Genomic DNA, 65,002 nt, shown 5'->3' on the forward strand with positions numbered 1-65,002 from the left:
ACTGTGTCCCCTGGAGCTTTGGGGGGGGGTCATGGCCCCCCCCGGGGCCTATTTTTGTATTTTACATGTAAAGTGACTTTAACATAAAATAGGGAAAATAGGGAGAAATTGGGAGTGGTCGGTGCTTGTGGGTTTTTTTTTGGGGGGGGGGGGGGGGGGGGGGCGGGACGACGTTTGGGGGGGACATGGGGACAGTGGGGGAGGGTATGGGGGGGGCTCTGCTTGAGCCCAGCTGTGCTGGGGAGGGACCTGGGGGTCCTTGCGGGGGGGGGAGGCAGGGGGGAAGGGTGAGGGTTGGGGTCAGGGTCGCATTTGGGGTCAGGGTTGGGGTCAGGGTCATCCAGGTTTGGTTTGAAGCTGGTTTTGGGGCGTAGGGCTCTGTTTATGGCTTCCTTTAGGGTCGGGGCAGGTTTAGGGTTAGCGACGGGGTTGGGAATGGGGTTAGGGTTATTGGGGGGTTATTTTGGGGTTTGGTGTTTTCCGGGCTGGGTGCTGGGGTTGGTTCGGGGGCCCTTTACGCTTTAGGTTTGGGTTAGGACCGGCTTCTGGCTCCGGGTTCTCTCTCTTTGGGGTAGGGCTGGCTTTCGGGCGCAGTTTCGGAACGGGGTTGGGGCTCGGGTTGGCTTTTGGGGCCGGTCTCCTTCCCTCACCGTTCCCAGTGCTTTTCCCGGGGCTGGAGTTGGGCTTTTGGGGTTGAAACGGGCTCTGATGGGAGCTCGAAGCTTTGAGCAGCGGGACTGCCAGGCGAATTGTCCCAAACTGCCGTGAATTCAGGCTGAGTTTCTGGAAAATCTCAAAAAAAAAAAAAAAAAAAAAAAAAAAAAAAAAAGTGGTGGGGAAGAGGGGAGAGCTCGTTCTTTTCCCAAATCCCTGGATTTCGACGTCGAGCCGCCCCCTGCCCTGGGCAGCACCTCTGGAGGAGCTCTGCTTCTGTCATTTCCATGAGAAAAATAGCAATCAGCCTAAATACACAATTTTGCAGAAGTCTCAGACTCCGTCGGTCCCTTGGGGGAATCCGGCGGGCGACGCCAAGGTCCCAATTGGATCGAGGGGGCTGCGGGGAGGGCGGGGAGGGGGAACCCTCGGCCATTTGAGCCCAGGCTGCGGAAGGAGCGGGGAAGGGCCGAGTGCTGGAGGCCCTGAGTAATCCGGGGGTGGCAGCGACCTCGAAGAAAGAAGATATTTGGAGCAGAAACAGGGCCAGGATTTAGGGGCAGCACAAGATCGGATGTTTAGGCGGGGGAGAGAGCGTCAAAATAAGGCTGGAAGCGAGTTTGGGAGAAGGGCTTTTGGTGAGCAGGGAGCTTTTGGGGGAACTCGGGCACTGGCAAACCCCTGAATTACAAAATTACAGAATCCCAGAATAATTAGGTTTGGAAAAGCCCCCCGGGATCCTCTGGTCCTAAACCGTGTCCCCAGACACCACATCCAAGCTGCATTTTTAAGGAGAGCCCAGCGGGAGACATTGGCAAAGCCAGGGAGATGGGGAAAAAAACAAAAACAAAAACAAAAACAAAAAACAAAAAACAAAAAAAAAAAAAAAAAAGTGAGGCTGGGGAGAGGGGAGGATCGGTGGGGGGGTGGCAAAGCTCCCGGAGGGACAACTGCATTTGGGGTGGCCGCCGGTGGGACCCGTTAAGAGTTTCAGAAACCTCCGAGTTTGCTTCTGACTTTGACCTCCTGAGAGTTCTCTTCGGCTCCCTCTCGGCATCTGCACAAATGTACTCGTTAAAACAGAAGTCCTAATTAGCCATGACGCTGGCCATAATTGTCTTCAAGTCTTGCGTGGCCGAGCGGGGAAATACTGGGTGGAATGAATAAGGGAAGACTGCAGTGGCTGGCTAAGGAGAAATGGATCTCTGCCTTTTTCAGGTTTCTTTATTTTTCAGCTTAAAGAGTCAGCAATGCCAATAGTCCCTGATATCGATCCAGAAGGTATCCTACTGGAGTCTGCAGACAAGGAAGAGGGGAAAGGGAATGGAAAAGGAAAAGGAAAAGGAAAAGGAAAAGGAAAAGGAAAAGGAGGTTCCTCGCCATCAGAAAATGGATGGCCACTGAACCCCCTTTTCTCTTACCAGCCACCCAGGATTCAGATCTCAAATCTTTCTACTTTCAACTGTGGTCTGTAGCTGGGTGTTACAGCTCCTTTGCCTCATTTTCCCCCCCCCCCCCCTTTTTTTTTTTTTTTATTTTTGACATTTTGCCACATGTATCCAGCCCCCACTGTGACAAAAAAGCAATTTTTGTGTCAGGCCCAGCACCCCCCTAAGCACTCACTGCATGGCATTGTGCATGCTAATCCTCGCTCTGCCCCAATTTTTTAATCCCCGGGGGATTGGTGACGACGTTAAACAGCACTGGCCCAAGTGTTGATCGGTGACGGATAAGCTAGCACCAAAATAACCACGGGACGTGGTGCTGCTGATCGCATTTGGGCCTGAGGGTGCCGGCAATTTCCCACACACTCTATCTACCTATCTACCTATCTACCTATCTACCTATCTACCTATCTACCTATCTATCTATCTATCTATCTAATCTATTTAATCTATTTATATTTATCTTAATACCCTCTATCCATCCCTGTCTCACTGATTTGCTGAGAAATAAACCATGGGAGGTGGTGGCAGATGTCTTGCTATGGTCAAGGTTCACAACATCCCGCACCCCTTTGTGCGCATTGTGTCACAGCAGGTCGTTAGGAGTTCCCTTCCTTCATCTAATTAGATCATCTAATTGTCAGAATTAGATGATATTTGAGGTCTCATAACCCAAACCATGATTTTATGATTCTAGAGCCCCCCTGCCAAGGGCAGGGACACCTTCCCCTAGGCCAGGCTGCCCCCAGCCCCATCCAACTTGGCCTTGGGCTCCTCTGGGCAACACCCCAGTGCCTCAGCACCCTCATAAGAAATTATTTCTCCCTCAAATCTAATCTAAATCTGCCCTGTTTTGGTTTAAATCCCTTATTCCTTGTCCTACCACTACTCTCCCTGACAGAGTCCCTCTCCAGCCTTCCCGTAGCCCCCCTTGAGGAGAAGGCCGCCATCAGGCGCCCCCGGTATCTCCTCCAGAATTCACCGATCCCGTCCCAATTCAGCACGTGTCTTTAGTTCCTGCATCCACCTTCATGCTTGTCTGGAAGATGGGAACAACATCTCCGTTTTGCAGATTCGAGGAACCTCCTCGGTCTCTGGCCTTTCCACGATGGCCGAGGGCGCTGAGGGGCCACAGGCCTCGATGGCCTCCGCAGCCTCACGCGGGGCTTCCACCCACCCCAGTCCCCGCCTGTGGGTCCCGTTTAAGCTCGCTTTGGGGCTTCCAGAACTCGACGGGTGTATTTTGTAGAGGAGCTGGTTTCGTGCCATGGCCACGCTCATGGCTCCTGGCCGCAGGCTGACTTCCCCGCCTTGGCCATCGTGGGGCCTGGTGTGGGCCTAAAGATTGACGTTTTGGGCCCAGACCTGCCTGCTGACCTGGGCTGTTGGTTGAGCCTGGCTTCTGTCCCCAGTTCTGCCCTGCTCACCTCACTCGGGCACCGTGGGGCTTGCTCTTGGCCAGGGAGGCTACTGTGCTGTCGGCCGCTTTGCCCCCCTTGGCTCCCATCCCTTGGGGAAGAGACGGCCCTCCTCACTCCCTCACAGCTTACACAGCAAGGGGAGACGTGTCATGTTGTCATTCTGGCTTTTATTTTGTTTTACTAAACCTCCAGTGGTCTCCTTTGCAGTCTGTGATTATAACCCCGTAACAGATTTGAATGGGATTGAAGCCGGCACTCTGGAAAATCCCCCTGCCTTTGGCTTGTCGCACAGCTCTGACCAGAACTGTGAGAGAAACCGGAGCCTTGGCTCCTCGGTGTTGGGAAGGTGCTGCCAAAGCAGAAAATCGTGAATGTGTACATGGATGTGGAAGGTTAATCACCCCTCGTCGAGCACCAGCAACCTTTGCTGACAGCGCCTGCACCAGAGGTTGAACCCAAGTTGTCCTAGTCTGGCTTGAGAAGTTCTGCCTCACCTTCTGGAGGGGGGGCATGGGTGGTATCTGGATTTTCTATGCCTCTGTGGAGCACAAGTCCTATGAGGAGCGGCTGAGGGAACTGGGGTTGTTCAGTCTGGAGAAGGGGAGGCTCAGGGCAGAGCTCCTTGCTCTCTACAACTCCGTGAAAGGAAGCTGTGGGGAGCTGGGGAGTCGGTCTTCTCTCACAGGTAGCCAGGGATAGGACCAGAGGGAATGGCCTCAAGTTGTGCCAGGGGACGTTCCGGTGGCAAATGAGGAGACATTTCTTCTCAGAAAGAGCAGTCAGGCGTTGGGACGGGTTGCCCAGGGAGGTGGTGGAGTCGCCGTCCCTGGGGGTGTTCAAGGAGAGGTTGGACGTGGTGCCTGGGGACATGGTTTAGTGGGTGACATTGGTGGTAGGGGGACAGTTGGACCTTGGATCTCGGAGGGCTTTTCCAACCCTAATAATTCCATGATCCTATAGGCACTGCCTAGGCACTGCCAGTCATATGGTAAGGGGGAAGCCTCTCCTAGACATTGCTTTGTTAAAAACAAAACAAAACAAAACAAAACAACAGCAACAACAAAACAAAACAAAACAACAACAACAACAAAACAACAACAACAAAAATATGGCTGGATGTCCTGAGACTATCTGCAGTCACTGGGTGCCTTCTGCACTGCTCAGTGATGTTTCCTTCCTTCAGATCTCAAGGAAACACAAGGGGTTTTTTAATTTCTTTTTGAAGTGTTTGAGGATTCTGGCCAGAACAAGTGTATGGCTTTCACCTAGGGGCTGATGAAATGGAAAGAAAAACCCAAACTAAACTAAACCAAAAACAAACAACACAGCGAAACAACTTGCCAAACCCCAGTGGAGCACTGCATTTACCAGCTCCTCCTGGGAAAATGGCAGCTGCCTCCCTCGTTCGTGACAACACCCGTAATACCGTGGCAAAATGGGGCCAAGTGGGAATCTTGTGGAAAACCTGTTCTTCCATAAAATCCAGCAGATTTTACTCTGCTGTCAAATCAAAGCTCACGATGAGGAGACATTTCTGCTCCTCCAAGTACCGCTGCAGTGTCGCTCTGGAAAGTCCCTTGCAGCGGCTCTGCCTTGCAAAACAGCTCCATCTACTTGCAGCATCGTTTTATTATTCCTTTTATTTGTTTATTATCAACCTTCTTGTGACTGGGGGCTCCCAGGCCTCCAGAGGCCATCAAGAGAAAGGAGGGCGCTCACCATGGCCAGGACTGGCTGGAGGAGATGTGGGGAAAGGCAGAGCATGAAAGGAAGAAGAAAGCATTGGGCACACCCGAGAAACCAGTGAGGGAATGCACCAGCATCTTCTGACTCCTGGCAGAGGAAAGACCGGGGCACACCGCACCTCCCGGTGCCCCTCTGCACCTCGAAGCGATGCCCAAAGCTCTCCTAAGTCCTTAAGCCTTTTCAGAGAGACTTTTCAGCCTCTCGTGCTGCCCGAGCAGCCAGGAGGCTGCGGGTACACAAGAAGCTGTGAGGAGACACGGCAGAGCCAACCTGGCCAAAGGGATATCCCACGCCATGGGACGTCATTGTTATTATCCCTTCGTTTTCTGTCCTATTAAATGGTCTTTATCTCAACCCACAAGTTTTTAGCTTTGCTTTTTTAGCACCTAAGCGTGACTCTGGGTTAAGCCACAAGCTTTTACCTCCGTTTTTTATCACCTAAGTGAGATACTTGGGTGATTCCGGCTCAAACCACCCCAGTTGCCAAGAGTATTCGCATCCTACATCCCAACGCAGTGCAGTCGCAGCCAGCAGTAAGAGAAGTCACCCTATCCCAGCCAAAGGGTAAGGCAGAGGACGGTGCTCGTGACATCTGGTTGTAATAAATGGCTCAGTCTTCAAAATAGGACTATAATCAAAGTTTACAATTTATTAAAGGAATAGAGGTAAGCAAACAGCGCTGGGTGCGCCAGGAGTCTCTGCTCCACCAAGACGCACAGCAGTTACATCAAGCAGCTGATTTTTATGCTCCTAGGCTGATACATAGTCATTACTACTTCTAAAAAAACCAGGGTTATTATAATTAGTTTCTGGAATCCAAACCCTCCTACTGGAGCATGCGTATCAGTCTCCGGGGGTCCCTCTGGGGGTCTCTCGTGCTGAAGGCTCAAAGTCTTCCTCCCTCTTGTCCTTCTCCTTTGTCCAACTTGGCTGTATGTCAGAGACTTGTGCAACATCCCCTGCAAGCTTTGTCTTCTAGTTGTTCTTCAGCTCTCCCCGTCTCCTTCATCTCCTGGCCAGATAGCAGAGACTTGCATAGTGTCCCATGCAATAGTCATAATAGTTAGCAGTTATTCTGAACCCCCCCCAGACATCAGAGACTTAAAGGAAAAGCCTAGAAATACGCTTCCCTTCAAGCTCTCTATTGACACGAATTGCCAAAACATTCCTTTGCAAGACACAAGAATTATATACATTAACCACTCTGTTTTTCTTAGACTTGTGCTTATACAAGGGTATGTAAGACAGAAGGTCACATTCATCATACCATGCGGCCCTAGCATTGTTCCATACTGACACGAATCAGATGAACATATCTCACACGGTCAGTCTTCCGCTTCCTATTTTTCCTCCCCGTCATTTCCCGGAACAGGAAGAGAAGGGTTGGACCAAGGCAGGGGACACAAGGCAGCACCCAAGGTGTTTCAGAGCTCTGCAGGCCCGGGAAGCTGAAGGTGAGTCCCATCCCCATCCCTCATCCCCAGCCCCACGCAGGCAGCTATGGGCAGGGGGCACAGGAAAGGGATCCCACGGACCCCAGCGAGCCGAAGAGCTCCCTGCCGGGGGGAGGACAGAGAGGTGCGGAGGTTGGCTCCGTCTTTGCTCTGGGATGGAGCAAAGGGAACGGGGGGGCTGGGAGCCTGTGTGCGACCCCCTAGTACCTGCCCCAGGCTCGGACCCTGTGGGGGGATCGGGCACGGTGCAGATCTTCATGAGATCCCCGAAGCTTCAGCCTGGAGGGGGTAAAAAGAGGAGGTACGCAGGGAGGAAGCTAGGGCATCCTTTCTGCTTTGTTTGGGGAAATGAAGTCGGGTGACGATGTTCCTGGGGCGGGGTGCCCCCGCCTTGCTAAGCAGCCCGTCTCCCCAGCAGGCTGCGCGGCTGTGAGCAATGGCATCCAAAATCCAGAAGCCGGAGCCCGTCTGCCTAATCAAGAACAAGAAGGGGAAGGGGCTCGTGGTGCAGCCGGGGGCCCTGCAGCTGCTGTCAGAGATCACGCAGCCCATGGTGGTGGTGGCCATCGCCGGGCCGTACCGCAGCGGCAAGTCCTACCTCCTGAACAGGCTGGCTGGGCAGAGGAGAGGTAAGGGAAGGGGATGAGATGTGCACATCCCCTGGGCTGGCCGAGGTGCTCGGCTTCTCCTGCTCGGTATTTCACGCTGCTGAGGCTCTTTGCACCCCCAGGTTTCTCCCTGGGCTCCAGCGTGCGGGCGCACACCAAAGGAATCTGGATATGGTGCGTGCCTCACCCCTGCAAACCTGGATACGCGCTGGTGCTGCTGGACACCGAGGGGCTGGGAGACACTGAGAAGGTGGGGGAGAAGCGGGGACTTCCCTCGCGCCTGGGCTTTCTGGGTTTAGTCCCTTCCAGGAAGGAGCCTCTGCTGGAACCGGAGCTGAAGCCGTGGGGCAGAAAGCCCGGGGAGTGAGGAGAGGGCTGGCGGGGTGAACGAGCTGCCAAATTCTTCTGCTTCCCTGGCAAATGGCATCCGAGCAGGACTGGGGAGCTCCGGGAACATGTTGTGGGAGCCTGAGAGTGAAAGAGCTGAGGATAAAGAGATGTGGGAAGCCCTGGAGATGCTGTGGGGTCTCCCCAGGGGATGGTTTTGCCATGGGATGCTGGCTGGCAGCACTCGGGGTCCGGGCATTCGGGGTCGTGCCTGAAGGGGTCTTGCATGGGGCTGCTGGATAAGGTGAGAACCTGGGGTCGTTGTTCCAGGGCGACACCGAGAACGACACGTGGATCTTCGTGCTGGCCGTGCTGCTCTCCAGCACCCTGATCTACAACAGCAAGGGCACCATTGACCAGCAGGCCATGGACAACCTGCAGTATCCTTTGTGGGCGCACACGGGGTGCCCCCTGCTCCCTGCCTGGGGCCCACGGGGATCCCATACCCCAGTTCCTTGTGTGGGGAGAGGAAACCTCCCAGTGGTGCCCAGGGACCTGCTCGGTATCCCCGGGGCTTTTCTCCCTCTTCCTGGTGGCACCGGGCTGGCCTCTGTCCCCCAAAAGGCTCCACCAGTGCCCACAAAGTGCCAAGTGTTCATGGGCCGGGGGTGCCCCTGTGTTCAGAGCTGAGGTCCCCACTTCCTTAGCCGGCTCCCCAGCTATGTGCTGAAGCTGTCAGAGTGTGTCCAGGTGAAAACAGCACCCAAGGAGGCAGGAGCTGTGCAGGCAGGAGAAGAGCAGCCGGGTTCGGACAGACGAGCCCTGTTCTTCCCAACCTTCATCTGGGCTGTCCGGGATTTCACGCTGCAGCTGGAGGTGGACGGGAAGGAAATCTCCGAGGACGAATACCTGGAGAACGCGTTGAAGTTGAAGGATGGTAGGGGAGCGGTGCCGTGCCGCTGGATGCATACGTGTACAGCCCCAGACACGGCTGCGGTGGAAGGCACCGCGAGGCTGAGCCCTGGGGGCTTTTTCTGACCCCTTGTTGCCCCACAGGGAGCAGCCAGGAGGCCCAGAGCTACAACCGGCTGCGGGAATGCATCCGCCAGCTCTTCCCGGAGCGCAAGTGCTTCGTTTTCGACCAGCCAGCCAGGAAGAAGGACCTGCCCCGCTTGGAGGAGCTCCCGGACAACATGCTCGACCCTGAATTCCAGCAGCAGGAGGAGCGCTTCTGCAGCTACATCGGGCAGAATTGTCCCCCCAAGACCATCCCTGGTGGCCACGAGATAACGGGGAGCAGTGAGTACCGGTGTCCCGAGGGTCCAAGCTCTTGGGACTGTGTCGGGACCAGGCTCAGATGCAGAGCAAAAGGCTGCTGGGGGGGGCACAGATGCGTTTTTGTGCCAGCTGTGGCACTTACCTCTGGGTTTGGAGCTCCTAGGTGTCGCGTGTGGCTGGGAAAGAGCTAGAAAAAGAAGGTCGGGGCCGTGAGGGGCCCCTGGCAGTGGGGTTAGGGCAGGACCCCGGTCGTTTTGGTCGGGCTGCAGATCCGTCACCCCTCCCCGGCAGGGCTGGGGACCCTGGTGGTGAGCTACGTGGAGGCCATCCAGAGAGGGGCTGTGCCGTGCCTGGAGAGCGCGGTGCTGGCGCTGGCAGAGATCGAAAACTCGGCGGCGCTGAAGGAGGCCGTGGCCTTGTACCAGAGTCAGATGGAGCAGGGGCTGCCCACGGAGACCACCCAGGAGCTGCTGGAGCTGCACGCGCGGTGTGAGGAGGAGGCGAAGCGGCTCTTCACGGCACGGGCCTTCGAGGAGAGCAGGGAGCGGTTCCAGGCAGAGCTCACGGTAGGTGATGCCCCCCGGGGACACCGTCACCCCTAGCCTGGGGGGAGCAGTGTGGTCCCTGCTGGCCAGGCCAGTGCCGTGCCCTCTAATCATAGAAACATTAGGGTAGGAGAAGACCTCCAGGGTCATCTGGTCCAACCGTCCCCCTACCACCGATGTCACCCACTGAACCACGTCCCCAAGCACCACGTCCAACATTTCTTGATGTCCTTCTGGTAGTGAGGGGCCCAAAACTGAACCCAGCACTTGAGGTGCAGGAGCAGGGGACGATCACCTCCCTGGTCCTGCTGGCCGCACTATCCCTGAGGCAAGCCAGGATGCCGTTGGCCTTCTTGGCCCCCTGGGCACACTGCTGGCTCATTTTCAGGCGAGCATCCACCAACACCCCCAATCCTTTTCCTCTGCAGAGCTTTGCAGCCACTCTGCCCCCAAACCTGTAGTGTCTCTGCCCCCAGACGCGTAGCCTTGCATGGGGTTGTTGTGCCCCAAGTGCAGGACCTGGCACTTGGCCTTGTTGAACCTCATCCCTTGGCCTCTGCCCATCGATCCAACCTGCCCAGGTCCCCCTGCAGGGCCTTCCTATCCTCCAGCAGATCGACACTTCCCCCAGCTTGGTGTCACCTGCAAACTTACTCAGTTCCCTCATCCAAGCCTTCCATGGAGATATTAACGAGGATGGGCCCAACACCGACCCCTGGGGAACACCACTGGTGACCGGTCACCAGCTGCATGGTCACACATCAAGACCTGCTCCGTCCCCTTCCCTGGCACCGAGCTCAGGCTGACAGGCCTGTAGGTCCCCGGCTCCTCCTTACGACCCTCTTTATAGACGGGTGTCCCGTTAGCACGTCTCCAGGGCCCTCCCCAGATGACCATGACCGCTGATAGATGATGGAAAGCAGCCCAGCAATCCCACCGCCAGCTCCCTCAGCACCCTCGGGTGGATCCCATCTGGCCCCATGGACTTGGCCAGGCGGAGCAGCAGGTCCCCAGCCTGAAGTGTGGGGGGGTTCTTCTGCCCCCGCCCCAGACTTCCAGGTCGGGAGGCTGAATACCCCGAGGATAAGAGGTCTGGCTAGTAAAGGAGGCGTTAAGAACCTCAGCAGTCACATTGCCCCCTGCTTCCAGTAAAGAATGGAGATTCTCCTCGGCCTGCCTCTTGCCATTAGTAGATTCATACAAAGATTTTTTATAAACTATATTCATAAAAACACTTTTGGGCTTTGGGTTCTTTACTAATGGCTGGTTTTAGAAGACACCAAGCCTGACAGTAATACGCAGGAAAGGTTTATCTCACGGGGGTTCTGGCTGTTGCGACGGGAGTTAGCTTCCCTGTCTGCAGCCCATGGGGGCTTCACCTCCCCGCTGATCACCCCACAGGCTGCAGAGCCCCGTTTCCCTGCCAGCCTGGCTTTATTCTCACACACGGAACTGTAGGGCTTGGAAGGGACCTCGAGAATCAAAGCAGGTTCCCTAGGGCAGGTTGCCCAGGTAGGCATCCAGATAAATCTCGAATATCTCCATGGGGAAGAAAACTCCACAGCCTCCCTGGGAAGCCCGTTCCAGTGCTCAACAGGCATTTTTTTTTTTGCCTGGTTGAGAGAGGTGGAAGCCACTCAACCTGGGCTGAAGCCTTCCCTCTGTGTCCTTCTGCACAGGTCCAGTTAGAGGCACTTAAGGAACATTTCTGGATGCGGAACGAGCGGGTATCCCACGAGAAGTGCACGGCCGCCCTCCAGGAGCTCTTCCAGGACTTGGACAGACGGATCAATGACGGGGTCTACTTCATGTTGGGGGGCTACCAGCTCTTCCAAAGAGATCAGCAGGCACTGGTGGAGCAATACAGGAAACTGCCTGGCAAGGGGGTGAAGGTAGGAACATGAACAGCTCCGAGGCGAGGGCAGAGGCTCCACGTCCCACCGCCCCCTCCCAAAAAACCACTCGCCTGGAGCTGCTGCTTCACCCCTTGACTCCTGCCCTCCCCATGTCCCTGCAGGCGGATGCTGCGCTGCAGGATTTCCTCCAGAAGAGAGAGTCTATGGCCAGAACCATCCTCAAAGTCGACCATGAGCTGACCGAGAAGGAAGAGCAGATAGAAAGTAATTTTGGGGCTGGAGAAATGCCACTGCCTGGAGAGGGACTGGCACGGCACGGAGGGACAGTACTCCTTGGGGGCCTGGGGCTCATCTCCTGCCTTTGAGCCATCTTTGCTTCTCTCTCAACAGATCTGAAAGCCCAGTATGAGAGAGCTGAGCAGGAGAGGGAGGCTGAGAGGAAGAGGCTGGATGAGACGGAGGTCGAAAACCAAAAGACGTTGTTGAAGTTACTCAACGATATGAAGGCTCGTCAGAGAAAGAAGCGGGAGGAGAAAGAGAATAAAAACGACCATCAATCAAAGGTACCATGGCAGAGAGGATGTACCCAGAGCTGTGGCTGGCAGGCAGGAATGGTGATGGGGGCTCGCCTGGCTCCCTCCCATTGCTTCTTGGCTCCCTTGCACTGCAGACACCATGCAGGAAGGCTTTGGGCTTGCTGACAACCCGACTATTTTCACAGGACCAGGACAAGAAGTCCACAAGTGGCTCCGAGAAGAAGAGCAACCCTGAGGATCAGCAAAATTCCAAGCCCGGTGGCAAATCCGGTGATGGCCCCAGATAAAATATGTGGTTTGAGCTTTTGGAAATAATGTTGAAGGCTTTTTTCAAATGTTTCTCTCTCTGGTTTAATTTATGAGATCATGATGTCTTTCTTTAGAAGCCGTACAGAAACAAAGTAAGAGAGCTGTGTAGCGAGCAGATAGAAAGTAATTTTGGGGCTGGAGAAATGCCACTGCCTGGAGAGGGACTGGCACGGCACGGAGGGACAGTACTCCTTGGGGGCCTGGGGCTCATCTCCTGCCTTTGAGACATCTTTGCTTCTCTCTCAACAGATCTGAAAGCCCAGTACGAGAGAGCTGAGCAGGAGAGGGAGGCTGAGAGGAAGAGGCTGGATGAGACGGAGGTAGAAAACCAAAAGACGTTGTTGAAGTTACTCAACGATATGAAGGCTCGTCAGAGAAAGAAGCAGGAGGAGAAAGAGAATAAAAACGACCATCAATCAAAGGTACCATGGCAGAGAGGATGTACCCAGAGCTGTGGCTGGCAGGCAGGAATGGTGATGGGGGCTCGCCTGGCTCCCTCCCATTGCTTCTTGGCTCCCTTGCACTGCAGACACCATGCAGGAAGGCTTTGGGCTTGCTGACAACCCGACTATTTTCACAGGACCAGGACAAGAAGTCCACAAGTGGCTCCGAGAAGAAGAGCAACCCTGAGGATCAGCAAAATTCCAAGCCCGGTGGCAAATCCGGTGATGGCCCCAGATAAAATATGTGGTTTGAGCTTTTGGAAATAATGTTGAAGGCTTTTTTCAAATGTTTCTCTCTCTGGTTTAATTTATGAGATCATGATGTCTTTCTTTAGAAGCCGTACAGAAACAAAGTAAGAGAGCTGTGTAGCGAGCAGATAGAAAGTAATTTTGGGGCTGGAGAAATGCCACTGCCTGGAGAGGGACTGGCACGGCACGGAGGGACAGTACTCCTTGGGGGCCTGGGGCTCATCTCCTGCTTTTGAGACATCTTTGCTTCTCTCTCAATAGATCTGAAAGCCCAGTACGAGAGAGCTGAGCAGGAGAGGGAGGCTGAGAGGAAGAGGCTGGATGAGACGGAGGTCGAAAACCAAAAGACGTTGTTGAAGTTACTCAACGATATGAAGGCTCGTCAGAGAAAGAAGCGGGAGGAGAAAGAGAATAAAAACGACCATCAATCAAAGGTACCATGGCAGAGAGGATGTACCCAGAGCTGTGGCTGGCAGGCAGGAATGGTGATGGGGGCTCGCCTGGCTCCCTCCCATTGCTTCTTGGCTCCCTTGCACTGCAGACACCATGCAGGAAGGCTTTGGGCTTGCTGACAACCCGACTATTTTCACAGGACCAGGACAAGAAGTCCACAAGTGGCTCCGAGAAGAAGAGCAACCCTGAGGATCAGCAAAATTCCAAGCCCGGTGGCAAATCCGGTGATGGCCCCAGATAAAATATGTGGTTTGAGCTTTTGGAAATAATGTTGAAGGCTTTTTTCAAATGTTTCTCTCTCTGGTTTAATTTATGAGATCATGATGTCTTTCTTTAGAAGCCGTACAGAAACAAAGTAAGAGAGCTGTGTAGCGAGCAGATAGAAAGTAATTTTGGGGCTGGAGAAATGCCACTGCCTGGAGAGGGACTGGCACGGCACGGAGGGACAGTACTCCTTGGGGGCCTGGGGCTCATCTCCTGCCTTTGAGACATCTTTGCTTCTCTCTCAATAGATCTGAAAGCCCAGTACGAGAGAGCTGAGCAGGAGAGGGAGGCTGAGAGGAAGAGGCTGGTTCAGAGGAAGATCAAACACCTAGAGACGTTGTTGAAGTTACTCAGCGATATGGAGGAGCATGAGTCATTCAGAGATGGAAAGCCTCATCAGAGAAAGAAGCGGGAGGAGAAAGAGAATGAAAACGACCATCAATCAAAGGTACCATGGCAGAGAGGATGTACCCAGAGCTGTGGCTGGCAGGCAGGAATGGTGATGGGGGCTCGCCTGGCTCCCTCCCATTGCTTCTTGGCTCCCTTGCACTGCAGACACCATGCAGGAAGGCTTTGGGCTTGCTGACAACCCGACTATTTTCACAGGACCAGGACAAGAAGTCCACAAGTGGCTCCGAGAAGAAGAGCAACCCTGAGGATCAGCAAAATTCCAAGCCCGGTGGCAAATCTGGTGATGGCCCCAGATACAATATGTGGTTTGAGCTTTTGGAAAAAATGTTGAAGGCTTTTTTCAAATGGTAACCTCTCTGGTTTAATTTATGAGATCGTGATGGCTTTCTTTAGAAGCCGTACAGAAACAAAGAGAGATGTGTAGCGTGCTTCTTGATACCAAGTACAATTCTGCTAAACTCTGCAAGTCCTTGCTGCAAAGGACAGGGTGTGGCAGTGACCTCTGTGGTCGCTGCCATTGCACCAGCTAGTGCTTTCATGCTTTCACGTAGTTGGAAATGAAACTAATTGTCTGGGGAGCGTAATCTTAGGGGCGCGGGGTGGGTTCGCTGATCAGCTCGTAGCTGGGAGATTCTGCTCCTTTGCCATTGCTCAGAAAGTACACCCAAGGGTCAGCACTGGCTCTGACAACATTGACCTTTCTTCATCTTTCATTACGGGTGTGTATTGCTTTCAAAAAGACAAAATAATGCAATAATAAAGTAATGCAATAATAAAGTAATGCAATAATAAAATAATGCAAAAGCAATGCAAAAATAATAAAAATAAAAATAAAAATTAATAAAAATAAGATAATAATAATACAAAATCCTCCAACCTGGGTTTCAGCACGTGGCCATTACTGAGAGCTGCCAATGGTATTTTGGGTCTGCCTAAGGGAGGCTGGCTCTTAATTATGCCCACTGCAACCAACTAGCAAGGGGTGCGGACATCACCGCCCTTGGGTGGGTTAATGTGCACCTCTGGAGCTAATTGCTGCAGTTCCCCTGCCCATGGGGATGGGAGGGCTGGGGCTCACGTAGAAGCCCGCAGCCACGAGCGTGCCAAAGCTCCCCAAGCCCTCTCCACTCCTGAGCATCCCTCGGGCCAGCGCACGTGTGCTTTCAGGGCTCTTTTCCCCGCTCCAGCCCCCCGGATTTCTTTTCTGCACCTTCATTGCGGGGACTGGAGGGGAGGGAGAGGTCCCGTGGCAGGACCCCGAAGTCCGAGCCTTGTTCCACCCAACCCCTCTGCTTGACGCCCATCGGGGGTGGAAGGGGACAGCCCAGCCACGCCACCCCAGGCCACCATGTCCCTTGGTCCTGCAGGGGAGCCAAGACCCTTCCCCACTCTCCCCTCGCTGGAATAATCCCCGTTCTGGGTCCAGGACTGCAGCCGGAGGTGGCTGCGCTGCTCAAAGCCCTGCTTTGCCTGCTCTGCTTCCCCAGCAGCTCCAGCACCTCGTCAGCCACAGCTCCGCGCCCTCTCACAGCCCACGTGCCCCTTGAACGAGCAGGAGGCTCTGCAGCACCGCTTCCCCCCTCCTGCAGCCCCTAGGAGCCACTTTCCCCAATTCCAGGAGTTCCCCCGCGACATCTTGCGTCCCCTGCCCCACCTTCCAGCCCGTGACTCGCCTGCCCTCGCAGCACCTGCCCTTGCAGATACCGCTTTCCCTGCTACAAGACGAGCAACGGGACTTCCCCGTGGGGGCTGCCATGCCCCGGGTGAGCCCCGGTGGCCGTGCACCCACCCTGACAGCCACTGCGGCTTGGTGAGGGGAGCCGGGGGTCCTTGAGTTGCTTGGGGAGCACCGGGAGCTGCAGCGAGGCCGAGGGCTGCCCGCAGCGCTCACCAGCCCCGAGCCCACGCGTGCACCCTGCTAATGTCAGGAACAGAGCCCGTGGTGGGGGCACAGAGACCGGGAAGGGGTCTGCTGAGGGGCGCTGGAGCAAATTCTCCTTGGCACGGCAGCAGACAACCCCCCCTTGAAGCTCTTTCGCCCCTCTTTGGCCTGGCTCCTTGCGGAAAGCTTCCATGGGCAGTGAAAACCAAACGATGGCCACCGACTTCATCTTCGTGGGGTTCTCCAGCCTGGCGGAGCTGCAGAAGCTGCTCTTCGGGGTGTTTTTGCTTCTCTACCTGCTCACACTGAGCATGAACACGGCTATCATGACCGTCATTAGGGTGGAGCGGAGCCTTCACACACCCATGTACTTCTTCCTCTGCGTCCTGTCCTTTTCCGAGACCTGCTACACCCTCGTGATCGTCCCCAAGATGCTGGTGGACTTGGTGGCGGAGAGAAAAGCCATTTCCTTCTTGGGCTGCGCCGTCCAGATGTACTTCTTCCTCCTGCTGGGCTGCTCCCACTCCTTCCTCCTGGCGGCCATGGGCTACGACCGCTGCGTCGCCGTCTGCCGCCCGCTGGCCTACAGCAGCATCATGACCCGGCGGCTCTGCGCGCAGCTGGTGGCCGCGTCGGCGCTCAGCGGGCTGCTGGTGGCCCAGCTGGTCACCCCCCTGGTGTTCTGCTCGCCGTTCCAGGCCAGCCGGCAGCTCGAGCACTTCTTCTGCGACATCTCCCCCGTCCTCCGCGTGGCCTTCAGGCAGAGCGACGCCGGCGAGGCCGTTATCGTGGCGCTGGGCGTCTTCGCCCTGATGGTCCCGCTGACGCTGCTCCTGGCTTCGTACCTCTTCATCCTCGCCGACGTCCTGCGCATCCCCTCGGCCGCGGGGAGGCACAAAGCCTTCTCCACCTGCAGCGCCCACCTGGCCGTGGTGCTCGTGCACTACGCCTGCGCCTCCCTCATCTACCTGAGGCCGGGCTCCAGCTCCTGGTCGGGCCAGGACGCGCTGATCTCGGTCACTTACACCATCCTCACCCCCCTGCTCAGCCCCATGATTTACACCCTGAGGAACAAGGACGTCAAAGCAGCTCTCCGCAAAGCCATCAGGAAAACACAAATTTCTCCAGAATGTTTTCCAGGAAAGAGGTCAAGGTGTGCTACGTCCCCAGTGGATGTTTCCAGCTGGAAGCCTCCCCTTCCAAAAAGCATCGCTCCTTTTCCGTCCCCCTTGTGCACATTGTGTCACAGCAGGCAGTTAGGAGTTCCCTTCCTTCATCTAATTAGATCATCTAATTGTTGGAATTGGATGATATTCGAGGTCTCTCATAACCCAAACCATGATTTTATGATTCTAGAGCCCCCCTGCCAAGGGCAGGGACACCTTCCCCTAGGCCAGGCTGCCCCCAGCCCCATCCAACTTGGCCTTGGGCTCCTCTGGGCAACACCCCAGTGCCTCAGCACCCTCATAAGAAATTATTTCTCCCTCAAATCTAATCTAAATCTGCCCTGTTTTGGTTTAAATCCCTTATTCCTTGTCCTACCACTACTCTCCCTGACAGAGTCCCTCTCCAGCCTTCCCGTGGCCCCCCTTGAGGAGAAGGCCGCCATCAGGCGCCCCCGGTATCTCCTCCAGAATTCACCGATCCCGTCCCAATTCAGCACGTGTCTTTAGTTCCTGCATCCACCTTCATGCTTGTCTGGAAGATGGGAACAACATCTCCGTTTTGCAGATTCGAGGAACCTCCTCGGTCTCTGGCCTTTCCACGATGGCCGAGGGCGCTGAGGGGCCGCAGGCCTCGATGGCCTCCGCAGCCTCACACGGGGCTTCCACCCACCCCAGTCCCCGCCTGTGGGTCCCGTTTAAGCTCGCTTTGGGGCTTCCAGAACTCGACGGGTGTATTTTGTAGAGGAGCTGGTTTCGTGCCATGGCCACGCTCATGGCTCCTGGCCGCAGGCTGACTTCCCCGCCTTGGCCATCGTGGGGCCTGGTGTGGGCCTAAAGATTGACGTTTTGGGCCCAGACCTGCCTGCTGACCTGGGCTGTTGGTTGAGCCTGGCTTCTGTCCCCAGTTCTGCCCTGCTCACCTCACTCGGGCACCGTGGGGCTTGCTCTTGGCCAGGGAGGCTACTGTGCTGTCGGCCGCTTTGCCCCCCTTGGCTCCCATCCCTTGGGGAAGAGACGGCCCTCCTCACTCCCTCACAGCTTACACAGCAAGGGGAGACGTGTCATGTTGTCATTCTGGCTTTTATTTTGTTTTACTAAACCTCCAGTGGTCTCCTTTGCAGTCTGTGATTATAACCCCGTAACAGATTTGAATGGGATTGAAGCCGGCACTCTGGAAAATCCCCCTGCCTTTGGCTTGTCGCACAGCTCTGACCAGAACTGTGAGAGAAACCGGAGCCTTGGCTCCTCGGTGTTGGGAAGGTGCTGCCAAAGCAGAAAATCGTGAATGTGTACATGGATGTGGAAGGTTAATCACCCCTCGTCGAGCACCAGCAACCTTTGCTGACAGCGCCTGCACCAGAGGTTGAACCCAAGTTGTCCTAGTCTGGCTTGAGAAGTTCTGCCTCACCTTCTGGAGGGGGGGCATGGGTGGTATTTGGATTTTCTATGCCTCTGTGGAGCACAAGTCCTATGAGGAGCAGCTGAGGGAACTGGGGTTGTTCAGTGTGGAGAAGGGGAGGCTCAGGGCAGAGCTCCTTGCTCTCTACAACTCCGTGAAAGGAAGCTGTGGGGAGCTGGGGAGTCGGTCTTCTCTCACAGGTAACCAGGGATAGGACCAGAGGGAATGGCCTCAAGTTGTGCCAGGGGACGTTCCGGTGGCAAATGAGGAGACATTTCTTCTCAGAAAGAGCAGTCAGGCGTTGGGACGGGTTGCCCAGGGAGGTGGTGGAGTCGCCGTCCCTGGGGGTGTTCAAGGAGAGGTTGGACGTGGTGCCTGGGGACATGGTTTAGTGGGTGACATTGGTGGTAGGGGGACAGTTGGACCTTGGATCTCGGAGGGCTTTTCCAACCCTAATAATTCCATGATCCTATAGGCACTGCCTAGGCACTGCCAGTCATATGGTAAGGGGGAAGCCTCTCCTAGACATTGCTTTGTTAAAAACAAAACAAAACAAAACAAAACAACAACAACAACAAAACAACAACAACAAAAATATGGCTGGATGTCCTGAGACTATCTGCAGTCACTGGGTGCCTTCTGCACTGCTCAGTGATGTTTCCTTCCTTCAGATCTCAAGGAAAAACAAGTTTCTTTTAAATTTCTTTTTGAAGTGTTTGAGGATTCTGGCCAGAACAAGTGTATGGCTTTCACCTAGGGGCTGATGAAATGGAAAGAAAAACCCAAACTAAACTAAACCAAAAACAAACAACACAGCGAAACAACTTGCCAAACCCCAGTGGAGCACTGCATTTACCAGCTCCTCCTGGGAAAATGGCAGCTGCCTCCCTCGTTCGTGACAACACCCGTAATACCGTGGCAAAATGGGGCCAAGTGGGAATCTTGTGGAAAACCTGTTCTTCCATAAAATCCAGCAGATTTTACTCTGCTGTCAAATCAAAGCTCACGATGAGGAGACATTTCTGCTCCTCCAAGTACCGCTGCAGTGTCGCTCTGGAAAGTCCCTTGCAGCGGCTCTGCCTTGCAAAACAGCTCCATCTACTTGCAGCATCGTTTTATTATTCCTTTTATTTGTTTATTATCAACCTTCTTGTGACTGGGGGCTCCCAGGCCTCCAGAGGCCATCAAGAGAAAGGAGGGCGCTCACCATGGCCAGGACTGGCTGGAGGAGATGTGGGGAAAGGCAGAGCATGAAAGGAAGAAGAAAGCATTGGGCACACCCGAGAAACCAGTGAGGGAATGCACCAGCATCTTCTGACTCCTGGCAGAGGAAAGACCGGGGCACACCGCAACTCCCGGTGCCCCTCTGCAGCTCGAAGCGATGCCCAAAGCTCTCCTAAGTCCTTAAGCCTTTTCAGAGAGACTTTTCAGCCTCTCGTGCTGCCCGAGCAGCCAGGAGGCTGCGGGTACACAAGAAGCTGTGAGGAGACACGGCAGAGCCAACCTGGCCAAAGGGATATCCCAGGCCATGGGACGTCATTGTTATTATCCCTTCGTTTTCTGTCCTATTAAATGGTCTTTATCTCAACCCACAAGTTTTTAGCTTTGCTTTTTTAGCACCTAAGCGTGACTCTGGGTTAAGCCACAAGCTTTTACCTCCGTTTTTATCACCTAAGTGAGATACTTGGGTGATTCCGGCTCAAACCACCCCAGTTGCCAAGAGTATTCGCATCCTACATCCCAACGCAGTGCAGTCGCAGCCAGCAGTAAGAGAAGTCACCCTATCCCAGCCAAAGGGTAAGGCAGAGGTCGGTGCTCGTGACATCTGGTTGTAATAAATGGCTCAGTCTTCAAAATAGGACTATAATCAAAGTTTACAATTTATTAAAGGAATAGAGGTAAGCAAACAGTGCTGGGTGCGCCAGGAGTCTCTGCTCCACCAAGACGCACAGCAGTTACATCAAGCAGCTGATTTTTATGCTCCTAGGCTGATACATAGTCATTACTACTTCTAAAAAAACCAGGGTTATTATAATTAGTTTCTGGAATCCAAACCCTCCTACTGGAGCATGCGTATCAGTCTCCGGGGGTCCCTCTGGGGGTCTCTCGTGCTGAAGGCTCAAAGTCTTCCTCCCTCTTGTCCTTCTCCTTTGTCCAACTTGGCTGTATGTCAGAGACTTGTGCAACATCCCCTGCAAGCTTTGTCTTCTAGTTGTTCTTCAGCTCTCCCCGTCTCCTTCATCTCCTGGCCAGATAGCAGAGACTTGCATAGTGTCCCATGCAATAGTCATAATAGTTAGCAGTTATTCTGAACCCCCCCCAGACATCAGAGACTTAAAGGAAAAGCCTAGAAATACGCTTCCCTTCAAGCTCTCTATTGACACGAATTGCCAAAACATTCCTTTGCAAGACACAAGAATTATATACATTAACCACTCTGTTTTTCTTAGACTTGTGCTTATACAAGGGTATGTAAGACAGAAGGTCACATTCATCATACCATGCGGCCCTAGCATTGTTCCATACTGACACGAATCAGATGAACATATCTCACACGGTCAGTCTTCCGCTTCCTATTTTTCCTCCCCGTCATTTCCCGGAACAGGAAGAGAAGGGTTGGACCAAGGCAGGGGACACAAGGCAGCACCCAAGGTGTTTCAGAGCTCTGCAGGCCCGGGAAGCTGAAGGTGAGTCCCATCCCCATCCCTCATCCCCAGCCCCACGCAGGCAGCTATGGGCAGGGGGCACAGGAAAGGGATCCCACGGACCCCAGCGAGCCGAAGAGCTCCCTGCCGGGGGGAGGACAGAGAGGTGCGGAGGTTGGCTCCGTCTTTGCTCTGGGATGGAGCAAAGGGAACGGGGGGGCTGGGAGCCTGTGTGCGACCCCCTAGTACCTGCCCCAGGCTCGGACCCTGTGGGGGGATCGGGCACGGTGCAGATCTTCATGAGATCCCCGAAGCTTCAGCCTGGAGGGGGTAAAAAGAGGAGGTACGCAGGGAGGAAGCTAGGGCATCCTTTCTGCTTTGTTTGGGGAAATGAAGTCGGGTGACGATGTTCCTGGGGCGGGGTGCCCCCGCCTTGCTAAGCAGCCCGTCTCCCCAGCAGGCTGCGCGGCTGTGAGCAATGGCATCCAAAATCCAGAAGCCGGAGCCCGTCTGCCTAATCAAGAACAAGAAGGGGAAGGGGCTCGTGGTGCAGCCGGGGGCCCTGCAGCTGCTGTCAGAGATCACGCAGCCCATGGTGGTGGTGGCCATCGCCGGGCCGTACCGCAGCGGCAAGTCCTACCTCCTGAACAGGCTGGCTGGGCAGAGGAGAGGTAAGGGAAGGGGATGAGATGTGCACATCCCCTGGGCTGGCCGAGGTGCTCGGCTTCTCCTGCTCGGTATTTCACGCTGCTGAGGCTCTTTGCACCCCCAGGTTTCTCCCTGGGCTCCAGCGTGCGGGCGCACACCAAAGGAATCTGGATATGGTGCGTGCCTCACCCCTGCAAACCTGGATACGCGCTGGTGCTGCTGGACACCGAGGGGCTGGGAGACACTGAGAAGGTGGGGGAGAAGCGGGGACTTCCCTCGCGCCTGGGCTTTCTGGGTTTAGTCCCTTCCAGGAAGGAGCCTCTGCTGGAACCGGAGCTGAAGCCGTGGGGCAGAAAGCCCGGGGAGTGAGGAGAGGGCTGGCGGGGTGAACGAGCTGCCAAATTCTTCTGCTTCCCTGGCAAATGGCATCCGAGCAGGACTGGGGAGCTCCGGGAACATGTTGTGGGAGCCTGAGAGTGAAAGAGCTGAGGATAAAGAGATGTGGGAAGCCCTGGAGATGCTGTGGGGTCTCCCCAGGGGATGGTTTTGCCATGGGATGCTGGCTGGCAGCACTCGGGGTCCGGGCATTCGGGGTCGTGCCTGAAGGGGTCTTGCATGGGGCTGCTGGATAAGGTGAGAACCTGGGGTCGTTGTTCCAGGGCGACACCGAGAACGACACGTGGATCTTCGTGCTGGCCGTGCTGCTCTCCAGCACCCTGATCTACAACAGCAAGGGCACCATTGACCAGCAGGCCATGGACAACCTGCAGTATCCTTTGTGGGCGCACACGGGGTGCCCCCTGCTCCCTGCCTGGGGCCCACGGGGATCCCATACCCCAGTTCCTTGTGTGGGGAGAGGAAACCTCCCAGTGGTGCCCAGGGACCTGCTCGGTATCCCCGGGGCTTTTCTCCCTCTTCCTGGTGGCACCGGGCTGGCCTCTGTCCCCCAAAAGGCTCCACCAGTGCCCACAAAGTGCCAAGTGTTCATGGGCCGCGGGTGCCCCTGTGTTCAGAGCTGAGGTCCCCACTTCCTTAGCCGGCTCCCCAGCTATGTGCTGAAGCTGTCAGAGTGTGTCCAGGTGAAAACAGCACCCAAGGAGGCAGGAGCTGTGCAGGCAGGAGAAGAGCAGCCGGGTTCGGACAGACGAGCCCTGTTCTTCCCAACCTTCATCTGGGCTGTCCGGGATTTCACGCTGCAGCTGGAGGTGGACGGGAAGGAAATCTCCGAGGACGAATACCTGGAGAACGCGTTGAAGTTGAAGGATGGTAGGGGAGCGGTGCCGTGCCGCTGGATGCATACGTGTACAGCCCCAGACACGGCTGCGGCGGAAGGCACCGCGAGGCTGAGCCCTGGGGGCTTTTTCTGACCCCTTGTTGCCCCACAGGGAGCAGCCAGGAGGCCCAGAGCTACAACCGGCTGCGGGAATGCATCCGCCAGCTCTTCCCGGAGCGCAAGTGCTTCGTTTTCGACCAGCCAGCCAGGAAGAAGGACCTGCCCCGCTTGGAGGAGCTCCCGGACAACATGCTCGACCCTGAATTCCAGCAGCAGGAGGAGCGCTTCTGCAGCTACATCGGGCAGAATTGTCCCCCCAAGACCATCCCTGGTGGCCACGAGATAACGGGGAGCAGTGAGTACCGGTGTCCCGAGGGTCCAAGCTCTTGGGACTGTGTCGGGACCAGGCTCAGATGCAGAGCAAAAGGCTGCTGGGGGGGGCACAGATGCGTTTTTGTGCCAGCTGTGGCACTTACCTCTGGGTTTGGAGCTCCTAGGTGTCGCGTGTGGCTGGGAAAGAGCTAGAAAAAGAAGGTCGGGGCCGTGAGGGGCCCCTGGCAGTGGGGTTAGGGCAGGACCCCGGTCGTTTTGGTCGGGCTGCAGATCCGTCACCCCTCCCTGGCAGGGCTGGGGACCCTGGTGGTGAGCTACGTGGAGGCCATCCAGAGAGGGGCTGTGCCGTGCCTGGAGAGCGCGGTGCTGGTGCTGGCAGAGATCGAAAACTCGGCGGCGCTGAAGGAGGCCGTGGCCTTGTACCAGAGTCAGATGGAGCAGGGGCTGCCCACGGAGACCACCCAGGAGCTGCTGGAGCTGCACGCGCGGTGTGAGGAGGAGGCGAAGCAGCTCTTCATGGAACGGGCCTTCGAGGAGAGCAGGGAGCGGTTCCAGGCAGAGCTCACGGTAGGTGATGCCCCCCGGGGACACCGTCACCCCTAGCCTGGGGGGAGCAGTGTGGTCCCTGCTGGCCAGGCCAGTGCCGTGCCCTCTAATCATAGAAACATTAGGGTAGGAGAAGACCTCCAGGGTCATCTGGTCCAACCGTCCCCCTACCACCGATGTCACCCACTGAACCACGTCCCCAAGCACCACGTCCAACATTTCTTGATGTCCTTCTGGTAGTGAGGGGCCCAAAACTGAACCCAGCACTTGAGGTGCAGGAGCAGGGGACGATCACCTCCCTGGTCCTGCTGGCCGCACTATCCCTGAGGCAAGCCAGGATGCCGTTGGCCTTCTTGGCCCCCTGGGCACACTGCTGGCTCATTTTCAGGCGAGCATCCACCAACACCCCCAATCCTTTTCCTCTGCAGAGCTTTGCAGCCACTCTGCCCCCAAACCTGTAGTGTCTCTGCCCCCAGACGCGTAGCCTTGCATGGGGTTGTTGTGCCCCAAGTGCAGGACCTGGCACTTGGCCTTGTTGAACCTCATCCCTTGGCCTCTGCCCATCGATCCAACCTGCCCAGGTCCCCCTGCAGGGCCTTCCTATCCTCCAGCAGATCGACACTTCCCCCAGCTTGGTGTCACCTGCAAACTTACTCAGTTCCCTCATCCAAGCCTTCCATGGAGATATTAACGAGGATGGGCCCAACACCGACCCCTGGGGAACACCACTGGTGACCGGTCACCAGCTGCATGGTCACACATCAAGACCTGCTCCGTCCCCTTCCCTGGCACCGAGCTCAGGCTGACAGGCCTGTAGGTCCCCGGCTCCTCCTTACGACCCTCTTTATAGACGGGTGTCCCGTTAGCACGTCTCCAGGGCCCTCCCCAGATGACCATGACCGCTGATAGATGATGGAAAGCAGCCCAGCAATCCCACCGCCAGCTCCCTCAGCACCCTCGGGTGGATCCCATCTGGCCCCATGGACTTGGCCAGGCGGAGCAGCAGGTCCCCAGCCTGAAGTGTGGGGGGGTTCTTCTGCCCCCGCCCCAGACTTCCAGGTCGGGAGGCTGAATACCCCGAGGATAAGAGGTCTGGCTAGTAAAGGAGGCGTTAAGAACCTCAGCAGTCACATTGCCCCCTGCTTCCAGTAAAGAATGGAGATTCTCCTCGGCCTGCCTCTTGCCATTAGTAGATTCATACAAAGATTTTTTATAAAATATATTCATAAAAACACTTTTGGGCTTTGGGTTCTTTACTAATGGCTGGTTTTAGAAGACACCAAGCCTGACAGTAATACGCAGGAAAGGTTTATCTCACGGGGGTTCTGGCTGTTGCGACGGGAGTTAGCTTCCCTGTCTGCAGCCCATGGGGGCTTCACCTCCCCGCTGATCACCCCACAGGCTGCAGAGCCCCGTTTCCCTGCCAGCCTGGCTTTATTCTCACACACGGAACTGTAGGGCTTGGAAGGGACCTCGAGAATCAAAGCAGGTTCCCTAGGGCAGGTTGCCCAGGTAGGCGTCCAGATAAATCTCGAATATCTCCATGGGGAAGAAAACTCCACAGCCTCCCTGGGAAGCCCGTTCCAGTGCTCAACAGGCATTTTTTTTTTTGCCTGGTTGAGAGAGGTGGAAGCCACTCAACCTGGGCTGAAGCCTTCCCTCTGTGTCCTTCTGCACAGGTCCAGTTAGAGGCACTTAAGGAACATTTCTGGATGCGGAACGAGCGGGTATCCCACGAGAAGTGCACGGCCGCCCTCCAGGAGCTCTTCCAGGACTTGGACAGACGGATCAATGACGGGGTCTACTTCATGTTGGGGGGCTACCAGCACTTCCAAAGAGATCAGCAGGCACTGGTGGAGCAATACAGGAAACTGCCTGGCAAGGGGGTGAAGGTAGGAACATGAACAGCTCCGAGGCGAGGGCAGAGGCTCCACGTCCCACCGCCCCCTCCCAAAAAACCACTCGCCTGGAGCTGCTGCTTCACCCCTTGACTCCTGCCCTCCCCATGTCCCTGCAGGCGGATGCTGCGCTGCAGGATTTCCTCCAGAAGAGAGAGTCTATGGCCAGAACCATCCTCAAAGTCGACCATGAGCTGACCGAGAAGGAAGAGCAGATAGAAAGTAATTTTGGGGCTGGAGAAATGCCACTGCCTGGAGAGGGACTGGCACGGCACGGAGGGACAGTACTCCTTGGGGGCCTGGGGCTCATCTCCTGCCTTTGAGCCATCTTTGCTTCTCTCTCAACAGATCTGAAAGCCCAGTATGAGAGAGCTGAGCAGGAGAGGGAGGCTGAGAGGAAGAGGCTGGATGAGACGGAGGTCGAAAACCAAAAGACGTTGTTGAAGTTACTCAACGATATGAAGGCTCGTCAGAGAAAGAAGCGGGAGGAGAAAGAGAATAAAAACGACCATCAATCAAAGGTACCATGGCAGAGAGGATGTACCCAGAGCTGTGGCTGGCAGGCAGGAATGGTGATGGGGGCTCGCCTGGCTCCCTCCCATTGCTTCTTGGCTCCCTTGCACTGCAGACACCATGCAGGAAGGCTTTGGGCTTGCTGACAACCCGACTATTTTCACAGGACCAGGACAAGAAGTCCACAAGTGGCTCCGAGAAGAAGAGCAACCCTGAGGATCAGCAAAATTCCAAGCCCGGTGGCAAATCCGGTGATGGCCCCAGATAAAATATGTGGTTTGAGCTTTTGGAAATAATGTTGAAGGCTTTTTTCAAATGTTTCTCTCTCTGGTTTAATTTATGAGATCATGATGTCTTTCTTTAGAAGCCGTACAGAAACAAAGTAAGAGAGCTGTGTAGCGAGCAGATAGAAAGTAATTTTGGGGCTGGAGAAATGCCACTGCCTGGAGAGGGACTGGCACGGCACGGAGGGACAGTACTCCTTGGGGGCCTGGGGCTCATCTCCTGCCTTTGAGACATCTTTGCTTCTCTCTCAATAGATCTGAAAGCCCAGTACGAGAGAGCTGAGCAGGAGAGGGAGGCTGAGAGGAAGAGGCTGGTTCAGAGGAAGATCAAACACCTAGAGACGTTGTTGAAGTTACTCAGCGATATGGAGGAGCATGAGTCATTCAGAGATGGAAAGCCTCATCAGAGAAAGAAGCGGGAGGAGAAAGAGAATGAAAACGACCATCAATCAAAGGTACCATGGCAGAGAGGATGTACCCAGAGCTGTGGCTGGCAGGCAGGAATGGTGATGGGGGCTCGCCTGGCTCCCTCCCATTGCTTCTTGGCTCCCTTGCACTGCAGACACCATGCAGGAAGGCTTTGGGCTTGCTGAAAACCCGACTATTTTCACAGGAGCAGGACAACAAGTCCACAAGTGGCTCCGAGAAGAAGAGCAACCCTGAGGATCAGCAAAATTCCAAGCCCGGTGGCAAATCCGGTGATGGCCCCAGATAAAAAATGTGGTTTGAGCTTTTGGAACAAATGATGTAGCGTGCTTCTTGATACCAAGTACAATTCTGCTAAACTCTGCAAGTCCTTGCTGCAAAGGACAGGGTGTGGCAGTGACCTCTGTGGTCGCTGCCATTGCACCAGCTAGTGCTTTCATGCTTTCACGTAGTTGGAAATGAAACTAATTGTCTGGGGAGCGTAATCTTAGGGGCGCGGGGTGGGTTCGCTGATCAGCTCGTAGGTGGGAGATTCTGCTCCTTTGCCATTGCTCAGAAAGTACACCCAAGGGTCAGCACTGGCTCTGACAACATTGACCTTTCTTCATCTTTCATTACGGGTGTGTATTGCTTTCAAAAAGACAAAATAATGCAATAATAAAGTAATGCAATAATAAAGTAATGCAATAATAAAATAATGCAAAAGCAATGCAAAAATAATAAAAATAAAAATAAAAATTAATAAAAATAAGATAATAATAATACAAAATCCTCCAACCTGGGTTTCAGCACGTGGCCATTACTGAGAGCTGCCAATGGTATTTTGGGTCTGCCTAAGGGAGGCTGGCTCTTAATTATGCCCACTGCAACCAACTAGCAAGGGGTGCGGACATCACCGCCCTTGGGTGGGTTAATGTGCACCTCTGGAGCTAATTGCTGCAGTTCCCCTGCCCATGGGGATGGGAGGGCTGGGGCTCACGTAGAAGCCCGCAGCCACGAGCGTGCCAAAGCTCCCCAAGCCCTCTCCACTCCTGAGCATCCCTCGGGCCAGCGCAGGTGTGCTTTCAGGGCTCTTTTCCCCGCTCCAGCCCCCCGGATTTCTTTTCTGCACCTTCATTGCGGGGACTGGAGGGGAGGGAGAGGTCCCGTGGCAGGACCCCGAAGTCCGAGCCTTGTTCCACCCAACCCCTCTGCTTGACGCCCATCGGGGGTGGAAGGGGACAGCCCAGCCACGCCACCCCAGGCCACCATGTCCCTTGGTCCTGCAGGGGAGCCAAGACCCTTTCGCACTCTCCCCTCGCTGGAATAATCCCCGTTCTGGGTCCAGGACTGCAGCCGGAGGTGGCTGCGCTGCTCAAAGCCCTGCTTTGCCTGCTCTGCTTCCCCAGCAGCTCCAGCACCTCGTCAGCCACAGCTCCGCGCCCTCTCACAGCCCACGTGCCCCTTGAACGAGCAGGAGGCTCTGCAGCACCGCTTCCCCCCTCCTGCAGCCCCTAGGAGCCACTTTCCCCAATTCCAGGAGTTCCCCCGCGACATCTTGCGTCCCCTGCCCCACCTTCCAGCCCGTGACTCGCCTGCCCTCGCAGCACCTGCCCTTGCAGATACCGCTTTCCCTGCTACAAGACGAGCAACGGGACTTCCCCGCGGGGGCTGCCATGCCCCGGGTGAGCCCCGGTGGCCGTGCACCCACCCTGACAGCCACTGCGGCTTGGTGAGGGGAGCCGGGGGTCCTTGAGTTGCTTGGGGAGCACCGGGAGCTGCAGCGAGGCCGAGGGCTGCCCGCAGCGCTCACCAGCCCCAAGCCCACGCGTGCACCCTGCTAATGTCAGGAACAGAGCCCGTGGTGGGGGCACAGAGACCGGGAAGGGGTCTGCTGAGGGGCGCTGGAGCAAATTCTCCTTGGCACGGCAGCAGACAACCCCCCCTTGAAGCTCCTGCGTCCCTCTTTGGCCTCGCTGCTTGGGGAAAGCTTCCATGGGCAGTGAAAACCAAACGATGGCCACCGACTTCATCTTCGTGGGGTTCTCCAGCCTGGCGGAGCTGCAGAAGCTGCTCTTCGGGGTGTTTTTGCTTCTCTACCTGCTCACACTGAGCATGAACACGGCTGTCATGACCGTCATAAGGGTGGAGCGGAGCCTTCACACACCCATGTACTTCTTCCTCTGCGTCCTGTCCTTTTCCGAGACCTGCTACACCCTCGTGATCGTCCCCAAGATGCTGGTGGACTTGGTGGCGGAGAGAAAAGCCATTTCCTTCTTGGGCTGCGCCGTCCAGATGTACTTCTTCCTCCTGCTGGGCTGCTCCCACTCCTTCCTCCTGGCGGCCATGGGCTACGACCGCTGCGTCGCCGTCTGCCGCCCGCTGGCCTACAGCAGCATCATGACCCGGCGGCTCTGCGCGCAGCTGGTGGCCGCGTCGGCGCTCAGCGGGCTGCTGGTGGCCCAGCTGGTCACCCCCCTGGTGTTCTGCTCGCCGTTCCAGGCCAGCCGGCAGCTCGAGCACTTCTTCTGCGACATCTCCCCCGTCCTCCGCGTGGCCTTCAGGCAGAGCGACGCCGGCGAGGCCGTTATCGTGGCGCTGGCCGTCTTCGCCCTGATGGTCCCGCTGACGCTGCTCCTGGCTTCGTACCTCTTCATCCTCGCCGACGTCCTGCGCATCCCCTCGGCCGCGGGGAGGCACAAAGCCTTCTCCACCTGCAGCGCCCACCTGGCCGTGGTGCTCGTGCACTACGCCTGCGCCTCCCTCATCTACCTGAGGCCGGGCTCCAGCTCCTGGTCGGGCCAGGACGCGCTGATCTCGGTCACTTACACCATCCTCACCCCCCTGCTCAGCCCCATGATTTACACCCTGAGGAACAAGGACGTCAAAGCAGCTCTCCGCAAAGCCATCAGGAAAACACAAATTTCTGCAGAATGTTTTCCAGGAAAGAGGTCAAGGTGTGCTACGTCCCCAGTGGATGTTTCCAGCTGGAAGCCTCCCCTTCCAAAAAGCATCGCTCCTTTTCCGTCCCCCTTGTGCACATTGTGTCACAGCAGGCAGTTAGGAGTTCCCTTCCTTCATCTAATTAGATCATCTAATTGTTGGAATTGGATGATATTTGAGGTCTCTCATAACCCAAACCATGATCTTATGATTCTAGAGCCCCCCTGCCAAGGGCAGGGACACCTTCCCCTAGGCCAGGCTGCCCCCAGCCCCATCCAACTTGGCCTTGGGCTCCTCTGGGCAACACCCCAGTGCCTCAGCACCCTCATAAGAAATTATTTCTCCCTCAAATCTAATCTAAATCTGCCCTGTTTTGGTTTAAATCCCTTATTCCTTGTCCTACCACTACTCTCCCTGACAGAGTCCCTCTCCAGCCTTCCCGTGGCCCCCCTTGAGGAGAAGGCCGCCATCAGGCGCCCCCGGTATCTCCTCCAGAATTCACCGATCCCGTCCCAATTCAGCACGTGTCTTTAGTTCCTGCATCCACCTTCATGCTTGTCTGGAAGATGGGAACAACATCTCCGTTTTGCAGATTCGAGGAACCTCCTCGGTCGCTGGCCTTTCCACGATGGCCGAGGGCGCTGAGGGGCCGCAGGCCTCGATGGCCTCCGCAGCCTCACGCGGGGCTTCCACCCACCCCAGTCCCCGTCTGTGGGTCCCGTTTAAGCTTGCTTTGGGGCTTCCAGTCCTCGACGGGTGTATTTTGTAGAGGAGCTGGTTTCTAGCCGTGGCCACGCTCATGGCTCCTGCCCGCAGGCTGACTTCCCAGCCTTGGCCATCGTGGGGCCTGGTGTGGGCCTAAAGGTTGACGTTTTGGGCCCAGACCTGCCTGCTGACCTGGGCTGTTGGTTGAGCCTGGCTTCTGTCCCCAGTTCTGCCCTGCTCACCTCACTCGGGCACCGTGGGGCTTGCTCTTGGCCAGGGAGGCTACTGTGCTGTCGGCCGCTTTGCCCCCCTTGGCTCCCATCCCTTGGGGAAGAGACGGCCCTCCTCACTCCCTCACAGCTTACACAGCAAGGGGAGACGTGTCATGTTGTCATTCTGGCTTTTATTTTGTTTTACTAAACCTCCAGTGGTCTCCTTTGCAGTCTGTGATTATAACCCCGTAACAGATTTGAATGGGATTGAAGCCGGCACTCTGGAAAATCCCCCTGCCTTTGGCTTGTCGCACAGCTCTGACCAGAACTGTGAGAGAAGCCGGAGCCTTGGCTCCTCGGTGTTGGGAAGGTGCTGCCAAAGCAGAAAATCGTGAATGTGTACATGGATGTGGAAGGTTAATCACCCCTCGTCGAGCACCAGCAACCTTTGCTGACAGCGCCTGCACCAGAGGTTGAACCCAAGTTGTCCTAGTCTGGCTTGAGAAGTTCTGCCTCACCTTCTGGAGGGGGGGCATGGGTGGTATCTGGATTTTCTATGCCTCTGTGGAGCACAAGTCCTATGAGGAGCGGCTGAGGGAACTGGGGTTGTTCAGTCTGGAGAAGGGGAGGCTCAGGGCAGAGCTCCTTGCTCTCTACAACTCCGTGAAAGGAAGCTGTGGGGAGCTGGGGAGTCGGTCTTCTCTCACAGGTAACCAGGGATAGGACCAGAGGGAATGGCCTCAAGTTGTGCCAGGGGACGTTCCGGTGGCAAATGAGGAGACATTTCTTCTCAGAAAGAGCAGTCAGGCGTTGGGACGGGTTGCCCAGGGAGGTGGTGGAGTCGCCGTCCCTGGGGGTGTTCAAGGAGAGGTTGGACGTGGTGCCTGGGGACATGGTTTAGTGGGTGACATTGGTGGTAGGGGGACAGTTGGACCTTGGATCTCGGAGGGCTTTTCCAACCCTAATAATTCCATGATCCTATAGGCACTGCCTAGGCACTGCCAGTCATATGGTAAGGGGGAAGCCTCTCCTAGACATTGCTTTGTTAAAAACAAAACAAAACAAAACAAAACAACAACAACAACAAAACAACAACAACAAAAATATGGCTGGATGTCCTGAGACTATCTGCAGTCACTGGGTGCCTTCTGCACTGCTCAGTGATGTTTCCTTCCTTCAGATCTCAAGGAAACACAAGGGGTTTTTAAATTTCTTTTTGAAGTGTTTGAGGATTCTGGCCAGAACAAGTGTATGGCTTTCACCTAGGGGCTGATGAAATGGAAAGAAAAACCCAAACTAAACTAAACCAAAAACAAACAACACAGCGAAACAACTTGCCAAACCCCAGTGGAGCACTGCATTTACCAGCTCCTCCTGGGAAAATGGCAGCTGCCTCCCTCGTTCGTGACAACACCCGTAATACCGTGGCAAAATGGGGCCAAGTGGGAATCTTGTGGAAAACCTGTTCTTCCATAAAATCCAGCAGATTTTACTCTGCTGTCAAATCAAAGCTCACGATGAGGAGACATTTCTGCTCCTCCAAGTACCGCTGCAGTGTCGCTCTGGAAAGTCCCTTGCAGCGGCTCTGCCTTGCAAAACAGCTCCATCTACTTGCAGCATCGTTTTATTATTCCTTTTATTTGTTTATTATCAACCTTCTTGTGACTGGGGGCTCCCAGGCCTCCAGAGGCCATCAAGAGAAAGGAGGGCGCTCACCATGGCCAGGACTGGCTGGAGGAGATGTGGGGAAAGGCAGAGCATGAAAGGAAGAAGAAAGCATTGGGCACACCCGAGAAACCAGTGAGGGAATGCACCAGCATCTTCTGACTCCTGGCAGAGGAAAGACCGGGGCACACCGCACCTCCCGGTGCCCCTCTGCACCTCGAAGCGATGCCCAAAGCTCTCCTAAGTCCTTAAGCCTTTTCAGAGAGACTTTTCAGCCTCTCGTGCTGCCCGAGCAGCCAGGAGGCTGCGGGTACACAAGAAGCTGTGAGGAGACACGGCAGAGCCAACCTGGCCAAAGGGATATCCCACGCCATGGGACGTCATTGTTATTATCCCTTCGTTTTCTGTCCTATTAAATGGTCTTTATCTCAACCCACAAGTTTTTAGCTTTGCTTTTTTAGCACCTAAGCGTGACCCTGGGTTAAGCCACAAGCTTTTACCTCCGTTTTTATCACCTAAGTGAGATACTTGGGTGATTCCGGCTCAAACCACCCCAGTTGCCAAGAGTATTCGCATCCTACATCCCAACGCAGTGCAGTCGCAGCCAGCAGTAAGAGAAGTCACCCTATCCCAGCCAAAGGGTAAGGCAGAGGACGGTGCTCGTGACATCTGGTTGTAATAAATGGCTCAGTCTTCAAAATAGGACTATAATCAAAGTTTACAATTTATTAAAGGAATAGAGGTAAGCAAACAGTGCTGGGTGCGCCAGGAGTCTCTGCTCCACCAAGACGCACAGCAGTTACATCAAGCAGCTGATTTTTATGCTCCTAGGCTGATACATAGTCATTACTACTTCTAAAAAAAACAGGGTTATTATAATTAGTTTCTGGAATCCAAACCCTCCTACTGGAGCATGCGTATCAGTCTCCGGGGGTCCCTCTGGGGGTCTCTCGTGCTGAAGGCTCAAAGTCTTCCTCCCTCTTGTCCTTCTCCTTTGTCCAACTTGGCTGTATGTCAGAGACTTGTGCAACATCCCCTGCAAGCTTTGTCTTCTAGTTGTTCTTCAGCTCTCCCCGTCTCCTTCATCTCCTGGCCAGATAGCAGAGACTTGCATAGTGTCCCATGCAATAGTCATAATAGTTAGCAGTTATTCTGAAACCCCCCCAGACATCAGAGACTTCAAGGAAAAGCCTAGAAATACGCTTCCCTTCAAGCTCTCTCTTGACACGAATTGCCAAAACATTCCTTTGCAAGACACAAGAATTATATACATTAACCACTCTGTTTTTCTTAGACTTGTGCTTATACAAGGGTATGTAAGACAGAAGGTCACATTCATCATACCATGCGGCCCTAGCATTGTTCCATACTGACACGAATCAGATGAACATATCTCACACGGTCAGTCTTCCGCTTCCTATTTTTCCTCCCCGTCATTTCCCGGAACAGGAAGAGAAGGGTTGGACCAAGGCAGGGGACACAAGGCAGCACCCAAGGTGTTTCAGAGCTCTGCAGGCCCGGGAAGCTGAAGGTGAGTCCCATCCCCATCCCTCATCCCCAGCCCCACGCAGGCAGCTATGGGCAGGGGGCACAGGAAAGGGATCCCACGGACCCCAGCGAGCCGAAGAGCTCCCTGCCGGGGGGAGGACAGAGAGGTGCGGAGGTTGGCTCCGTCTTTGCTCTGGGATGGAGCAAAGGGAACGGGGGGGCTGGGAGCCTGTGTGCGACCCCCTAGTACCTGCCCCAGGCTCGGACCCTGTGGGGGGATCGGGCACGGTGCAGATCTTCATGAGATCCCCGAAGCTTCAGCCTGGAGGGGGTAAAAAGAGGAGGTACGCAGGGAGGAAGCTAGGGCATCCTTTCTGCTTTGTTTGGGGAAATGAAGTCGGGTGACGATGTTCCTGGGGCGGGGTGCCCCCGCCTTGCTAAGCAGCCCGTCTCCCCAGCAGGCTGCGCGGCTGTGAGCAATGGCATCCAAAATCCAGAAGCCGGAGCCCGTCTGCCTAATCAAGAACAAGAAGGGGAAGGGGCTCGTGGTGCAGCCGGGGGCCCTGCAGCTGCTGTCAGAGATCACGCAGCCCATGGTGGTGGTGGCCATCGCCGGGCCGTACCGCAGCGGCAAGTCCTACCTCCTGAACAGGCTGGCTGGGCAGAGGAGAGGTAAGGGAAGGGGATGAGATGTGCACATCCCCTGGGCTGGCCGAGGTGCTCGGCTTCTCCTGCTCGGTATTTCACGCTGCTGAGGCTCTTTGCACCCCCAGGTTTCTCCCTGGGCTCCAGCGTGCGGGCGCACACCAAAGGAATCTGGATATGGTGCGTGCCTCACCCCTGCAAACCTGGATACGCGCTGGTGCTGCTGGACACCGAGGGGCTGGGAGACACTGAGAAGGTGGGGGAGAAGCGGGGACTTCCCTCGCGCCTGGGCTTTCTGGGTTTAGTCCCTTCCAGGAAGGAGCCTCTGCTGGAACCGGAGCTGAAGCCGTGGGGCAGAAAGCCCGGGGAGTGAGGAGAGGGCTGGTGGGGTGAACGAGCTGCCAAATTCTTCTGCTTCCCTGGCAAATGGCATCTGAGCAGGACTGGGGAGCTCGGGGAACATGTTGTGGGAGCCTGAGAGTGAAAGAGCTGAGGATAAAGAGATGTGGGAAGCCCTGGAGATGCTGTGGGGTCTCCCCAGGGGATGGTTTTGCCATGGGATGCTGGCTGGCAGCACTCGGGGTCCGGGCATTCGGGGTCGTGCCTGAAGGGGTCTTGCATGGGGCTGCTGGATAAGGTGAGAACCTGGGGTCGTTGTTCCAGGGCGACACCGAGAACGACACGTGGATCTTCGTGCTGGCCGTGCTGCTCTCCAGCACCCTGATCTACAACAGCAAGGGCACCATTGACCAGCAGGCCATGGACAACCTGCAGTATCCTTTGTGGGCGCACACGGGGTGCCCCCTGCTCCCTGCCTGGGGCCCACGGGGATCCCATACCCCAGTTCCTTGTGTGGGGAGAGGAAACCTCCCAGTGGTGCCCAGGGACCTGCTCGGTATCCCCGGGGCTTTTCTCCCTCTTCCTGGTGGCACTGGGCTGGCCTCTGTCCCCAGAAAGGCTCCACCAGTGCCAAGTGTTCATGGGCCGGGGGTGCCCCTGTGTTCAGAGCTGAGGTCCCCACTTCCTTAGCCGGCTCCCCAGCTATGTGCTGAAGCTGTCAGAGTGTGTCCAGGTGAAAACAGCACCCAAGGAGGCAGGAGCTGTGCAGGCAGGAGAAGAGCAGCCGGGTTCGGACAGACGAGCCCTGTTCTTCCCAACCTTCATCTGGGCTGTCCGGGATTTCACGCTGCAGCTGGAGGTGGACGGGAAGGAAATCTCCGAGGACGAATACCTGGAGAACGCGTTGAAGTTGAAGGATGGTAGGGGAGCGGTGCCGTGCCGCTGGATGCATACGTGTACAGCCCCAGACACGGCTGCGGTGGAAGGCACCGCGAGGCTGAGCCCTGGGGGCTTTTTCTGACCCCTTGTTGCCCCACAGGGAGCAGCCAGGAGGCCCAGAGCTACAACCGGCTGCGGGAATGCATCCGCCAGCTCTTCCCGGAGCGCAAGTGCTTCGTTTTCGACCAGCCAGCCAGGAAGAAGGACCTGCCCCGCTTGGAGGAGCTCCCGGACAACATGCTCGACCCTGAATTCCAGCAGCAGGAGGAGCGCTTCTGCAGCTACATCGGGCAGAATTGTCCCCCCAAGACCATCCCTGGTGGCCACGAGATAACGGGGAGCAGTGAGTACCGGTGTCCCGAGGGTCCAAGCTCTTGGGACTGTGTCGGGACAAGGCTCAGATGCAGAGCAAAAGGCTGCTGGGGGGGGCACAGATGCGTTTTTGTGCCAGCTGTGGCACTTACCTCTGGGTTTGGAGCTCCTAGGTGTCGCGTGTGGCTGGGAAAGAGCTAGAAAAAGAAGGTCGGGGCCGTGAGGGGCCCCTGGCAGTGGAGTTAGGGCAGGACCCCGGTCGTTTTGGTCGGGCTGCAGATCCGTCACCCCTCCCTGGCAGGGCTGGGGACCCTGGTGGTGAGCTACGTGGAGGCCATCCAGAGAGGGGCTGTGCCGTGCCTGGAGAGCGCGGTGCTGGCGCTGGCAGAGATCGAAAACTCGGCGGCGCTGAAGGAGGCCGTGGCCTTGTACCAGAGTCAGATGGAGCAGGGGCTGCCCACGGAGACCACCCAGGAGCTGCTGGAGCTGCACGCGCGGTGTGAGGAGGAGGCGAAGCGGCTCTTCACGGAACGGGCCTTCGAGGAGAGCAGGGAGCGGTTCCAGGCAGAGCTCACGGTAGGTGATGCCCCCCGGGGACACCGTCACCCCTAGCCTGGGGGGAGCAGTGTGGTCCCTGCTGGCCAGGCCAGTGCCGTGCCCTCTAATCATAGAAACATTAGGGTAGGAGAAGACCTCCAGGGTCATCTGGTCCAACCGTCCCCCTACCACCGATGTCACCCACTGAACCACGTCCCCAAGCACCACGTCCAACATTTCTTGATGTCCTTCTGGTAGTGAGGGGCCCAAAACTGAACCCAGCACTTGAGTTGCGGTGCAGGAGCAGGGGACGATCACCTCCCTGGTCCTGCTGGCCGCACTATCCCTGAGGCAAGCCAGGATGCCGTTGGCCTTCTTGGCCCCCTGGGCACACTGCTGGCTCATTTTCAGGCGAGCATCCACCAACACCCCCAATCCTTTTCCTCTGCAGAGCTTGGCAGCCACTCTGCCCCCAAACCTGTAGTGTCTCTGCCCCCAGACGCGTAGCCTTGCATGGGGTTGTTGTGCCCCAAGTGCAGGACCTGGCACTTGGCCTTGTTGAACCTCATCCCTTGGCCTCTGCCCATCGATCCAACCTGCCCAGGTCCCCCTGCAGGGCCTTCCTATCCTCCAGCAGATCGACACTTCCCCCAGCTTGGTGTCACCTGCAAACTTACTCAGTTCCCTCATCCAAGCCTTCCATGGAGATATTAACGAGGATGGGCCCAACACCGACCCCTGGGGAACACCACTGGTGACCGGTCACCAGCTGCATGGTCACACATCAAGACCTGCTCCGTCCCCTTCCCTGGCACCGAGCTCAGGCTGACAGGCCTGTAGGTCCCCGGCTCCTCCTTACGACCCTCTTTATAGACGGGTGTCCCGTTAGCACGTCTCCAGGGCCCTCCCCAGATGACCATGACCGCTGATAGATGATGGAAAGCAGCCCAGCAATCCCACCGCCAGCTCCCTCAGCACCCTCGGGTGGATCCCATCTGGCCCCATGGACTTGGCCAGGCGGAGCAGCAGGTCCCCAGCCTGAAGTGTGGGGGGGTTCTTCTGCCCCCGCCCCAGACTTCCAGGTCGGGAGGCTGAATACCCCGAGGATAAGAGGTCTGGCTAGTAAAGGAGGCGTTAAGAACCTCAGCAGTCACATTGCCCCCTGCTTCCAGTAACGAATGGAGATTCTCCTCGGCCTGCCTCTTGCCATTAGTAGATTCATACAAAGATTTTTTATAAAATATATTCATAAAAACACTTTTGGGCTTTGGGTTCTTTACTAATGGCTGGTTTTAGAAGACACCAAGCCTGACAGTAATACGCAGGAAAGGTTTATCTCACGGGGGTTCTGGCTGTTGCGACGGGAGTTAGCTTCCCTGTCTGCAGCCCATGGGGGCTTCACCTCCCCGCTGATCACCCCACAGGCTGCAGAGCCCCGTTTCCCTGCCAGCCTGGCTTTATTCTCACACACGGAACTGTAGGGCTTGGAAGGGACCTCGAGAATCAAAGCAGGTTCCCTAGGGCAGGTTGCCCAGGTAGGCGTCCAGATAAATCTCGAATATCTCCATGGGGAAGAAAACTCCACAGCCTCCCTGGGAAGCCCGTTCCAGTGCTCAACAGGCATTTTTTTTTTTGCCTGGTTGAGAGAGGTGGAAGCCACTCAACCTGGGCTGAAGCCTTCCCTCTGTGTCCTTCTGCACAGGTCCAGTTAGAGGCACTTAAGGAACATTTCTGGATGCGGAACGAGCGGGTATCCCACGAGAAGTGCACGGCCGCCCTCCAGGAGCTCTTCCAGGACTTGGACAGACGGATCAATGACGGGGTCTACTTCATGTTGGGGGGCTACCAGCACTTCCAAAGAGATCAGCAGGCACTGGTGGAGCAATACAGGAAACTGCCTGGCAAGGGGGTGAAGGTAGGAACATGAACAGCTCCGAGGCGAGGGCAGAGGCTCCACGTCCCACCGCCCCCTCCCAAAAAACCACTCGCCTGGAGCTGCTGCTTCACCCCTTGACTCCTGCCCTCCCCATGTCCCTGCAGGCGGATGCTGCGCTGCAGGATTTCCTCCAGAAGAGAGAGTCTATGGCCAGAACCATCCTCAAAGTCGACCATGAGCTGACCGAGAAGGAAGAGCAGATAGAAAGTAATTTTGGGGCTGGAGAAATGCCACTGCCTGGAGAGGGACTGGCACGGCACGGAGGGACAGTACTCCTTGGGGGCCTGGGGCTCATCTCCTGCCTTTGAGCCATCTTTGCTTCTCTCTCAACAGATCTGAAAGCCCAGTATGAGAGAGCTGAGCAGGAGAGGGAGGCTGAGAGGAAGAGGCTGGATGAGAGGGAGATCGAAAAAAAGATTTTGTTGAAGTTACTCAGTGATATGAAGGTTCGTTGGAGAAAGAAGCGGGAGGAGAAAGAGAATAAAAACGACCATCAATCAAAGGTACCATGGCAGAGAGGATGTACCCAGAGCTGTGGCTGGCAGGCAGGAATGGTGATGGGGGCCCGCCTGGCTCCCTCCCATTGCTTCTTGGCTCCCTTGCACTGCAGACACCATGCAGGAAGGCTTTGGGCTTGCTGAAAACCCAACTATTTTCACAGGAGCAGGACAAGAAGTCCACAAGTGGCTCCGAGAAGAAGAGCAACCCTGAGGATCAGCAAAATTCCAAGCCCGGTGGCAAATCCGGTGATGGCCCCAGATAAAAAATGTGGTTTGAGCTTTTGGAACAAATGATGTAGCGTGCTTCTTGATACCAAGTACAATTCTGCTAAACTCTGCAAGTCCTTGCTGCAAAGGACAGGGTGTGGCAGTGACCTCTGTGGTCGCTGCCATTGCACCAGCTAGTGCTTTCATGCTTTCACGTAGTTGGAAATGAAACTAATTGTCTGGGGAGCGTAATCTTAGGGGCGCGGGGTGGGTTCGCTGATCAGCTCGTAGCTGGGAGATTCTGCTCCTTTGCCATTGCTCAGAAAGTACACCCAAGGGTCAGCACTGGCTCTGACAACATTGACCTTTCTTCATCTTTCATTACGGGTGTGTATTGCTTTCAAAAAGACAAAATAATGCAATAATAAAGTAATGCAATAATAAAGTAATGCAATAATAAAATAATGCAAAAGCAATGCAAAAATAATAAAAATAAAAATAAAATTTAATAAAAATAAGATAATAATAATACAAAATCCTCCAACCTGGGTTTCAGCACGTGGCCATTACTGAGAGCTGCCAATGGTATTTTGGGTCTGCCTAAGGGAGGCTGGCTCTTAATTATGCCCACTGCAACCAACTAGCAAGGGGTGCGGACATCACCGCCCTTGGGTGGGTTAATGTGCACCTCTGGAGCTAATTGCTGCAGTTCCCCTGCCCATGGGGATGGGAGGGCTGGGGCTCACGTAGAAGCCCGCAGCCACGAGCGTGCCAAAGCTCCCCAAGCCCTCTCCACTCCTGAGCATCCCTCGGGCCAGCGCACGTGTGCTTTCAGGGCTCTTTTCCCCGCTCCAGCCCCACGGATTTCTTTTCTGCACCTTCATTGCGGGGACTGGAGGGGAGGGAGAGGTCCCGTGGCAGGACCCCGAAGTCCGAGCCTTGTTCCACCCAACCCCTCTGCTTGACGCCCATCGGGGGTGGAAGGGGACAGCCCAGCCACGCCACCCCAGGCCACCATGTCCCTTGGTCCTGCAGGGGAGCCAAGACCCTTCCCCACTCTCCCCTCGCTGGAATAATCCCCGTTCTGGGTCCAGGACTGCAGCCGGAGGTGGCTGCGCTGCTCAAAGCCCTGCTTTGCCTGCTCTGCTTCCCCAGCAGCTCCAGCACCTCGTCAGCCACAGCTCCGCGCCCTCTCACAGCCCACGTGCCCCTTGAACGAGCAGGAGGCTCTGCAGCACCGCTTCCCCCCTCCTGCAGCCCCTAGGAGCCACTTTCCCCAATTCCAGGAGTTCCCCCGCGACATCTTGCGTCCCCTGCCCCACCTTCCAGCCCGTGACTCGCCTGCCCTCGCAGCACCTGCCCTTGCAGATACCGCTTTCCCTGCTACAAGACGAGCAACGGGACTTCCCCGCGGGGGCTGCCATGCCCCGGGTGAGCCCCGGTGGCCGTGCACCCACCCTGACAGACACTGCGGCTTGGTGAGGGGAGCCGGGGGTCCTTGAGTTGCTTGGGGAGCACCGGGAGCTGCAGCGAGGCCGAGGGCTGCCCGCAGCGCTCACCAGCCCCAAGCCCACGCGTGCACCCTGCTAATGTCAGGAACAGAGCCCGTGGTGGGGGCACAGAGACCGGGAAGGGGTCTGCTGAGCAGCGCTGGAGCAAATTCTCCTTGGCATAGCAGCAGACAACCCCCCCTTGAAGCTCTTTCACCCCTCTTTGGCCTGGCTCCTTGCGGAAAGCTTCCATGGGCAGTGAAAACCAAACGATGGCCACCGACTTCATCTTCGTGGGGTTCTCCAGCCTGGCGGAGCTGCAGAAGCTGCTCTTCGGGGTGTTTTTGCTTCTCTACCTGCTCACACTGAGCATGAACACGGCTGTCATGACCGTCATAAGGGTGGAGCGGAGCCTTCACACACCCATGTACTTCTTCCTCTGCGTCCTGTCCTTTTCCGAGACCTGCTACACCCTCGTGATCGTCCCCAAGATGCTGGTGGACTTGGTGGCGGAGAGAAAAGCCATTTCCTTCTTGGGCTGCGCCGTCCAGATGTACTTCTTCCTCCTGCTGGGCTGCTCCCACTCCTTCCTCCTGGCGGCCATGGGCTACGACCGCTGCGTCGCCGTCTGCCGCCCGCTGGCCTACAGCAGCATCATGACCCGGCGGCTCTGCGCGCAGCTGGTGGCCGCGTCGGCGCTCAGCGGGCTGCTGGTGGCCCAGCTGGTCACCCCCCTGGTGTTCTGCTCGCCGTTCCAGGCCAGCCGGCAGCTCGAGCACTTCTTCTGCGACATCTCCCCCGTCCTCCGCGTGGCCTTCAGGCAGAGCGACGCCGGCGAGGCCGTTATCGTGGCGCTGGGCGTCTTCGCCCTGATGGTCCCGCTGACGCTGCTCCTGGCTTCGTACCTCTTCATCCTCGCCGACGTCCTGCGCATCCCCTCGGCCGCGGGGAGGCACAAAGCCTTCTCCACCTGCAGCGCCCACCTGGCCGTGGTGCTCGTGCACTACGCCTGCGCCTCCCTCATCTACCTGAGGCCGGGCTCCAGCTCCTGGTCGGGCCAGGACGCGCTGATCTCGGTCACTTACACCATCCTCACCCCCCTGCTCAGCCCCATGATTTACACCCTGAGGAACAAGGACGTCAAAGCGGCTCTCCGCAAAGCCATCAGGAAAACACAAATTTCTCCAGAATGTTTTCCAGGAAAGAGGTCAAGGTGTGCTACGTCCCCAGTGGATGTTTCCAGCTGGAAGCCTCCCCTTCCAAAAAGCATCGCTCCTTTCCCGTCCCCCTTGTGCACATTGTGTCACAGCAGGCAGTTAGGAGTTCCCTTCCTTCATCTAATTAGATCATCTAATTGTTGGAATTGGATGATATTCGAGGTCTCTCATAACCCAAACCATGATTTTATGATTCTAGAGCCCCCCTGCCAAGGGCAGGGACACCTTCCCCTAGGCCAGGCTGCCCCCAGCCCCATCCAACTTGGCCTTGGGCTCCTCTGGGCGACACCCCAGTGCCTCAGCACCCTCATAAGAAATTATTTCTCCCTCAAATCTAATCTAAATCTGCCCTGTTTTGGTTTAAATCCCTTATTCCTTGTCCTACCACTACTCTCCCTGACAGAGTCCCTCTCCAGCCTTCCCGTAGCCCCCCTTGAGGAGAAGGCCTCCATCAGGCTCCCCCGGTATCTCCTCCAGAATTCACCGATCCCGTCCCAATTCAGCACGTGTCTTTAGTTCCTGCATCCACCTTCATGCTTGTCTGGAAGATGGGAACAACATCTCCGTTTTGCAGATTCGAGGAACCTCCTCGGTCGCTGGCCTTTCCACGATGGCCGAGGGCGCTGAGGGGCCGCAGGCCTCGATGGCCTCCGCAGCCTCACGCGGGGCTTCCACCCACCCCAGTCCCCGCCTGTGGGTCCCGTTTAAGCTCGCTTTGGGGCTTCCAGAACTCGACGGGTGTATTTTGTAGAGGAGCTGGTTTCTAGCCGTGGCCACGCTCATGGCTCCTGCCCGCAGGCTGACTTCCCAGCCTTGGCCATCGTGGGGCCTGGTGTGGGCCTAAAGATTGACGTTTTGGGCCCAGACCTGCCTGCTGACCTGGGCTGTTGGTTGAGCCTGGCTTCTGTCCCCAGTTCTGCCCTGCTCACCTCACTCGGGCACCGTGGGGCTTGCTCTTGGCCAGGGAGGCTACTGTGCTGTCGGCCGCTTTGCCCCCCCTTGGCTCCCATCCCTTGGGGAAGAGACGGCCCTCCTCACTCCCTCACAGCTTACACAGCAAGGGGAGACGTGTCATGTTGTCATTCTGGCTTTTATTTTGTTTTACTAAACCTCCAGTGGTCTCCTTTGCAGTCTGTGATTATAACCCCGTAACAGATTTGAATGGGATTGAAGCCGGCACTCTGGAAAATCCCCCTGCCTTTGGCTTGTCGCACAGCTCTGACCAGAACTGTGAGAGAAACCGGAGCCTTGGCTCCTCGGTGTTGGGAAGGTGCTGCCAAAGCAGAAAATCGTGAATGCGTACATGGATGTGGAAGGTTAATCACCCCTCGTCGAGCACCAGCAACCTTTGCTGACAGCGCCTGCACCAGAGGTTGAAGCCAAGTTGTCCTAGTCTGGCTTGAGAAGTTCTGCCTCACCTTCTGGAGGGGGGGCATGGGTGGTATTTGGATTTTCTATGCCTCTGTGGAGCACAAGTCCTATGAGGAGCGGCTGAGGGAACTGGGGTTGTTCAGTCTGGAGAAGGGGAGGCTCAGGGCAGAGCTCCTTGCTCTCTACAACTCCGTGAAAGGAAGCTGTGGGGAGCTGGGGAGTCGGTCTTCTCTCACAGGTAACCAGGGATAGGACCAGAGGGAATGGCCTCAAGTTGTGCCAGGGGACGTTCCGGTGGCAAATGAGGAGACATTTCTTCTCAGAAAGAGCAGTCAGGCGTTGGGACGGGTTGCTCAGGGAGGTGGTGGAGTCGCCGTCCCTGGGGGTGTTCAAGGAGAGGTTGGACGTGGTGCCTGGGGACATGGTTTAGTGGGTGACATTGGTGGTAGGGGGACGGTTGGACCTTGGATCTCGGAGGACTTTTCCAACCCTTATAATTCCGTGATCCTATAGGCACTGCCTAGGCACTGCCAGTCATATGGTAAGCTGGAAGCCTCTCCTAGGCACTGCTTTGTTAAAAACAAAACAATACAAAACAACAACAACAAAACAACAACAAAAAATATAGGGCTGGATGTCCTGAGACTATCTGCAGTCACTGGGTGCCTTCTGCACTGCTCAGTGATGTTTCCTTCCTTCAGATCTCAAGGAAAAACAAGTTTCTTTTAAATTTATTTTTGAAGTGTTTGAGGATTCTGGCCAGAACAAGTGTATGGCTTTCACCTAGGGGCTGATGAAATGGAAAGAAAAACCCAAACTAAACTAAACCAAAAACAAACAACAAAGCGAAACAACTTGCCAAACCCCAGTGGAGCACTGCATTTACCAGCTCCTCCTAGAAAATGGCAGCTGTCTCCCTCGTTTGTGACAACACCCGTAATACTGTGGCAAAGTGGGGCCAAGTGGGAATCTTGTGGAAAACCTATTCTTCCATAAAATCCAGCAGATTTTACTCTGCTGTCAAATCAAAGCTCACGATGAGGAGACACTTCTGCTCCTCCAAGTACCGCTGCAGTGTCGCTCTGGAAAGTCCCTTGCAGCGGCTCTGCCTTGCAAAACAGCTCCATCTACTTGCAGCATCGTTTTATTATTCCTTTTATTTGTTTATTATCAACCTTCTTGTGACTGGGGGCTCCCAGGCCTCCAGAGGCCATCAAGAGAAAGGAGGGCGCTCACCATGGCCAGGACTGGCTGGAGGAGATGTGGGGAAAGGCAGAGCATGAAAGGAAGAAGAAAGCATTGGGCACACCCGAGAAACCAGTGAGGGAATGCACCAGCATCTTCTGACTCCTGGCAGAGGAAAGACCGGGGCACACCGCACCTCCCGGTGCCCCTCTGCACCTCGAAGCGATGCCCAAAGCTCTCCTAAGTCCTTAAGCCTTTTCAGAGAGACTTTTCAGCCTCTCGTGCTGCCCGAGCAGCCAGGAGGCTGCGGGTACACAAGAAGCTGTGAGGAGACACGGCAGAGCCAACCTGGCCAAAGGGATATCCCACGCCATGGGACGTCATTGTTATTATCCCTTCGTTTTCTGTCCTATTAAATGGTCTTTATCTCAACCCACAAGTTTTTAGCTTTGCTTTTTTAGCACCTAAGCGTGACTCTGGGTTAAGCCACAAGCTTTTACCTCCGTTTATATCACCTAAGTGAGATACTTGGGTGATTCCGGCTCAAACCACCCCAGTTGCCAAGAGTATTCGCATCCTACATCCCAACGCAGTGCAGTCGCAGCCAGCAGTAAGAGAAGTCACCCTATCCCAGCCAAAGGGTAAGGCAGAGGACGGTGCTCGTGACATCTGGTTGTAATAAATGGCTCAGTCTTCAAAATAGGACTATAATCAAAGTTTACAATTTATTAAAGGAATAGAGGTAAGCAAACAGTGCTGGGTGCGCCAGGAGTCTCTGCTCCACCAAGACGCACAGCAGTTACATCAAGCAGCTGATTTTTATGCTCCTAGGCTGATACATAGTCATTACTACTTCTAAAAAAACCAGGGTTATTATAATTAGTTTCTGGAATCCAAACCCTCCTACTGGAGCATGCGTATCAGTCTCCGGGGGTCCCTCTGGGGGTCTCTCGTGCTGAAGGCTCAAAGTCTTCCTCCCTCTTGTCCTTCTCCTTTGTCCAACTTGGCTGTATGTCAGAGACTTGTGCAACATCCCCTGCAAGCTTTGTCTTCTAGTTGTTCTTCAGCTCTCCCCGTCTCCTTCATCTCCTGGCCAGATAGCAGAGACTTGCATAGTGTCCCATGCAATAGTCATAATAGTTAGCAGTTATTCTGAAACCCCCCCAGACATCAGAGACTTCAAGGAAAAGCCTAGAAATACGCTTCCCTTCAAGCTCTCTATTGACACGAATTGCCAAAACATTCCTTTGCAAGACACAAGAATTATATATTAACCACTCTGTTTTTCTTAGACTTGTGCTTATACAAGGGTATGTAAGACAGAAGGTCACATTCATCATACCATGCGGCCCTAGCATTGTTCCATACTGACACGAATCAGATGAACATATCTCACACGGTCAGTCTTCCGCTTCCTATTTTTCCTCCCCGTCATTTCCCGGAACAGGAAGAGAAGGGTTGGACCAAGGCAGGGGACACAAGGCAGCACCCAAGGTGTTTCAGAGCTCTGCAGGCCCGGGAAGCTGAAGGTGAGTCCCATCCCCATCCCTCATCCCCAGCCCCACGCAGGCAGCTATGGGCAGGGGGCACAGGAAAGGGATCCCACGGACCCCAGCGAGCCGAAGAGCTCCCTGCCGGGGGGAGGACAGAGAGGTGCGGAGGTTGGCTCCGTCTTTGCTCTGGGATGGAGCAAAGGGAACGGGGGGGCTGGGAGCCTGTGTGCGACCCCCTAGTACCTGCCCCAGGCTCGGACCCTGTGGGGGGATCGGGCACGGTGCAGATCTTCATGAGATCCCCGAAGCTTCAGCCTGGAGGGGGTAAAAAGAGGAGGTACGCAGGGAGGAAGCTAGGGCATCCTTTCTGCTTTGTTTGGGGAAATGAAGTCGGGTGACGATGTTCCTGGGGCGGGGTGCCCCCGCCTTGCTAAGCAGCCCGTCTCCCCAGCAGGCTGCGCGGCTGTGAGCAATGGCATCCAAAATCCAGAAGCCGGAGCCCGTCTGCCTAATCAAGAACAAGAAGGGGAAGGGGCTCGTGGTGCAGCCGGGGGCCCTGCAGCTGCTGTCAGAGATCACGCAGCCCATGGTGGTGGTGGCCATCGCCGGGCCGTACCGCAGCGGCAAGTCCTACCTCCTGAACAGGCTGGCTGGGCAGAGGAGAGGTAAGGGAAGGGGATGAGATGTGCACATCCCCTGGGCTGGCCGAGGTGCTCGGCTTCTCCTGCTCGGTATTTCACGCTGCTGAGGCTCTTTGCACCCCCAGGTTTCTCCCTGGGCTCCAGCGTGCGGGCGCACACCAAAGGAATCTGGATATGGTGCGTGCCTCACCCCTGCAAACCTGGATACGCGCTGGTGCTGCTGGACACCGAGGGGCTGGGAGACACTGAGAAGGTGGGGGAGAAGCGGGGACACATTGTGGGAGCCTGAGAGTGAAAGAGCTGAGGATAAAGAGATGTGGGAAGCCCTGGAGATGCTGTGGGGTCTCCCCAGGGGATGGTTTTGCCATGGGATGCTGGCTGGCAGCACTCGGGGTCCGGGCATTCGGGGTCGTGCCTGAAGGGGTCTTGCATGGGGCTGCTGGATAAGGTGAGAACCTGGGGTCGTTGTTCCAGGGCGACACCGAGAACGACACGTGGATCTTCGTGCTGGCCGTGCTGCTCTCCAGCACCCTGATCTACAACAGCAAGGGCACCATTGACCAGCAGGCCATGGACAACCTGCAGTATCCTTTGTGGGCGCACACGGGGTGCCCCCTGCTCCCTGCCTGGGGCCCACGGGGATCCCATACCCCAGTTCCTTGTGTGGGGAGAGGAAACCTCCCAGTGGTGCCCAGGGACCTGCTCGGTATCCCCGGGGCTTTTCTCCCTCTTCCTGGTGGCACCGGGCTGGCCTCTGTCCCCCAAAAGGCTCCACCAGTGCCCACAAAGTGCCAAGTGTTTATGGGCCGGGGGTGCCCCTGTGTTCAGAGCTGAGGTCCCCACTTCCTTAGCCGGCTCCCCAGCTATGTGCTGAAGCTGTCAGAGTGTGTCCAGGTGAAAACAGCACCCAAGGAGGCAGGAGCTGTGCAGGCAGGAGCTGAGCAGGCAGGAGCTGTGCAGGCAGGAGAAGAGCAGCCGGGTTCGGACAGACGAGCCCTGTTCTTCCCAACCTTCATCTGGGCTGTCCGGGATTTCACGCTGCAGCTGGAGGTGGACGGGAAGGAAATCTCCGAGGATGAATACCTGGAGAACGCGTTGAAGTTGAAGGATGGTAGGGGAGCGGTGCCGTGCCGCTGGATGCATACGTGTACAGCCCCAGACACGGCTGCGGTGGAAGGCACCGCGAGGCTGAGCCCTGGGGGCTTTTTCTGACCCCTTGTTGCCCCACAGGGAGCAGCCAGGAGGCCCAGAGCTACAACCGGCTGCGGGAATGCATCCGCCAGCTCTTCCCGGAGCGCAAGTGCTTCGTTTTCGACCAGCCAGCCAGGAAGAAGGACCTGCCCCGCTTGGAGGAGCTCCCGGACAACATGCTCGACCCTGAATTCCAGCAGCAGGAGGAGCGCTTCTGCAGCTACATCGGGCAGAATTGTCCCCCCAAGACCATCCCTGGTGGCCACGAGATAACGGGGAGCAGTGAGTACCGGTGTCCCGAGGGTCCAAGCTCTTGGGACTGTGTCGGGACAAGGCTCAGATGCAGAGCAAAAGGCTGCTGGGGGGGGCACAGATGCGTTTTTGTGCCAGCTGTGGCACTTACCTCTGGGTTTGGAGCTCCTAGGTGTCGCGTGTGGCTGGGAAAGAGCTAGAAAAAGAAGGTCGGGGCCGTGAGGGGCCCCTGGCAGTGGGGTTAGGGCAAGACCCCGGTCGTTTTGGTCGGGCTGCAGATCCGTCACCCCTCCCTGGCAGGGCTGGGGACGCTGGTGGTGAGCTACGTGGAGGCCATCCAGAGAGGGGCTGTGCCGTGCCTGGAGAGCGCGGTGCTGGCGCTGGCAGAGATCGAAAACTCGGCGGCGCTGAAGGAGGCCGTGGCCTTGTACCAGAGTCAGATGGAGCAGGGGCTGCCCACGGAGACCACCCAGGAGCTGCTGGAGCTGCACGCGCGGTGTGAGGAGGAGGCGAAGCAGCTCTTCATGGAACGGGCCTTCGAGGAGAGCAGGGAGCGGTTCCAGGCAGAGCTCACGGTAGGTGATGCCCCCCGGGGACACCGTCACCCCTAGCCTGGGGGGAGCAGTGTGGTCCCTGCTGGCCAGGCCAGTGCCGTGCCCTCTAATCATAGAAACATTAGGGTAGGAGAAGACCTCCAGGGTCATCTGGTCCAACCGTCCCCCTACCACCGATGTCACCCACTGAACCACGTCCCCAAGCACCACGTCCAACATTTCTTGATGTCCTTCTGGTAGTGAGGGGCCCAAAACTGAACCCAGCACTTGAGGTGCAGGAGCAGGGGACGATCACCTCCCTGGTCCTGCTGGCCGCACTATCCCTGAGGCAAGCCAGGATGCCGTTGGCCTTCTTGGCCCCCTGGGCACACTGCTGGCTCATTTTCAGGCGAGCATCCACCAACACCCCCAATCCTTTTCCTCTGCAGAGCTTTGCAGCCACTCTGCCCCCAAACCTGTAGTGTCTCTGCCCCCAGACGCGTAGCCTTGCATGGGGTTGTTGTGCCCCAAGTGCAGGACCTGGCACTTGGCCTTGTTGAACCTCATCCCTTGGCCTCTGCCCATCGATCCAACCTGCCCAGGTCCCCCTGCAGGGCCTTCCTATCCTCCAGCAGATCGACACTTCCCCCAGCTTGGTGTCACCTGCAAACTTACTCAGTTCCCTCATCCAAGCCTTCCATGGAGATATTAACGAGGATGGGCCCAACACCGACCCCTGGGGAACACCACTGGTGACCGGTCACCAGCTGCATGGTCACACATCAAGACCTGCTCCGTCCCCTTCCCTGGCACCGAGCTCAGGCTGACAGGCCTGTAGGTCCCCGGCTCCTCCTTACGACCCTCTTTATAGACGGGTGTCCCGTTAGCACGTCTCCAGGGCCCTCCCCAGATGACCATGACCGCTGATAGATGATGGAAAGCAGCCCAGCAATCCCACCGCCAGCTCCCTCAGCACCCTCGGGTGGATCCCATCTGGCCCCATGGACTTGGCCAGGCGGAGCAGCAGGTCCCCAGCCTGAAGTGTGGGGGGGTTCTTCTGCCCCCGCCCCAGACTTCCAGGTCGGGAGGCTGAATACCCCGAGGATAAGAGGTCTGGCTAGTAAAGGAGGCGTTAAGAACCTCAGCAGTCACATTGCCCCCTGCTTCCAGTAAAGAATGGAGATTCTCCTCGGCCTGCCTCTTGCCATTAGTAGATTCATACAAAGATTTTTTATAAACTATATTCATAAAAACACTTTTGGGCTTTGGGTTCTTTACTAATGGCTGGTTTTAGAAGACACCAAGCCTGACAGTAATACGCAGGAAAGGTTTATCTCACGGGGGTTCTGGCTGTTGCGACGGGAGTTAGCTTCCCTGTCTGCAGCCCATGGGGGCTTCACCTCCCCGCTGATCACCCCACAGGCTGCAGAGCCCCGTTTCCCTGCCAGCCTGGCTTTATTCTCACACACGGAACTGTAGGGCTTGGAAGGGACCTCGAGAATCAAAGCAGGTTCCCTAGGGCAGGTTGCCCAGGTAGGCGTCCAGATAAATCTCGAATATCTCCATGGGGAAGAAAACTCCACAGCCTCCCTGGGAAGCCCGTTCCAGTGCTCAAAAGGCATTTTTTTTTTGCCTGGTTGAGAGAGGTGGAAGCCACTCAACCTGGGCTGAAGCCTTCCCTCTGTGTCCTTCTGCACAGGTCCAGTTAGAGGCACTTAAGGAACATTTCTGGATGCGGAACGAGCGGGTATCCCACGAGAAGTGCACGGCCGCCCTCCAGGAGCTCTTCCAGGACTTGGACAGACGGATCAATGACGGGGTCTACTTCATGTTGGGGGGCTACCAGCACTTCCAAAGAGATCAGCAGGCACTGGTGGAGCAATACAGGAAACTGCCTGGCAAGGGGGTGAAGGTAGGAACATGAACAGCTCCGAGGCGAGGGCAGAGGCTCCACGTCCCACCGCCCCCTCCCAAAAAACCACTCGCCTGGAGCTGCTGCTTCACCCCTTGACTCCTGCCCTCCCCATGTCCCTGCAGGCGGATGCTGCGCTGCAGGATTTCCTCCAGAAGAGAGAGTCTATGGCCAGAACCATCCTCAAAGTCGACCATGAGCTGACCGAGAAGGAAGAGCAGATAGAAAGTAATTTTGGGGCTGGAGAAATGCCACTGCCTGGAGAGGGACTGGCACGGCACGGAGGGACAGTACTCCTTGGGGGCCTGGGGCTCATCTCCTGCCTTTGAGCCATCTTTGCTTCTCTCTCAACAGATCTGAAAGCCCAGTATGAGAGAGCTGAGCAGGAGAGGGAGGCTGAGAGGAAGAGGCTGGATGAGAGGGAGATCGAAAAAAAGATGTTGTTGAAGTTACTCAGTGATATGAAGGCTCGTTGGAGAAAGAAGCGGGAGGAGAAAGAGAATAAAAACGACCATCGATCAAAGGTACCATGGCAGAGAGGATGTACCCAGAGCTGTGGCTGGCAGGCAGGAATGGTGATGGGGGCCCGCCTGGCTCCCTCCCATTGCTTCTTGGCTCCCTTGCACTGCAGACACCATGCAGGAAGGCTTTGGGCTTGCTGAAAACCCGACTATTTTCACAGGACCAGGACAAGAAGTCCACAAGTGGCTCCGAGAAGAAGAGCAACCCTGAGGATCAGCAAAATTCCAAGCCCGGTGGCAAATCCGGTGATGGCCCCAGATAAAAAATGTGGTTTGAGCTTTTGGAACAAATGATGTAGCGTGCTTCTTGATACCAAGTACAATTCTGCTAAACTCTGCAAGTCCTTGCTGCAAAGGACAGGGTGTGGCAGTGACCTCTGTGGTCGCTGCCATTGCACCAGCTAGTGCTTTCATGCTTTCACGTAGTTGGAAATGAAACTAATTGTCTGGGGAGCGTAATCTTAGGGGCGCGGGGTGGGTTCGCTGATCAGCTCATAGGTGGGAGATTCTGCTCCTTTGCCATTGCTCAGAAAGTACACCCAAGGGTCAGCACTGGCTCTGACAACATTGACCTTTCTTCATCTTTCATTACGGGTGTGTATTGCTTTCAAAAAGACAAAATAATGCAATAATAAAGTAATGCAATAATAAAGTAATGCAATAATAAAATAATGCAAAAGCAATGCAAAAATAATAAAAATAAAAATAAAATTTAATAAAAATAAGATAATAATAATACAAAATCCTCCAACCTGGGTTTCAGCACGTGGCCATTACTGAGAGCTGCCAATGGTATTTTGGGTCTGCCTAAGGGAGGCTGGCTCTTAATTATGCCCACTGCAACCAACTAGCAAGGGGTGCGGACATCACCGCCCTTGGGTGGGTTAATGTGCACCTCTGGAGCTAATTGCTGCAGTTCCCCTGCCCATGGGGATGGGAGGGCTGGGGCTCACGTAGAAGCCCGCAGCCACGAGCGTGCCAAAGCTCCCCAAGCCCTCTCCACTCCTGAGCATCCCTCGGGCCAGCGCAGGTGTGCTTTCAGGGCTCTTTTCCCCGCTCCAGCCCCCCGGATTTCTTTTCTGCACCTTCATTGCGGGGACTGGAGGGGAGGGAGAGGTCCCGTGGCAGGACCCCGAAGTCCGAGCCTTGTTCCACCCAACCCCTCTGCTTGACGCCCATCGGGGGTGGAAGGGGACAGCCCAGCCACGCCACCCCAGGCCACCATGTCCCTTGGTCCTGCAGGGGAGCCAAGACCCTTTCGCACTCTCCCCTCGCTGGAATAATCCCCGTTCTGGGTCCAGGACTGCAGCCGGAGGTGGCTGCGCTGCTCAAAGCCCTGCTTTGCCTGCTCTGCTTCCCCAGCAGCTCCAGCACCTCGTCAGCCACAGCTCCGCGCCCTCTCACAGCCCACGTGCCCCTTGAACGAGCAGGAGGCTCTGCAGCACCGCTTCCCCCCTCCTGCAGCCCCTAGGAGCCACTTTCCCCAATTCCAGGAGTTCCCCCGCGACATCTTGCGTCCCCTGCCCCACCTTCCAGCCCGTGACTCGCCTGCCCTCGCAGCACCTGCCCTTGCAGATACCGCTTTCCCTGCTACAAGACGAGCAACGGGACTTCCCCGCGGGGGCTGCCATGCCCCGGGTGAGCCCCGGTGGCCGTGCACCCACCCTGACAGACACTGCGGCTTGGTGAGGGGAGCCGGGGGTCCTTGAGTTGCTTGGGGAGCACCGGGAGCTGCAGCGAGGCCGAGGGCTGCCCGCAGCGCTCACCAGCCCCAAGCCCACGCGTGCACCCTGCTAATGTCAGGAACAGAGCCCGTGGTGGGGGCACAGAGACCGGGAAGGGGTCTGCTGAGCAGCGCTGGAGCAAATTCTCCTTGGCATAGCAGCAGACAACCCCCCCTTGAAGCTCTTTCACCCCTCTTTGGCCTGGCTCCTTGCGGAAAGCTTCCATGGGCAGTGAAAACCAAACGATGGCCACCGACTTCATCTTCGTGGGGTTCTCCAGCCTGGCGGAGCTGCAGAAGCTGCTCTTCGGGGTGTTTTTGCTTCTCTACCTGCTCACACTGAGCATGAACACGGCTATCATGACCGTCATAAGGGTGGAGCGGAGCCTTCACACGCCCATGTACTTCTTCCTCTGCGTCCTGTCCTTTTCCGAGACCTGCTACACCCTCGTGATCGTCCCCAAGATGCTGGTGGACTTGGTGGCGGAGAGAAAAGCCATTTCCTTCTTGGGCTGCGCCGTCCAGATGTACTTCTTCCTCCTGCTGGGCTGCTCCCACTCCTTCCTCCTGGCGGCCATGGGCTACGACCGCTGCGTCGCCGTCTGCCGCCCGCTGGCCTACAGCAGCATCATGACCCGGCGGCTCTGCGCGCAGCTGGTGGCCGCGTCGGCGCTCAGCGGGCTGCTGGTGGCCCAGCTGGTCACCCCCCTGGTGTTCTGCTCGCCGTTCCAGGCCAGCCGGCAGCTCGAGCACTTCTTCTGCGACATCTCCCCCGTCCTCCGCGTGGCCTTCAGGCAGAGCGACGCCGGCGAGGCCGTTATCGTGGCGCTGGGCGTCTTCGCCCTGATGGTCCCGCTGACGCTGCTCCTGGCTTCGTACCTCTTCATCCTCGCCGACGTCCTGCGCATCCCCTCGGCCGCGGGGAGGCACAAAGCCTTCTCCACCTGCAGCGCCCACCTGGCCGTGGTGCTCGTGCACTACGCCTGCGCCTCCCTCATCTACCTGAGGCCGGGCTCCAGCTCCTGGTCGGGCCAGGACGCGCTGATCTCGGTCACTTACACCATCCTCACCCCCCTGCTCAGCCCCATGATTTACACCCTGAGGAACAAGGACGTCAAAGCAGCTCTCCGCAAAGCCATCAGGAAAACACAAATTTCTGCAGAATGTTTTCCAGGAAAGAGGTCAAGGTGTGCTACGTCCCCAGTGGATGTTTCCAGCTGGAAGCCTCCCCTTCCAAAAAGCATCGCTCCTTTTCCGTCCCCCTTGTGCACATTGTGTCACAGCAGGCAGTTAGGAGTTCCCTTCCTTCATCTAATTAGATCATCTAATTGTTGGAATTGGATGATATTCGAGGTCTCTCATAACCCAAACCATGATTTTATGATTCTAGAGCCCCCCTGCCAAGGGCAGGGACACCTTCCCCTAGGCCAGGCTGCCCCCAGCCCCATCCAACTTGGCCTTGGGCTCCTCTGGGCAACACCCCAGTGCCTCAGCACCCTCATAAGAAATTATTTCTCCCTCAAATCTAATCTAAATCTGCCCTGTTTTGGTTTTAAACCCTTATTCCTTGTCCTACCACTACTCTCCCTGACAGAGTCCCTCTCCAGCCTTCCCGTAGCCCCCCTTGAGGAGAAGGCCGCCATCAGGCGCCCCCGGTATCTCCTCCAGAATTCACCGATCCCGTCCCAATTCAGCACGTGTCTTTAGTTCCTGCATCCACCTTCATGCTTGTCTGGAAGATGGGAACAACATCTCCGTTTTGCAGATTCGAGGAACCTCCTCGGTCTCTGGCCTTTCCACGATGGCCGAGGGCGCTGAGGGGCCGCAGGCCTCGATGGCCTCCGCAGCCTCACGCGGGGCTTCCACCCACCCCAGTCCCCGTCTGTGGGTCCCGTTTAAGCTCGCTTTGGGGCTTCCAGAACTCGACGGGTGTATTTTGTAGAGGAGCTGGTTTCGTGCCATGGCCACGCTCATGGCTCCTGCCCGCAGGCTGACTTCCCAGCCTTGGCCATCGTGGGGCCTGGTGTGGGCCTAAAGATTGACGTTTTGGGCCCAGACCTGCCTGCTGACCTGGGCTGTTGGTTGAGCCTGGCTTCTGTCCCCAGTTCTGCCCTGCTCACCTCACTCGGGCACCGTGGGGCTTGCTCTTGGCCAGGGAGGCTACTGTGCTGTCGGCCGCTTTGCCCCCCTTGGCTCCCATCCCTTGGGGAAGAGACGGCCCTCCTCACTCCCTCACAGCTTACACAGCAAGGGGAGACGTGTCATGTTGTCATTCTGGCTTTTATTTTGTTTTACTAAACCTCCAGTGGTCTCCTTTGCAGTCTGTGATTATAACCCCGTAACAGATTTGAATGGGATTGAAGCCGGCACTCTGGAAAATCCCCCTGCCTTTGGCTTGTCGCACAGCTCTGACCAGAACTGTGAGAGAAACCGGAGCCTTGGCTCCTCGGTGTTGGGAAGGTGCTGCCAAAGCAGAAAATCGTGAATGTGTACATGGATGTGGAAGGTTAATCACCCCTCGTCGAGCACCAGCAACCTTTGCTGACAGCGCCTGCACCAGAGGTTGAACCCAAGTTGTCCTAGTCTGGCTTGAGAAGTTCTGCCTCACCTTCTGGAGGGGGGGCATGGGTGGTATTTGGATTTTCTATGCCTCTGTGGAGCACAAGTCCTATGAGGAGCGGCTGAGGGAACTGGGGTTGTTCAGTCTGGAGAAGGGGAGGCTCAGGGCAGAGCTCCTTGCTCTCTACAACTCCGTGAAAGGAAGCTGTGGGGAGCTGGGGAGTCAGTCTTCTCTCACAGGTAACCAGGGATAGGACCAGAGGGAATGGCCTCAAGTTGTGCCAGGGGACGTTCCGGTGGCAAATGAGGAGACATTTCTTCTCAGAAAGAGCAGTCAGGCGTTGGGACGGGTTGCCCAGGGAGGTGGTGGAGTCGCCGTCCCTGGGGGTGTTCAAGGAGAGGTTGGACGTGGTGCCTGGGGACATGGTTTAGTGGGTGACATTGGTGGTAGGGGGACAGTTGGACCTTGGATCTCGGAGGGCTTTTCCAACCCTAATAATTCCATGATCCTATAGGCACTGCCTAGGCACTGCCAGTCATATGGTAAGGGGGAAGCCTCTCCTAGACATTGCTTTGTTAAAAACAAAACAAAACAAAACAACAGCAACAACAAAACAAAACAAAACAACAACAACAACAAAACAACAACAACAAAAATATGGCTGGATGTCCTGAGACTATCTGCAGTCACTGGGTGCCTTCTGCACTGCTCAGTGATGTTTCCTTCCTTCAGATCTCAAGGAAACACAAGGGGTTTTTAAATTTCTTTTTGAAGTGTTTGAGGATTCTGGCCAGAACAAGTGTATGGCTTTCACCTAGGGGCTGATGAAATGGAAAGAAAAACCCAAACTAAACTAAACCAAAAACAAACAACAAAGCGAAACAACTTGCCAAACCCCAGTGGAGCACTGCATTTACCAGCTCCTCCTGGGAAAATGGCAGCTGCCTCCCTCGTTCGTGACAACACCCGTAATACCGTGGCAAAATGGGGCCAAGTGGGAATCTTGTGGAAAACCTGTTCTTCCATAAAATCCAGCAGATTTTACTCTGCTGTCAAATCAAAGCTCACGATGAGGAGACATTTCTGCTCCTCCAAGTACCGCTGCAGTGTCGCTCTGGAAAGTCCCTTGCAGCGGCTCTGCCTTGCAAAACAGTTCCATCTACTTGCAGCATCGTTTTATTATTCCTTTTATTTGTTTATTATCAACCTTCTTGTGACTGGGGGCTCCCAGGCCTCCAGAGGCCATCAAGAGAAAGGAGGGCGCTCACCATGGCCAGGACTGGCTGGAGGAGATGTGGGGAAAGGCAGAGCATGAAAGGAAGAAGAAAGCATTGGGCACACCCGAGAAACCAGTGAGGGAATGCACCAGCATCTTCTGACTCCTGGCAGAGGAAAGACCGGGGCACACCGCACCTCCCGGTGCCCCTCTGCACCTCGAAGCGATGCCCAAAGCTCTCCTAAGTCCTTAAGCCTTTTCAGAGAGACTTTTCAGTCTCTCGTGCTGCCCAAGCAGCCAGGAGGCTGCGGGTACACAAGAAGCTGTGAGGAGACACGGCAGAGCCAACCTGGCCAAAGGGATATCCCACGCCATGGGACGTCATTGTTATTATCCCTTCGTTTTCTGTCCTATTAAATGGTCTTTATCTCAACCCACAAGTTTTTAGCTTTGCTTTTTTAGCACCTAAGCGTGACTCTGGGTTAAGCCACAAGCTTTTACCTCCGTTTTTTATCACCTAAGTGAGATACTTGGGTGATTCCGGCTCAAACCACCCCAGTTGCCAAGAGTATTCGCATCCTACATCCCAACGCAGTGCAGTCGCAGCCAGCAGTAAGAGAAGTCACCCTATCCCAGCCAAAGGGTAAGGCAGAGGACGGTGTTCGTGACATCTGGTTGTAATAAATGGCTCAGTCTTCAAAATAGGACTATAATCAAAGTTTACAATTTATTAAAGGAATAGAGATAAGCAAACAGTGCTGGGTGCGCCAGGAGTCTCTGCTCCACCAAGACGCACAGCAGTTACATCAAGCAGCTGATTTTTATGCTCCTAGGCTGATACATAGTCATTACTACTTCTAAAAAAAACAGGGTTATTATAATTAGTTTCTGGAATCCAAACCCTCCTACTGGAGCATGCGTATCAGTCTCCGGGGGTCCCTCTGGGGGTCTCTCGTGCTGAAGGCTCAAAGTCTTCCTCCCTCTTGTCCTTCTCCTTTGTCCAACTTGGCTGTATGTCAGAGACTTGTGCAACATCCCCTGCAAGCTTTGTCTTCTAGTTGTTCTTCAGCTCTCCCCGTCTCCTTCATCTCCTGGCCAGATAGCAGAGACTTGCATAGTGTCCCATGCAATAGTCATAATAGTTAGCAGTTATTCTGAAACCCCCCCAGACATCAGAGACTTCAAGGAAAAGCCTAGAAATACATTTCCCTTCAAGCTCTCTATTGACACGAATTGCCAAAACATTCCTTTGCAAGACACAAGAATTATATACATTAACCACTCTGTTTTTCTTAGACTTGTGCTTATACAAGGGTATGTAAGACAGAAGGTCACATTCATCATACCATGCGGCCCTAGCATTGTTCCATACTGACACGAATCAGATGAACATATCTCACACGGTCAGTCTTCCGCTTCCTATTTTTCCTCCCCGTCATTTCCGAGAACAGGAAGAGAAGGGTTGGACCAAGGCAGGGGACACAAGGCAGCACCCAAGGTGTTTCAGAGCTCTGCAGGCCCAGGAAGCTGAAGGTGAGTCCCATCCCCATCCCTCATCCCCAGCCCCACGCAGGCAGCTATGGGCAGGGGGCACAGGAAAGGGATCCCACGGACCCCAGCGAGCCGAAGAGCTCCCTGCCGGGGGGAGGACAGAGAGGTGCGGAGGTTGGCTCCGTCTTTGCTCTGGGATGGAGCAAAGGGAACGGGGGGGCTGGGAGCCTGTGTGCGACCCCCTAGTACCTGCCCCAGGCTCGGACCCTGTGGGGGGATCGGGCACGGTGCAGATCTTCATGAGATCCCCGAAGCTTCAGCCTGGAGGGGGTAAAAAGAGGAGGTACGCAGGGAGGAAGCTAGGGCATCCTTTCTGCTTTGTTTGGGGAAATGAAGTCGGGTGACGATGTTCCTGGGGCGGGGTGCCCCCGCCTTGCTAAGCAGCCCGTCTCCCCAGCAGGCTGCGCGGCTGTGAGCAATGGCATCCAAAATCCAGAAGCCGGAGCCCGTCTGCCTAATCAAGAACAAGAAGGGGAAGGGGCTCGTGGTGCAGCCGGGGGCCCTGCAGCTGCTGTCAGAGATCACGCAGCCCATGGTGGTGGTGGCCATCGCCGGGCCGTACCGCAGCGGCAAGTCCTACCTCCTGAACAGGCTGGCTGGGCAGAGGAGAGGTAAGGGAAGGGGATGAGATGTGCACATCCCCTGGGCTGGCCGAGGTGCTCGGCTTCTCCTGCTCGGTATTTCACGCTGCTGAGGCTCTTTGCACCCCCAGGTTTCTCCCTGGGCTCCAGCGTGCGGGCGCACACCAAAGGAATCTGGATATGGTGCGTGCCTCACCCCTGCAAACCTGGATACGCGCTGGTGCTGCTGGACACCGAGGGGCTGGGAGACACTGAGAAGGTGGGGGAGAAGCGGGGACTTCCCTCGCGCCTGGGCTTTCTGGGTTTAGTCCCTTCCAGGAAGGAGCCTCTGCTGGAACCGGAGCTGAAGCCGTGGGGCAGAAAGCCCGGGGAGTGAGGAGAGGGCTGGCGGGGTGAACGAGCTGCCAAATTCTTCTGCTTCCCTGGCAAATGGCATCCGAGCAGGACTGGGGAGCTCGGGGAACACGTTGTGGGAGCCTGAGAGTGAAAGAGCTGAGGATAAAGAGATGTGGGAAGCCCTGGAGATGCTGTGGGGTCTCCCCAGGGGATGGTTTTGCCATGGGATGCTGGCTGGCAGCACTCGGGGTCCGGGCATTCGGGGTCGTGCCTGAAGGGGTCTTGCATGGGGCTGCTGGATAAGGTGAGAACCTGGGGTCGTTGTTCCAGGGCGACACCGAGAACGACACGTGGATCTTCGTGCTGGCCGTGCTGCTCTCCAGCACCCTGATCTACAACAGCAAGGGCACCATTGACCAGCAGGCCATGGACAACCTGCAGTATCCTTTGTGGGCGCACACGGGGTGCCCCCTGCTCCCTGCCTGGGGCCCACGGGGATCCCATACCCCAGTTCCTTGTGTGGGGAGAGGAAACCTCCCAGTGGTGCCCAGGGACCTGCTCGGTATCCCCGGGGCTTTTCTCCCTCTTCCTGGTGGCACCGGGCTGGCCTCTGTCCCCAGAAAGGCTCCACCAGTGCCCACAAAGTGCCAAGTGTTCATGGGCCGCGGGTGCCCCTGTGTTCAGAGCTGAGGTCCCCACTTCCTTAGCCGGCTCCCCAGCTATGTGCTGAAGCTGTCAGAGTGTGTCCAGGTGAAAACAGCACCCAAGGAGGCAGGAGCTGTGCAGGCAGGAGAAGAGCAGCCGGGTTCGGACAGACGAGCCCTGTTCTTCCCAACCTTCATCTGGGCTGTCCGGGATTTCACGCTGCAGCTGGAGGTGGACGGGAAGGAAATCTCCGAGGACGAATACCTGGAGAACGCGTTGAAGTTGAAGGATGGTAGGGGAGCGGTGCCGTGCCGCTGGATGCATACGTGTACAGCCCCAGACACGGCTGCGGTGGAAGGCACCGCGAGGCTGAGCCCTGGGGGCTTTTTCTGACCCCTTGTTGCCCCACAGGGAGCAGCCAGGAGGCCCAGAGCTACAACCGGCTGCGGGAATGCATCCGCCAGCTCTTCCCGGAGCGCAAGTGCTTCGTTTTCGACCAGCCAGCCAGGAAGAAGGACCTGCCCCGCTTGGAGGAGCTCCCGGACAACATGCTCGACCCTGAATTCCAGCAGCAGGAGGAGCGCTTCTGCAGCTACATCGGGCAGAATTGTCCCCCCAAGACCATCCCTGGTGGCCACGAGATAACGGGGAGCAGTGAGTACCGGTGTCCCGAGGGTCCAAGCTCTTGGGACTGTGTCGGGACAAGGCTCAGATGCAGAGCAAAAGGCTGCTGGGGGGGGCACAGATGCGTTTTTGTGCCAGCTGTGGCACTTACCTCTGGGTTTGGAGCTCCTAGGTGTCGCGTGTGGCTGGGAAAGAGCTAGAAAAAGAAGGTCGGGGCCGTGAGGGGCCCCTGGCAGTGGAGTTAGGGCAGGACCCCGGTCGTTTTGGTCGGGCTGCAGATCCGTCACCCCTCCCTGGCAGGGCTGGGGACCCTGGTGGTGAGCTACGTGGAGGCCATCCAGAGAGGGGCTGTGCCGTGCCTGGAGAGCGCGGTGCTGGCGCTGGCAGAGATCGAAAACTCGGCGGCGCTGAAGGAGGCCGTGGCCTTGTACCAGAGTCAGATGGAGCAGGGGCTGCCCACGGAGACCACCCAGGAGCTGCTGGAGCTGCACGCGCGGTGTGAGGAGGAGGCGAAGCGGCTCTTCACGGAACGGGCCTTCGAGGAGAGCAGGGAGCGGTTCCAGGCAGAGCTCACGGTAGGTGATGCCCCCCGGGGACACCGTCACCCCTAGCCTGGGGGGAGCAGTGTGGTCCCTGCTGGCCAGGCCAGTGCCGTGCCCTCTAATCATAGAAACATTAGGGTAGGAGAAGACCTCCAGGGTCATCTGGTCCAACCGTCCCCCTACCACCGATGTCACCCACTGAACCACGTCCCCAAGCACCACGTCCAACATTTCTTGATGTCCTTCTGGTAGTGAGGGGCCCAAAACTGAACCCAGCACTTGAGGTGCAGGAGCAGGGGACGATCACCTCCCTGGTCCTGCTGGCCGCACTATCCCTGAGGCAAGCCAGGATGCCGTTGGCCTTCTTGGCCCCCTGGGCACACTGCTGGCTCATTTTCAGGCGAGCATCCACCAACACCCCCAATCCTTTTCCTCTGCAGAGCTTTGCAGCCACTCTGCCCCCAAACCTGTAGTGTCTCTGCCCCCAGACGCGTAGCCTTGCATGGGGTTGTTGTGCCCCAAGTGCAGGACCTGGCACTTGGCCTTGTTGAACCTCATCCCTTGGCCTCTGCCCATCGATCCAACCTGCCCAGGTCCCCCTGCAGGGCCTTCCTATCCTCCAGCAGATCGACACTTCCCCCAGCTTGGTGTCACCTGCAAACTTACTCAGTTCCCTCATCCAAGCCTTCCATGGAGATATTAACGAGGATGGGCCCAACACCGACCCCTGGGGAACACCACTGGTGACCGGTCACCAGCTGCATGGTCACACATCAAGACCTGCTCCGTCCCCTTCCCTGGCACCGAGCTCAGGCTGACAGGCCTGTAGGTCCCCGGCTCCTCCTTACGACCCTCTTTATAGACGGGTGTCCCGTTAGCACGTCTCCAGGGCCCTCCCCAGATGACCATGACCGCTGATAGATGATGGAAAGCAGCCCAGCAATCCCACCGCCAGCTCCCTCAGCACCCTCGGGTGGATCCCATCTGGCCCCATGGACTTGGCCAGGCGGAGCAGCAGGTCCCCAGCCTGAAGTGTGGGGGGGTTCTTCTGCCCCCGCCCCAGACTTCCAGGTCGGGAGGCTGAATACCCCGAGGATAAGAGGTCTGGCTAGTAAAGGAGGCGTTAAGAACCTCAGCAGTCACATTGCCCCCTGCTTCCAGTAAAGAATGGAGATTCTCCTCGGCCTGCCTCTTGCCATTAGTAGATTCATACAAAGATTTTTTATAAAATATATTCATAAAAACACTTTTGGGCTTTGGGTTCTTTACTAATGGCTGGTTTTAGAAGACACCAAGCCTGACAGTAATACGCAGGAAAGGTTTATCTCACGGGGGTTCTGGCTGTTGCGACGGGAGTTAGCTTCCCTGTCTGCAGCCCATGGGGGCTTCACCTCCCCGCTGATCACCCCACAGGCTGCAGAGCCCCGTTTCCCTGCCAGCCTGGCTTTATTCTCACACACGGAACTGTAGGGCTTGGAAGGGACCTCGAGAATCAAAGCAGGTTCCCTAGGGCAGGTTGCCCAGGTAGGCGTCCAGATAAATCTCGAATATCTCCATGGGGAAGAAAACTCCACAGCCTCCCTGGGAAGCCCGTTCCAGTGCTCAACAGGCATTTTTTTTTTTGCCTGGTTGAGAGAGGTGGAAGCCACTCAACCTGGGCTGAAGCCTTCCCTCTGTGTCCTTCTGCACAGGTCCAGTTAGAGGCACTTAAGGAACATTTCTGGATGCGGAACGAGCGGGTATCCCACGAGAAGTGCACGGCCGCCCTCCAGGAGCTCTTCCAGGACTTGGACAGACGGATCAATGACGGGGTCTACTTCATGTTGGGGGGCTACCAGCTCTTCCAAAGAGATCAGCAGGCACTGGTGGAGCAATACAGGAAACTGCCTGGCAAGGGGGTGAAGGTAGGAACATGAACAGCTCCGAGGCGAGGGCAGAGGCTCCACGTCCCACCGCCCCCTCCCAAAAAACCACTCGCCTGGAGCTGCTGCTTCACCCCTTGACTCCTGCCCTCCCCATGTCCCTGCAGGCGGATGCTGCGCTGCAGGATTTCCTCCAGAAGAGAGAGTCTATGGCCAGAACCATCCTCAAAGTCGACCATGAGCTGACCGAGAAGGAAGAGCAGATAGAAAGTAATTTTGGGGCTGGAGAAATGCCACTGCCTGGAGAGGGACTGGCACGGCACGGAGGGACAGTACTCCTTGGGGGCCTGGGGCTCATCTCCTGCCTTTGAGCCATCTTTGCTTCTCTCTCAACAGATCTGAAAGCCCAGTATGAGAGAGCTGAGCAGGAGAGGGAGGCTGAGAGGAAGAGGCTGGATGAGACGGAGGTCGAAAACCAAAAGACGTTGTTGAAGTTACTCAACGATATGAAGGCTCGTCAGAGAAAGAAGCGGGAGGAGAAAGAGAATAAAAACGACCATCAATCAAAGGTACCATGGCAGAGAGGATGTACCCAGAGCTGTGGCTGGCAGGCAGGAATGGTGATGGGGGCTCGCCTGGCTCCCTCCCATTGCTTCTTGGCTCCCTTGCACTGCAGACACCATGCAGGAAGGCTTTGGGCTTGCTGACAACCCGACTATTTTCACAGGACCAGGACAAGAAGTCCACAAGTGGCTCCGAGAAGAAGAGCAACCCTGAGGATCAGCAAAATTCCAAGCCCGGTGGCAAATCCGGTGATGGCCCCAGATAAAATATGTGGTTTGAGCTTTTGGAAATAATGTTGAAGGCTTTTTTCAAATGTTTCTCTCTCTGGTTTAATTTATGAGATCATGATGTCTTTCTTTAGAAGCCGTACAGAAACAAAGTAAGAGAGCTGTGTAGCGAGCAGATAGAAAGTAATTTTGGGGCTGGAGAAATGCCACTGCCTGGAGAGGGACTGGCACGGCACGGAGGGACAGTACTCCTTGGGGGCCTGGGGCTCATCTCCTGCCTTTGAGACATCTTTGCTTCTCTCTCAACAGATCTGAAAGCCCAGTATGAGAGAGCTGAGCAGGAGAGGGAGGCTGAGAGGAAGAGGCTGGATGAGACGGAGGTCGAAAACCTAAAGACGTTGTTGAAGTTACTCAACGATATGAAGGCTCGTCAGAGAAAGAAGCAGGAGGAGAAAGAGAATAAAAACGACCATCAATCAAAGGTACCATGGCAGAGAGGATGTACCCAGAGCTGTGGCTGGCAGGCAGGAATGGTGATGGGGGCTCGCCTGGCTCCCTCCCATTGCTTCTTGGCTCCCTTGCACTGCAGACACCATGCAGGAAGGCTTTGGGCTTGCTGACAACCCGACTATTTTCACAGGACCAGGACAAGAAGTCCACAAGTGGCTCCGAGAAGAAGAGCAACCCTGAGGATCAGCAAAATTCCAAGCCCGGTGGCAAATCCGGTGATGGCCCCAGATAAAATATGTGGTTTGAGCTTTTGGAAATAATGTTGAAGGCTTTTTTCAAATGTTTCTCTCTCTGGTTTAATTTATGAGATCGTGATGTCTTTCTTTAGAAGCCGTACAGAAACAAAGTAAGAGAGCTGTGTAGCGAGCAGATAGAAAGTAATTTTGGGGCTGGAGAAATGCCACTGCCTGGAGAGGGACTGGCACGGCACGGAGGGACAGTACTCCTTGGGGGCCTGGGGCTCATCTCCTGCCTTTGAGACATCTTTGCTTCTCTCTCAATAGATCTGAAAGCCCAGTACGAGAGAGCTGAGCAGGAGAGGGAGGCTGAGAGGAAGAGGCTGGATGAGACGGAGGTCGAAAACCAAAAGACGTTGTTGAAGTTACTCAACGATATGAAGGCTCGTCAGAGAAAGAAGCAGGAGGAGAAAGAGAATAAAAACGACCATCAATCAAAGGTACCATGGCAGAGAGGATGTACCCAGAGCTGTGGCTGGCAGGCAGGAATGGTGATGGGGGCTCGCCTGGCTCCCTCCCATTGCTTCTTGGCTCCCTTGCACTGCAGACACCATGCAGGAAGGCTTTGGGCTTGCTGACAACCCGACTATTTTCACAGGA

General features: G+C 56.1%; 9 protein-coding genes across 13 annotated transcripts in view; all 9 read left to right on the forward strand.

Annotated features, from left to right (window-relative positions):
* Positions 1–6,618: 6,618 nt before the first annotated feature.
* Positions 6,619–14,834, forward strand: LOC309889095 (guanylate-binding protein 1-like). 2 transcript variants are annotated; one of them, XM_082781804.1, is made up of 17 exons: positions 6,619–6,720; positions 7,139–7,349; positions 7,451–7,578; positions 7,986–8,095; positions 8,375–8,592; positions 8,712–8,954; positions 9,225–9,499; positions 11,158–11,370; positions 11,496–11,598; positions 11,725–11,897; positions 12,056–12,140; positions 12,429–12,601; positions 12,760–12,844; positions 13,133–13,305; positions 13,464–13,548; positions 13,837–14,036; positions 14,195–14,834. In XM_082781804.1, the coding sequence occupies exons 2-17, from the start codon at positions 7,157–7,159 to the stop codon at positions 14,348–14,350; spliced, it is 2,613 nt and encodes an 870-aa protein (XP_082637930.1). In that variant the 5' UTR covers positions 6,619–6,720; positions 7,139–7,156; the 3' UTR covers positions 14,351–14,834. The 2 variants fall into 2 exon arrangements, with proteins under 2 accessions (XP_082637930.1, XP_082637931.1); XM_082781805.1 differs by having other exon boundaries at positions 6,647–6,720; positions 7,136–7,349.
* A 1,343-nt stretch (positions 14,835–16,177) lies between these two features.
* On the forward strand, positions 16,178–17,475 carry LOC309889035 (olfactory receptor 10K1-like; the record flags this gene model as incomplete). The annotated part of the gene is made up of 2 exons (XM_082781709.1): positions 16,178–17,034; positions 17,442–17,475. Exons 1-2 carry the CDS (start codon positions 16,193–16,195, stop codon positions 17,473–17,475), a joined length of 876 nt encoding a protein of 291 aa, XP_082637835.1. The 5' UTR covers positions 16,178–16,192.
* A 3,556-nt stretch (positions 17,476–21,031) lies between these two features.
* On the forward strand, positions 21,032–27,748 carry LOC309889075 (guanylate-binding protein 1-like). 2 transcript variants are annotated; one of them, XM_082781768.1, is made up of 13 exons: positions 21,032–21,133; positions 21,552–21,762; positions 21,864–21,991; positions 22,399–22,508; positions 22,788–23,005; positions 23,125–23,367; positions 23,638–23,912; positions 25,571–25,783; positions 25,909–26,011; positions 26,138–26,310; positions 26,469–26,553; positions 26,842–27,041; positions 27,200–27,748. In XM_082781768.1, the coding sequence occupies exons 2-13, from the start codon at positions 21,570–21,572 to the stop codon at positions 27,299–27,301; spliced, it is 2,043 nt and encodes a 680-aa protein (XP_082637894.1). In that variant the 5' UTR covers positions 21,032–21,133; positions 21,552–21,569; the 3' UTR covers positions 27,302–27,748. The 2 variants fall into 2 exon arrangements, with proteins under 2 accessions (XP_082637894.1, XP_082637895.1); XM_082781769.1 differs by lacking the exons at positions 26,469–26,553; positions 26,842–27,041.
* Positions 27,749–29,007: 1,259 nt separating this feature from the next.
* LOC309889037 (olfactory receptor 10K1-like) lies at positions 29,008–32,117 on the forward strand (the record flags this gene model as incomplete). The annotated part of the gene is made up of 3 exons (XM_082781713.1): positions 29,008–30,050; positions 30,681–30,784; positions 32,032–32,117. 3 exons carry the CDS (start codon positions 29,008–29,010, stop codon positions 32,115–32,117), a joined length of 1,233 nt encoding a protein of 410 aa, XP_082637839.1.
* A 1,828-nt stretch (positions 32,118–33,945) lies between these two features.
* On the forward strand, positions 33,946–39,922 carry LOC309889076 (guanylate-binding protein 1-like). 2 transcript variants are annotated; one of them, XM_082781770.1, is made up of 11 exons: positions 33,946–34,047; positions 34,466–34,676; positions 34,778–34,905; positions 35,313–35,422; positions 35,691–35,908; positions 36,028–36,270; positions 36,541–36,815; positions 38,479–38,691; positions 38,817–38,919; positions 39,046–39,215; positions 39,374–39,922. In XM_082781770.1, exons 2-11 carry the CDS (start codon positions 34,484–34,486, stop codon positions 39,473–39,475), a joined length of 1,755 nt encoding a protein of 584 aa, XP_082637896.1. In that variant the 5' UTR covers positions 33,946–34,047; positions 34,466–34,483; the 3' UTR covers positions 39,476–39,922. The 2 variants fall into 2 exon arrangements, with proteins under 2 accessions (XP_082637896.1, XP_082637897.1); XM_082781771.1 differs by having other exon boundaries at positions 33,977–34,047; positions 34,463–34,676.
* A 1,259-nt stretch (positions 39,923–41,181) lies between these two features.
* On the forward strand, positions 41,182–44,284 carry LOC309889038 (olfactory receptor 10K1-like; the record flags this gene model as incomplete). Its single annotated transcript, XM_082781714.1, has 3 exons — positions 41,182–42,122; positions 42,855–43,012; positions 44,199–44,284. 3 exons carry the CDS (start codon positions 41,182–41,184, stop codon positions 44,282–44,284), a joined length of 1,185 nt encoding a protein of 394 aa, XP_082637840.1.
* A 1,825-nt stretch (positions 44,285–46,109) lies between these two features.
* Positions 46,110–51,984, forward strand: LOC309889069 (guanylate-binding protein 1-like). Of its 2 annotated transcripts, none has more exons than XM_082781759.1 (11): positions 46,110–46,211; positions 46,630–46,840; positions 46,942–47,069; positions 47,291–47,400; positions 47,680–47,927; positions 48,047–48,289; positions 48,560–48,834; positions 50,492–50,704; positions 50,830–50,932; positions 51,059–51,228; positions 51,387–51,983. In XM_082781759.1, the coding sequence occupies exons 2-11, from the start codon at positions 46,648–46,650 to the stop codon at positions 51,486–51,488; spliced, it is 1,785 nt and encodes a 594-aa protein (XP_082637885.1). In that variant the 5' UTR covers positions 46,110–46,211; positions 46,630–46,647; the 3' UTR covers positions 51,489–51,983. The 2 variants fall into 2 exon arrangements, with proteins under 2 accessions (XP_082637885.1, XP_082637886.1); XM_082781760.1 differs by having other exon boundaries at positions 46,138–46,211; positions 46,627–46,840; positions 51,387–51,984.
* Positions 51,985–53,194: 1,210 nt separating this feature from the next.
* LOC309889039 (olfactory receptor 10K1-like) lies at positions 53,195–54,655 on the forward strand (the record flags this gene model as incomplete). Its single annotated transcript, XM_082781715.1, has 1 exon — positions 53,195–54,655. One exon carries the CDS (start codon positions 53,195–53,197, stop codon positions 54,653–54,655), a length of 1,461 nt encoding a protein of 486 aa, XP_082637841.1.
* A 3,491-nt stretch (positions 54,656–58,146) lies between these two features.
* The window catches only part of LOC309889074 (uncharacterized protein), a 22,054-nt gene continuing 15,198 nt past the window's right edge, over positions 58,147–65,002 (forward strand). Inside the window, exons 1-15 of the mRNA XM_082781767.1 lie at positions 58,147–58,257; positions 58,676–58,886; positions 58,988–59,115; positions 59,523–59,632; positions 59,912–60,129; positions 60,249–60,491; positions 60,762–61,036; positions 62,695–62,907; positions 63,033–63,135; positions 63,262–63,434; positions 63,593–63,677; positions 63,966–64,138; positions 64,297–64,381; positions 64,670–64,842; positions 65,001–65,002. The exon at positions 65,001–65,002 is cut by the window's right edge and continues 83 nt beyond it. Coding sequence (XP_082637893.1) covers positions 58,694–58,886; positions 58,988–59,115; positions 59,523–59,632; positions 59,912–60,129; positions 60,249–60,491; positions 60,762–61,036; positions 62,695–62,907; positions 63,033–63,135; positions 63,262–63,434; positions 63,593–63,677; positions 63,966–64,138; positions 64,297–64,381; positions 64,670–64,842; positions 65,001–65,002 — 2,174 coding nt within the window. The 5' untranslated portion in view covers positions 58,147–58,257; positions 58,676–58,693. The remainder of the gene's footprint in view (positions 58,258–58,675; positions 58,887–58,987; positions 59,116–59,522; positions 59,633–59,911; positions 60,130–60,248; positions 60,492–60,761; positions 61,037–62,694; positions 62,908–63,032; positions 63,136–63,261; positions 63,435–63,592; positions 63,678–63,965; positions 64,139–64,296; positions 64,382–64,669; positions 64,843–65,000) is intronic.

The sequence above is a fragment of the Aythya marila genome (genome assembly GCF_965140915.1).
Source record: "Aythya marila genome assembly, chromosome: 32".
NCBI classification, from domain to species: domain Eukaryota; kingdom Metazoa; phylum Chordata; class Aves; order Anseriformes; family Anatidae; genus Aythya; species Aythya marila.

What these genes read in the sequence shown, in the direction of transcription:
- LOC309889069 (XM_082781759.1), top strand. Translation starts at nt 46,648, where the DNA reads ATGGCATCCAAAATCCAGAAGCCGGAGCCCGTCTGCCTAATCAAGAAC. An exon ending in GCTGGCTGGGCAGAGGAGAG is followed by an intron (nt 46,841 to 46,941) that starts GTAAGGGAAGGG and finishes TTGCACCCCCAG; the next exon opens with GTTTCTCCCTGGGCTCCAGC. An exon ending in CGCGTTGAAGTTGAAGGATG is followed by an intron (nt 47,928 to 48,046) that starts GTAGGGGAGCGG and finishes GTTGCCCCACAG; the next exon opens with GGAGCAGCCAGGAGGCCCAG.
- LOC309889075 (XM_082781768.1), top strand. Translation starts at nt 21,570, where the DNA reads ATGGCATCCAAAATCCAGAAGCCGGAGCCCGTCTGCCTAATCAAGAAC. An exon ending in GAAGGAAGAGCAGATAGAAA is followed by an intron (nt 26,012 to 26,137) that starts GTAATTTTGGGG and finishes CTCTCTCAACAG; the next exon opens with ATCTGAAAGCCCAGTATGAG. An exon ending in CAAGCCCGGTGGCAAATCCG is followed by an intron (nt 26,554 to 26,841) that starts GTGATGGCCCCA and finishes CTCTCTCAATAG; the next exon opens with ATCTGAAAGCCCAGTACGAG.
- LOC309889095 (XM_082781804.1), top strand. Translation starts at nt 7,157, where the DNA reads ATGGCATCCAAAATCCAGAAGCCGGAGCCCGTCTGCCTAATCAAGAAC. An exon ending in GAAGGAAGAGCAGATAGAAA is followed by an intron (nt 11,599 to 11,724) that starts GTAATTTTGGGG and finishes CTCTCTCAACAG; the next exon opens with ATCTGAAAGCCCAGTATGAG. An exon ending in AAAACGACCATCAATCAAAG is followed by an intron (nt 11,898 to 12,055) that starts GTACCATGGCAG and finishes CTATTTTCACAG; the next exon opens with GACCAGGACAAGAAGTCCAC.
- LOC309889076 (XM_082781770.1), top strand. Translation starts at nt 34,484, where the DNA reads ATGGCATCCAAAATCCAGAAGCCGGAGCCCGTCTGCCTAATCAAGAAC. An exon ending in CGCGTTGAAGTTGAAGGATG is followed by an intron (nt 35,909 to 36,027) that starts GTAGGGGAGCGG and finishes GTTGCCCCACAG; the next exon opens with GGAGCAGCCAGGAGGCCCAG. An exon ending in CCACGAGATAACGGGGAGCA is followed by an intron (nt 36,271 to 36,540) that starts GTGAGTACCGGT and finishes CCTCCCTGGCAG; the next exon opens with GGCTGGGGACCCTGGTGGTG.